Source organism: Anticarsia gemmatalis, chromosome 5 (assembly GCF_050436995.1).
Source record: "Anticarsia gemmatalis isolate Benzon Research Colony breed Stoneville strain chromosome 5, ilAntGemm2 primary, whole genome shotgun sequence".
In the NCBI taxonomy this organism is placed as follows: domain Eukaryota; kingdom Metazoa; phylum Arthropoda; class Insecta; order Lepidoptera; family Erebidae; genus Anticarsia; species Anticarsia gemmatalis.
This window is the reverse complement of record NC_134749.1, coordinates 14,201,549-14,273,637: the sequence shown is the minus strand read 5'-3', so window position 1 is coordinate 14,273,637 and position 72,089 is coordinate 14,201,549. Positions and strand designations below refer to the sequence as shown.

General features: G+C 36.8%; 1 pseudogene; it reads right to left on the bottom strand.

The window, feature by feature from the left end:
* Positions 1-37,245: 37,245 nt before the first annotated feature.
* Positions 37,246-45,817, bottom strand: LOC142973298 (ionotropic receptor 75a-like; annotated as a pseudogene).
* Between the last annotated feature and the right edge of the window lie 26,272 nt (positions 45,818-72,089).

Sequence of the window (72,089 nt, the reverse complement as noted above, 5' to 3'; positions counted from 1 at the left end):
GTGTGGGTTTTAGCTATGCCAATCATGGGAGGCCGTCTTAGAAAAATGTTCACCAACTGCTTCCGTCTTGGCGTGTTTCCCCATGGTTGGAAGGTAGCAAAATTGGTCCTTTTGAAGAAAGAAGGAAGGGCTGTAGATTCTCCGTCATCGTTCCGACCAATTTGTTTATTGGATGAGGTGGGTAAGCTGTTTGAGAGAATTATTGCTTCCCGCCTCAACGAGCATCTTTCACGTGTGGGTCCTGATCTTTCGGACAGCCAATTCGGATTTCGTAAAGGAAGATCGACAGTAGATGCTATCCGACGAGTCCGTTCTTTTTCGGAAGCTAATATTCGATCCGGCGGAGTAGCGTTGGCTGTCAGTCTTGATATTGTTAACGCCTTCAACTCACTTCCTTGGCCGGCGATACATGAGGCACTAATTTACCACGACATTCCCCAATACCTCAGAGTAATTATTGGAGTATACCTGCGGCGCAGGTGCATAAAATACATTGATAGGGATGGAACTGAAGTTCGGAGGGAGATCACATGTGGGGTTCCCCAGGGATCCGTGTTAGGACCCCTCTTGTGGAACCTCGCTTATGACGCAGTACTCCGAATCAGTCTCCCCCCTCAGGTGAGTATCATTTGTTATGCAGATGATACTCTGGTACTGGCTCAGGGAACAGCCTATCAGGATACAATTCAGATTGCAGAAATGGGTGTGGCTAAGGTAGTTGACAAAATTAACTCGCTGGGCCTCCAGGTTGCACCTCATAAGACCGAAGCTATGTGGTTCCATAACCTTCGGGGAGGAGTAGATCCACCCAGTTCACGCTTACGAGTAGGTAATGCACAAGTCCAGGTTGGCCGATGCATGAAGTACCTCGGTCTCATATTGGACAGCCGTTGGAACTTCGTAGAGCACTTTGAACAACTGATTCCTCGGGTACGTAGAGTTACAGGTGCTCTACACAGACTACTGCCAAACATTGGGGGCCCTCGAGAAGAAATACGGCGCCTTTACGCAGGTGTCGTTAGATCTATGGCACTGTACGGAGCGCCCATATGGTCGCAAGAATTAGTTGGTGCCACCCGTTGCAGAGCTTTACTTCACAGCCTGCAACGTGTGATGGCCATTAGAATAGCACGAGGATACCGGACGATATCGTTTGAGGCTGCAACAATCTTGTCATGTTTTCCGCCTTTCGCCATCTTAGCTGATATGGACTCGAGAGTCTATAACCAGGTTCGCTCTACCAACCGAGAAACAGATGGAGAAGATACGCATATCAACTCGCCTGAAACGCTGAGAAGGAATGCTCATCGTGAGGCTATAGAGTCCTGGCGCGTTTCTTTAGGTGAACCTCGTTGTGTCCGCCAACGCATCGTTGGGGCAATTCTTCCCAATTTTGAAAGGTGGGTTAACCGTCGTCGAGGTCGTGTCACCTTTCGATTGACACAGATGCTCACTGGGCATGGTTGTTTTGGTGAATACTTAAACCGAATAGGGCGAGAAGAAACACCACGATGTCACCACTGTTCTTGCGATCAAGATACGCCTCAGCATACGCTAGAAGTCTGTCCAGCTTGGGCGTCTGAGCGTGGTATTCTTTTGGATAAAATAGGACCAGATTTGTCTCCGCCAGCTATTGTGACAGCTATGTTGGTGGACGAGGAACGTTGGGAGGCCATGGTCTCCTTTTGTGAAGTTGTGATGCTCCAAAAAGAAGCCGCTGAGCGGGAACGGGAGAGAACCGATCCGACTCGGCAGCGGAGACGACACCGAAGCAGTGGTAATAACCGCTAACTCTGGTGTCAAACTTAGACCGCAGGTGCTTACAGTGGGGGCTGTACACTAATAGTGCGGTCTGGGATGTGTTAGTGGCACCCTTAGTAACCGAGGGTGTCACACGTCAAACGAAGTAGAGGAGAAAGGCACAAAGCCCTCTCCGGGTTGAGCCTCAATAAGGCAAGATGTATGTGGGGGGCACTGGTGTGTTTTTAAGGTCCCAGAGCTCGTCCATCCAAACATCAAAGAAGGTTACCGGGGTGGTTTTTTAGTGGCAGCACCACATAACCCGGATTTTCTCCCCCAGGAAATTCGGGTATCCGAAAGGATTTTTCCCCTCGAGAAAAAAAAAAAAAAAAAAAAAAAAAAAAAGGACTGCTAAAACAAAACACTCCGAGGCCTAGTATAACCTTCCACCATACATACAGTCATAATAGTTAGTCCTTTATATATTGCGGTTTGACAAAAGCCAAAGAGAAAGTAAAAATAACTGAACAACACGAGTTCCACAATCGCTATCACGTTCATCGTTGATAAGGTTTCATAGAATTATATTAAAAAACTTCAGTACCGTACAAATTTCGTAGGTATTCATCTCAATAAAGTTTATTCGGTAATTAACTTTTATTTCCAAACTGCAGACTTTTTGCAATGAATTTACTTGATATAGTTAAAGTTTAATCTAATTCATGTTTTAAAAAGGTTTTACACCAACTGTAAATTGTTCTTTTCTTTAAAATACTAGGTAATATTATTTTGTCTCAAAGCTACGACTTGATCAAATTATTGTTCTGTCGAATGGAGACAGAAATCGAACCCATGCTCAACTATTATCTCCACGCGCAACAACAGACTTTATCTTACAGGGTGCATTTTAATGCCCAAAGACCACTGTACCATAGATGCTATCTAACAGTATTTAAAAAAATGTGTACTTTAAATATGTATAGTATACGATAACATCATTAAGTAACCGTTGTAACTCGTTTTGTTTTCTGTAACCGCAACTAGTTTTGTAACGTTAATTAAAAACCCATCAGTACAACGCTAATGATTTTACAATTTTAATTAAAAGAAAAAACACTCACTTGGATCTGTTCCAAAAATACCTCTTTCCACTTAAATACACATATTTTCCGTATACACCTTCAGGTGAAGTCAAAAGCAAAAATATGTATATTGGTGGTATTAGTTTAAATTACTACTTTTCATTAACTGTTCATTTAGAAAGTACGATTGAAAATCTTGCAGAGTATACATATTTTGATCGTGATTGTACTACATACATACTTATATTATTATTTGAATCATAAAAAAATACTTGCTATATCTTGACGGCGTTGCATCTATAATTTTCCCCAAATCTTGATTGCTGCAATCTAAATTCTTTTTACAAGTCACAAACTAAATACATTATCATATTCATTAATTTCACACTCACACTATTTTGCAATTGCAAAGAGAACTCACTCAATAAATAACCCTTCATTCAAACGGATAAAACATCTCTTTCCCATCCCTAGTTCAGAGCCTTTACAAAAATGTGGGACAATATTGAAGCGTAACAATAGTAGGCCGCAACACAATGCATAATATCGTAACTAATTAGTTGGCAACTTATAACACTGGCAAGTTAAAGAGCTCAGCGCGCTCGGCGGAAACTTTTCAAGACAGACAATGCCTAATTTAAAGTGGTATGAACTGAGATAATAACGTTAAGTATAGCTGATACTTTGAATAGGGATGGGAGGTGCGGATATTGCGGATAAGTGCGGATTTATGTGCGGATGTTTTGTAAAAGGAGTTTTAGGTGTTCGGTGTTATGGGTTGTGGTTAGTGGTATTGTTGTGGATGGTGTAACGTAAATACTTTTTAAGTTTAGGTTTTTTTATAGAACAAGAATAAAATTCAGTTTGTAACAGCAATATTTTGTTCCAACAAGAAATTTTCGAGATTATATTTAAAATACGAGCTTTTTGACTGCCAATAATATATTTAAGTTTATGGTCTAAGAAAAAATAATAGTGTTTAATGAGCTCTCAGCAATATCGCTAAAATATGAAGCAATATGTTCCCACTTGTTTTTGAAATGTTATTTATTTGTCTTTCTTTCTTTACTGAAACTCGTTTGAAATTAACATAGTGCTTTTCCCCCGTGGGACACAGGCATGATTTTAAATATGTCATTGTATACAAGTTATATCCGCAGGTTTACATCATCACGTCACTATCATCCACGCGGTGCGGTTCGCTCATAGGAAGTTATGTTTGTGTGCTTAACGCGCTTAAACAAGTTGTGATCATTTTAATCCTAGTGGGAGCTGCCGACTACCGAGCGACTGACATCCACTACCTTCTACCATGTTCATACACGAGTCCGTTTACACGGTGAAGTCGCTCTTAGTGTTTCACCATCAAATTATAGGCATCGTAGTCGTTTTTCAGAAATTATTTAGACCTAGTCACCAACATGAGAATCAGATCAATGTAGTTTAGGTTCAAGCCGACACCCAATAATTTTCAAAGAATCAGGGTTAGGAGGCTCTTCACCGTGCGTCAGTGGTCTTTCTCTATACAAAACGTTTGTGACATAAACAATAATGTATCCCTGAAATGAAGTAATTTAACTCTTGGACAGAAATAAAGTGTCGGGAGAAACTTCTACCTCTATAACGTAAAGGTATAGAAACTGTTACTAGATTCGCAATAATTGTTATATGAGATTCATCTTGACGTGATATTGTTTGTCTAGCGAAAACTCAATTTTTTTATACAATTAAGGCTTAAAACTAATGTTGTCGATGTTAATTAATTAATTGTCTTCAAAGAGTTACAATTCTCTCCGCAATAATTATTAGCTATACATAACATTCAATGTACGTATTACAGCGAATGACCAGCGCCAGGCGCAGTTTAAATTAATTTCTTTTTAACATTTAATTTGAAGAATCGCAGTGGCCCAGTAATTGGTGTTAATTAAAGTGCAGAGCATGACGCAACTACATTTAAATACATGAGCGAAAATACCGTGCTACGTGCACCGAGGGTACATCACTAGTGAATCTATATCGTTATACTGATATTTAAAAATTTCTGTCACGATTTCACGGCTAAACTGCTGAACCGATTACGATGAAATAGTTTTGAGTCAGCAAAAATATAGCCTATGTTCGATCAGATGAAATGGTAATTACTTTAGCCCGGTTTTCTACAAGCCTTACATTTTTAATGTAACTGTAGCTACTATAGAGGATCGCGCTATTTCTTATTTTTACAGAGTTTTAAGCATGGCAGTTCGAAGGCTAGTTAGAAGCAAATTCTGAACTTAACCTTAACCTACTAATAAAAGTCTATTCTTCCGTGTCTTTTAAACACAACATCTTTTTATCAAATGTAAGTACAGTCAATAACGTACAAACTATTGGCCAATAATGTTGGCTAGCAATCCACTAAAACAGTCAGGTATAAAAAATGAATATGTTGATTTACGATACTACGGTTACGTTACGCTATAAAAGAAAACGTTGGAACCAATATTTGTTCAAACATTGGGTCAAAGGTTGGTTCAAGTTTTTGACCAAGGATTGGAACAAATGTTTGGCCAATGAACTTTTTCATGTAAAAGTTGGGTCAAATGTTTGAGCCAACGTTGGTCTTGCAATCTGTCAGGGGTAAATATACGATTTGTGCCGATCATTTTATTATAAAAGTCAGCTGTTTTGTATTGAGCTTTGTTTTTGTTCATTGCCCTTTGTTTGACGTTCTGTTATCGAAGTGTGTGATGTATGAGGTATTTTATATACATCTACTTTTTAAAATGGCTGTTAGTGTTATTTGTCAATGATTGGTTAATGTTATAGATTCGGGATCATTACGGTTAGTCGAATGTTAAAGAATTAGATTACTTAAGTGCTTTTAGTTTGGGAGGTTGCCTTACAGTGCAGTACATAATAGTATTGCCTTGATTGCGTTGCCAAGAGTCGTCATGGCAACCACGTCAGATTCATTGCAGTGATTGTAAACGTTACTGTAGTGTTTTCTGGCTGCATCATTGATAAGATTGAATGACAGTAATTGATTAAATTACAAATTGTTGTGGTGATCAATCGGATTCATAAGCATTTGCAATAAATTTAAAAGAGTTTTAAAGTAACTTAAAAAGCTTGTTTGAAAGAAGAAACAGTCAAAAGCAAAATAAAGCTTCAGTTTTACTTAAAATTGCAATATCCCCCAAAAAATATAGGTATAACAATTATGAAACACTACTCATAAAGCATAGAGACGAACTTCATTAAACAAATGAACTATCTGTTATTACTTGGCACAACGAAGGCATTAATTCGCCGGTGTATTCGCGAACACGAGGGTAATTGTACCGCGAGGGGGCGAGGGGGCGAGGAGGGGGGCGGGGGGATAAGAGACGCCAATCGAGAGGGGGCTAATAAACCCGAGCGTTATGTTCGCAGGATATAAAATAACAGCAATTAGGCTTAATACAAGCACACACTTGGCGTGAGCGCTGTGAGTGTGGAGTTAGGCACTTTTTGGAAGTGCAGTTTTGCTGCAGTTTGGGATTTTCAGTGAGAAGTGCAATGACGCTATCTGTTCTAGTGACTTTGTCGTTGACTATTTATTCGATGGCCAGATCTATTTGTTTTAAATGTAAAATATTTTTAATATTGGCTTAATCATAACTTATGTAATAATTTCCTTTAAGCCAGAACGTCCTTTAAGTAGAGACTAAATAGATTAATGGACTTGGTATTACAGATCTCACCACTTTTTACGGCAGAGAGACTGAGCTGGGAGACATAGGGTTTTTTACAGGATGTTTTTGATGGCATTTTATTTACATATAAGAACCATTCAAAGTACAAAATAATCTTTTAAAATTACTTAAAACTTGCCTAAACGAAACCGCAGTAGTCCACTATCTACAAATACTTAAGCGACAACACAACTTGACCAGCAAGTCCACCCTGAACCTAACTCCACAGTCACCGCGATCACCATAAGCTATGTGTTATACGCAAAGTTTGTCGGCACAGGTATTAATTTCCCGACGGACGGGGTCTCCGGGACCCGCGGCCAAGAAGCAAACACCCGCGGTCCGTGAGACCGGTGCCACGGTACGACGGGTAAATTGAAACTGTCATCTGATTATCTGCGTGATGCAGGTTACGGGTTTGTGTGAAAAATCTTTGGGTTAATTGTGTTATGAATATTACTTACGAAAATTGTAAAATGTGTTTTGGTGCCCGTTATTCTTTTACAGTAAGAAATTTCGACTGCTTCTCTGGCGCGGTGGTTTAGGTCGCTACGCCGTTACCATTGCGTTTGGAGGTCGTGGGTTCGATTCCAACAAAACGTGAAGAATGGAATCCAGCAAAACGTGAAGAATAGTATCCAACAAACGTGAAACAATTCCAACAATTCATAGAACAATTATTTGTGCGATCCACGTATTGCGGGTCTGGTTGGACTTTCTGTCCGCTTGTATGTTTGTAAAAGTCCCCGTGACACAAGAGCAATTCCTAGTGCGAGAGATGTCTTTAAAAAAAATATAGACTGAAATAATTGAAAGTTTGATATTCATAATATAAATTATAGCTTCTATGGATTGATGCAGGCAGGCATAAGTTAGATAAAAGATATAGCGAAGTTTAAAAACTGGGCTTTATATTTTTCACAATTTTTGTTTCAACAGAAATGTATTTCCTTTTATTTATGGGTTTTTGTAACTAAAAATATTTAAATAATACATGTTTCTTTTTAATATGAATCGAACCTGCGACCTCTGTTGGTTTATTCAGCAACCTTAATTATACAAACAAACATACAGACAAACAATCTTCATTAGCAGTAAACTAACAATATAATAATACTAGCTTATAATAGGAATACTAAAGTGGAAACTTTATGTGCACCCGCGCTATGAAATAACACGCTAAATACGTTCAGTGGTAAGAACCGCGGGTAATTCACTTACAGTGTTAGGTTCGTATCTCATTTAGAGCTCATTTCGCTCTCAGTATATTGTAGCACTTGGTTTACGTAAATATTGTCATTAGGTTAGAACTGGGTTAATTAAAATTTAACTTTGGATTGTTTTGTTTAACTGTAGTGATCTTGGGTCTGATTCCCTAGTAGTGTTACTAGACCTGCACTAATAGAAAGAAGACGTTTTGTACGCATTTTTCTTTGCCTAGCATGAAGGTTTTGAAAAATCTAGTTAAACTTAAATATTATTGTTGATTTTTTCGAAATATATGTTAATATTTTCAGAAAATACAAATTTATTAGTTTGTTTATAAATTATGATGCTACTGACGAATGAATATTGAAAAGATAGAGCGACATACATACACAAAGTCACGTCTTTTCCCCATAGGAGTAGGCAGAGACCAAAGACAAAGCAAGATATGTCTCTTCTCTCTTTCTATGCAATACCCCAAGGTAGACTGGCAGAAAATGTCTTTGGCATTAAGTCCGCCTTCATGCATATTTGTATAAAAAGATTAAAATAAATAAATAATTGTTATGTGGGTCTCTATATTATTATACAAATTGCAATACATTTTGTACCCTTTCCCTGTCTATATAAAAGCAAGCTGTGATTTTTATCGTGAATTTTTCACAGGTAAGTCAAAGTTTTGTTGGATTATTTAGTTGAAAGTTGGCGGGACTTGGAGCGGTGCCCGGCAGATGTCAATAGCTTTGCTCTCAGTTACATTCAACTATAAGCAAACAAAATATGCATGAAACTGTCGACGGTACAAAAAATACGTGAATTTATTTGAAAACCAGATAGTGTAATGGTTAAGGTAGACGACTAACTTACCATGGTAGATGTAGTAACCGGTCGTGGGCTCGATTCCCTTTACAGGAATTGAATCGGTCTTTTGGTAAATACGAGTATGTCAGTTTAAATAATATAGATATAAGATATAACAACAAGTATTAATAATTTTTATTCATAAATATTGCGAGACCTAAAAAAATGCTTAATTTTATATTTTACGATCTAGACGGTCTTTGTTGGAGAAATAGTTAATATATTAGAATATAACGTTATAAAGTAATATGTGTTGTCGTCAGTAATAAGTTCTCGTTAGTGAACTATTAGTAGTGACTCATGAGGCGGGTACTGACGCTACACTTAATTATCACACGCTCCTTATCATCCTCACATTGGATATTATGTTTATTACTGGAAAATAATATTGTCTCTGTATATCATGTAGAATGTAGAATTAATTATATGGCTAGAAGTAAAATTTCTGAGTCAGAGAAAATTTTCAGTTTATTTTTAAGTGTTTCATAACTTATTTGCCAAATAAAGCGACAAAAAATGTGTGAAAATAACTATCAGTTCCATGAGATAAGCTATCTTATAGATATTTTGAAGCAATTAATCATGGATAAAAAGAATTATAAATAGATAATATAGAGTAGAGAATTATCACTGTATTAAAGTATTTTTCTGTTGTCCTCTTAAAGTCAAGCTTAAAAAAAATATATATTCTCGCATCACAGATTACTATTACACAATTCTGATATAAAATTTATCTTGACTTAAAATCAATGACGATTAGGAACACCATTAACAAGACCCAAAATCACTTAATTTCGTTTAGAAATTGACTTCTTCAAACTATCTTCTGATCTTTGTAACAACTTTAATTCGCCAAAATAATGTGAATATACACACGATTCTTGACTGGGGTCCTAATAAACTATCCACAGAGCTTATCCACAAGTACAGTACAGTAGTACAGTCAGCCGGCTGCGCTCGTCCGTCACTCAGAGTTCAGAGTTAATTTTAACTCGCACACAGTCTGTGGTTGTATCTAACTACTTCTACTGAGTATGAACAAACACTAAGCGGAACCGCTTGCATATATCATTGGCTATTTTATATAGTAAATAGAATGTGCATTTATATACCAAGTAGTCAAAAAAGCTTTGGTAATAAACCGAAGCCTTTTTTGAAAGTTGTGAAGTTTCTATTTTGATATGTATTATGCATTTGTAAACATTACAAATACGTATCCTACAAAACTATAGATTCAATTACATATTTTAGAATATATTGCGTGTTAACAAAAAAATATGTGGTTCTAATATCAACAGATTTTAATAATAAAATATTTAAAAACTACTTTTTAATGTCCTTTCGAAGTGGTTAAACCTTAGGTCATCGCGCTAGTGCAATATGCGAAAAAAAATAGAACAAATTAAAACAAAACCATTTAACGCCAACATTTAATTTAAACACACCAACAAAATTAAAATAATAATAATCTCCAGAGAACGTTAAAACTAAGTGTCAAACTCATAAAAACTCAGTTGGATTGTGTACAGTGACGACCACTAATACAGTTAGATACAGATATAAAGAAACGGTTGAGATATACAATTTTAATATATGTATACGTTTTTTCGTCGGGTAAACAAATCTAAGAAATGAAATCACATCTAAGACCCAATATCATGTGTACAGTAGCTCGATTCTATACCACTATCGAAAAGTGAGAACCAGCTATCGACCGAAAAATAGAATGAAAATCTGATCAGCGTCACTAGCGAGCGTCGCAGGAACTATATTTTAAATGTCAATCTTTCGATACTAGATGACAGAGACCGCACAGAATCGTGAGACAACAACAAGTCGTGAGAGTTTAAAAAAATCGATAAATTAAAAGAATAATAACCTCCAGAGAGCGTTAAATAAATAAATATTTTTGGACAACTCACACACGGTCATCTGATACGAAAAGAAACAACTAAAGAAGCAGAGCTTGTACTGTAACCAGACAACTCATAAACATACTTACTTATATACTTCTAAATAATACTAATATAGATAAATTAACATCCAGGCTCAGAGCAAATACTTGTCCCGGGTGGGATTCGAACCCGCCAAACACGACGCTACAGTTAGTGACGAGGTGATCACTTAAACCATTGCGCCAAACCTGCATTAAAAACTAAGTGTGTTACTCATAAGAATAAAAACCCAGTTGAATTGTGTACAGTAACGAGCACTAATACAGTGTAGATGTAAAGGGACGGTAGAGATATTAAAAGTGAAGCTTCGCGTTTAATAGAGAGATGGGCGTCAATTTGAACCCACTTCACACTGTTGCGAGACATTTGGCGTCAACTGTGACCGTGTGGTGTGGGGGGTGAGATGAGGCGATTTTATGTTTTGTTGATGGAAATTCTGATATCGCGGATTGAGTTATGAAAGTATAAAATAAAAATAAAGACGTAATTCGAAGTGTAAGTTAAGTAAAGATATGATTTGTTTTAGATCATTTCGGGGTCGTGCTTACATAATATATATATACGTACATACATCTGCCTTGCAGTTTGGCGGACGTATTTTGTAAACATGTGTATTTATATGAATAAATCATTAATCATTAATTAATATAATAGTTTCAACAAAATAGCACTGTGTTACTGTTTAAATGAAAATACTGAAACGAAGACTTGAAGCAATGACGTCTGTTATAATCATCTCATAAATCTATTTTTATCAAAATGTTTTCGTAATGATAGAGATGTTAAATTGCTTAGCTTGCGTAGTTAGTTGCCAAAGAACATTCCGCTTTGGTAGGGCATCAAAAATTGTTCCGCGTTTCGGTCATCACTTGAACTTGACAAAAATAAAAACAATATAAAAGCTAATAGGCGCTGATCAGAAGCGACGCGGGCGGAGTGCACACTGTACATACAGCTATTCTCTTTATACTCACTATACTGTCTACACTAAGCCTTAGTGATGTCAACTTAACACATTTTGTTACTGCTAAACGATTCTGACACACACGTTATACCTACTAATGTTTCAATGGTGTAGCAAATGATGACCACTATGATGATGGTCTCGGATTCGATAACTTTTCTAGTACGTTTTTTATACATGCTATAATGCCTACTTACTATTACTACCAAATAAAATAATAAGTAATTTATTGCTCATTTTATATCGAAACTCTAATTTAATTTCAATTCACTTAAAATTTCAATTACTTTATAAAAAAGCATGAAATTCAAACCGAAACAGCCATTAAAGCCATTACAAAACTGGATTCGCATTTTCCAGTGTCTAACAAATATTAGCACCTCCATAATTACATAGCGTAGACGAGCCGTTGTTTCCTTTCATAACCACTAAAATAATATGCACAGCGACATTATAAACCACCGCAAAAAAACTAAACACATCCATTGCTGGGACTGTACCACTAAATATTTCTACTCGAGATCAAACCGCGCAATGTATCGGAGCTAGTCGATGTGGTCGTTATGCTGAAAGAGATGGAAATATATAAGTAGCGGGCGAGCGATTGAGACGACAAATGTTTGTAGTGGGATTACTTTTGAATTGAAACGTGCCTACGAAGACAGCAGCGGCTCGAGTTATTTGAGTTCCAATTATCGAAGGTCTCAATGCAAATACTAACTGGATTGGGTTACGATATGCATATTAGCGGTATGATCCCTCATCGTTTTTGTTCTATAACAAATATTATATTGAATTAATTTCATCGTGTTTGTCGGCTGGATTTTGGTTTATTGGCACGTCAGACGTGGTTAGTGACGAGTTGATTATACTGGGAAGTAAGTTGGTGGCGGAATTTAAAAACAGTTTTGTTAAAGTTTAATCGACAAAACTGTTTCCAAATTCTGCTACCAACCTATATGATCCTAAGATATGAACATAAGTATAATTATTTGGCGAAATGACAATTTTTTCACAGAATTAGATTTTTTAAGACTTATCGGTATCTGATAAAAGGTCATTAGAACCTACCGTTAACTTTTATAAGTATTGAAATTTAGGGCGTAATTTTTACACAATTAATGAACATGTAAATTAAACTGCTGGGCTCCAGCTAGGCACAGATCAGTCAGTTTATACGCTGTTTCATTAGAAAGTGATTCATAAATATTTATGCTATGAGCATACTGTGTATTTAATATATCATTGTCTTTAAAAATAGAATTAACCGCGCTCAAGTAAACAAGGATTTAATCCCGCCCACGCATGCCTTTACCACATCCCCGTGTATCATGACATTCCTTTGACCAAATCAACTTGAAACATAACATATTATTTGTACACAATTTATCAACAAACATACAAACAAGGAACAAACAGTTATATTGTCTAAACAATACCTATGTTATTTTATACCCACCTTTTGTTTACCTATCTAAGTCAATCGGAAACACAGCCAGATAAAAATACACCCTATCACTTTTACTATAAAGTCGAATTTTATCTGTATTGATGTTAGCCCTGGGGCTGCTCTTCTTCGCAATAAATAAGTCCATCTGTCTAGGTGCTTACTCGGGAACGATACTGCAAGTCCTTAAGGCGTTCTGTCACATGCAGTACTTGGTAACTATTGTCTAAGTGCACGATATTAGTTATAGACGAACGTGCTCGCGTCTTAACTGTTGTTAGTAGTGTTAGTACTGAGACCATTAGGTAAACGGCACGTACGGTGAAAACTTAATGTTTTTGATATATTAGTTGCATTTAATTTATTTATTATGTTATTACATTATGCAGGTGATAATATTTTAGATGTGAAATATACGATTCATTACATTAACGTGCCCAAATTCATACTAAATTATACGAAAGTAACTAGTGTGGTTTTAAAAATTGACAGTGTCAGTATTGTTGATAGAATGGTAATTGTCTTTTACGACTGCGGCTAGTATTTGCACTGCAGAAACTTCAAACAAGCCAGGTTGAAATGCTTTTTCGTTTTAAAAAACCTAAACGGAATTATACATTTTTATCAGTTTTTTTAATAACTATTGTCGTCTACGTCTACTACATGATTTTAAAAGTGTTGATTAGTATAGAAACCACCGGTTATTTACCATTACTAAACGGTACAAAAAATTTTAGACTTTACTCTCAAAATCACTGAAATATTCCAATTTTGATAACACTTCAATGTTTTGTTATTCAGTTGTTTTACAACGTGTTTGTAAGCGACACTATCGGTCCTGGGAATCGCGCAGTGTTATATTATTTTTACAATAAAAATACTACAACTACACTGTATGTTTTTGTGGATTTACATATGTTGTAGATAAGTATAGAAAAAAAGTCCTAGTCGGAAAAGTGTGTATATTTTAAGTAAATCTATGTACAACCTCACTTTTTGTTCAGTAGTTTTTTAGTTGATTGCAAACAGACAGACATACAAGTATTGGGAATTTGTTTAAAATGTGCTGTGAAGAAGGAAAATACTCCGTCGCAGTTTATTTTGAGAATATAATCTTTAAGTAGGTTTGTTTGTTGGTTTTACTTAATAAACAGATGTCGCTTGATTTTCCAGGAAGTTTCGCTTTTCATAAGAGCTCGCAAAGCCTGCTTTACTTATTTTTGCAGTGAATGCTTTATTGAAAAATACTCTCACGCTTTCGTGGAAATAACTGTACTTACTTCAAATAACTTTAACCCATTGCTTTTTTTTATCTTTAGTAAGAATTGTAATATGTGTGAAAGTTGATTATGAGGACTCAAGATTGATTACCAAACCAGATGTATGTATTTTTTTAGTTTCCGTTCACTTAGAGTCAAACCAAGTAGCCAGTGGGTCCTTGCCAGCTCTTCATAATGCGCTAACTATCAAACTAACGGTAAATTCAGTCTCTGTGTTATTGACAATTATGAGTTTCAGTACTTTTCCAGTATGTTTAAGTTTTAAGTTCGGTTAAAACTGAAGTGAATCATAAAAAAAGAAATTCAAAACTTTTTGAAATATCGAGCGCTTCAATAATACTTACCTAAAACTATCACTTTGGCAAGTACAGTATTTTTATCGGTCGTTCGTTAAAAGCCTACGGCTGCGAGCTGTCAGTCCGGCGCCGGACATTTTTTGTTCCGTCGAAGCCTCCTCCAGCTCAGACCGTTTTGGACTAAAACTTTCTAAATTGATTGAGTGAATTATGTCTAGTTTTTCTACTAAGTGCTGATACGGAAATAGGGCGATAGATTGAAGATAGAATGGGTGTATTCGAACTGTATTGGTATGAATTAATGCATCGACAAGATTTTTCTCTGCTCTACTGACCTCTAGAGTAAAATGTTTAAAATTATGTGACAATATTTAATTCAAAGTAGGTGAAGTTTTTGGTAAGCTTAAATAAATTAAAAATTATTTATAATCATTACTGTCTGCTGCAAACTCCTGTTTTGATTGCTAGGTGTTATGATTGTTTAGCATTCAAGATTACAGAAGAATTACTATAGACCGCCAGCTATAAGTGAGCCTATAAATCTACAGAAGAGACCTTTGCGATACGAATAAATAAATAAAAATAATTATACAGCTATTATTACGGCTACAAATTAAAAATAGTTCGACAACAACAGCAAATGTTTGATTAAAACCAAACTTAATACGAGAGGGAATTAATTAAAGCACTCGTACGTATTCTCCGTGAAATTTTATTTTAACCGTCAAGTAGCGGCGGTACCAAGCCGTAGAAATGCGTCGCGATGTTCTCACGTAAATTGTCTAAATAATATATAAGTAGGACGCAATACTACGAGTGGGCTCCAACGTGAACTGCTTTATGGAAGGTCTGCTTTAAAATAAGAGTTTACTATTGGTAAATATTTTGGCTAATATAACATAATAATATACTATTTTGTACTTCAGAGGGCCGATTTGTACTATTATTGAGTATCGAAAACTTAAACTAATTGATCAGCACCACTAGCGGGCGCTGTTTTAACTAAGTGTGAAGTACAATTTAAATGACAAATTTGAAATTCTCTTTGGCGTAGACCTCTGTAGTGTGGCTGCTGTGTGGCTGTAAACTGTAACGGTAAATTGCTCGTATGTAAGTTGGTATACCTATTAAGATAGACGTTTGTTACTCTATTACGTCAAAACTACTTAACGAATATTAGGGAAATTTAGTTCACAGATAGTTTTTAACTTAAATTGACACAGTGAAAAAAATAAATATTTTCCAGCAGACAAAGTCGTGGGCAAAAGATAATTTATTTATAAATGAATCATGGAAATGAGGTAGTAATTGTAGTGTACTTAACTACGGCATATTAAATATGTGCAATAAATTGTTCGTAATCTACATATTAACGAATTATTTAATGATAAATCAATCACAATAACTCATTGTGAGGCGTTAATGTGCACACAAATATAATACCTATAGTTTTACTTCACACAAATGAAAATATTTTTGGTAAAAGATTGATAAATTATCGTATCCAATAATTTCTTCCGTTTCTATTGTCCACGGTGTAAAACCTAACCATAATAAGTTTAGCTTTATATTTACGTAAAAGTTCAAGTATTATAAATAGATAAATATCATTGGGCATTCCACGGTCTTTTGATTACAAACTAAGCAGAGCTTGTACCAAATATCTGATAAACATACTTATATAGATAAACTAGCTGACCCGCGCAACTTCGCTTGCGTCACATAAGAGAGAATGGGTTATAATTTTCCAAAGTTTTTGTAACTTTTTTCGTTGCTACTCCGCTATTAATGGCTGTAGCGTGATGTTATATATCCTTAAGCTTCCCTCAAAAAATGGTCTATTCAACACAAAAAGATTTTTTCAATCCGAAACAGTAGTTCCTGACAAACAAACAAACTCTTCAGCTTTATAATATTAGTATAGATTAACAACCCAGCTCAACGCAGGTACTCCGGCTCATCACACAAATACTAAGATTGTAATGAATCCTCTATAACTGACACATAAACACTCACGCGACATAAAAGCTTGCAATAGAAACATTATCATAATTCATAGTGTTTCAGCTATAAAAATAAAGATAAGTACAAACCTATGTTCTTTAGTTTATGTCTGACCGAACAACCTCTGAAGGTGCTCTGTTCACCCCGAGTATGTAGGTACCGACTTGAATGGAACGTGTGTGATGTATGTCAGAAAAATGTGTAATTTATCTATGTGCAGTAAATGTTATTATGGTCACGCAAGGTTTTTTGATGAGATGAACTAATTAAACACTATTACATTTTATGAGTAAGGGTATGTTGTTATAAACGAGGGCTGTGGAATTTTTGGAAACTCGATTGTACAGTCAGCTCCAAAAGTCACTATACAACTTCAAATTTTCAAAACTTCTTTATTAAAAAAAAATTAATGAAAACCTGAACAAAATCGGGCAGTAATAGTTAGAATCAAACATTTTAATTAATTTCGAATGTTTTTTCGATGGAATAATACGCATGCTCCAGAATATTGGTCTTCGAAAATTTCTATATGTTCAGCTACTGTTGGAGCTGACTGTACCAACCCGTCTGTAGGAAATCGCGCTACTGGTACTATTCTACAAAATAAAAATATAAATTCATGACCCAACAAAGAGCAAGTCTTTTCTATTAAATCTTTACAAATAAAATACTTTATTTTTAACATTATATTCAATAATGTTTCTGCCGTTAAAAGGATAATAAACTTATAAAAACTCCTTACAAGCACATTGTCTAATACTGTAAAGATATAAAATAAATCGTAAAATATTATTTTTGTTTTACATTTTTTATATTTATCTTGAGTATAGTTTTAAGAGATTCAGATGATATATGTATTGTAAATCTTCTTGGACTTGAGTGCTGTTACTCAATAAAGCTTCGGTTAGAGTTATTTTATGCTGATCTTGAAATAAAATAGAAATTTTATGACGCAAATGTGTCAAATACATTTTATAGAAAGAATAATGGACTAACTTGGCATATTTAACATGAGTTGAGCAAAAATATATTTGGCCGTTTTTTATTTGTTGAAACCTAAAATACTTGTTTTTGTTTAACAGATTACAGAGTATGTTGGATTACGTGTTCCTTTTAAATAAAAGTTCATTCACTTCTGGAAAAATTCAAAAATAACCGGCCAGGAGCGGGTTGGACTCGCGCACAGCGGGTTTCGTACGATTATTAATAAAAATACGACCACATAAAAACACATTTGTTGTATGAGAACCCTCTTAAATATTTATTTTATTTTTTTGTATTTGTTGTTATATAAAACAACATAATTATGTCATCTGTAAAAATGTTAACTGTAAAACTAACATGGCTCAGTTTCAGTTCAATAATTTATTGAAAGAAATAATAACGTATCTCTAATTTTGAAGAAAACTAAATAAAATTTAAGTTTGTATAACATTGTTCTTATTGATAGATGACACATAAAGGCAAGTCTTCAATACACCTAACAAAAACAAAATAAATAAGGCCACATATGCAGATAGAAAGGCCGACACTCGCGCCAATGTTCTGTGGAACATATTTTCCACATGTTAGGAAGTTCGGCTAAGAATTTGTACGGCCCGCGGCTACGACTAGACACGGCTATATGTACCGTGTACCCTGTCTATATGTATGTACGAATATGTATTAGAATGTACTTGTACAATGGCTCTCAAACTTTTGATTGTCTTAACTTTTTGAATAGTTATTGGACTTCATTTTATGCACGACTACGCAGTCAGTTTAATATTACTTAAATAACTTCCCACGTCTATTCTATTCGTATCAAAAATCGTAATAAAATGTTGATTACAATGACATCTAAAATGCAAAATTTACGACGAGAATATTAAATTTTTAAAATTGTTTTTATATAAATTAACAACAGGTTCAGAACAGACACAGTTTGGCGATTTTTTGTGAAAATGTAAACTTTATTGTTGAACTTGAATTAGTGATAAATAAATAAGTTTAGTTAAAGTTTGAGAGCCGCTGTACCTTTGGATGTACCGTGTCGAAATATCGTGGGTAATGGTGAACCACGGATGGAAGTTTTCTTGTAAGTGCTCAACATGTTGATGTGCGGATTTGTTTAACTTTGTACACGTAAATACGAATTGTTCTTTGTTAAAAAATGGACTCGTGTTGAAAGTTCAAAAGTTTTTTTACTAATTTTGAAAGTTTTTTAAACGATGACAAACATCAAAGCGATCAACAATATTTAGCTCTGCTATACGGTCCCGTCACGATAGATCGTTGTTGCCCACTGCTATGCAAGGGTTTCCTCCTGAATGTGAGAGTGGAAAGTTTTAAGTCTATTAAAATAATACACATAGTATCGTACTATTTTGACTGCCTAAGTGGCACTGTAGTTAAGGTCACCACGCCGCTACCATTGCGTCGGGAGGTCGTGGGTTCGAATCCCACACGGGACAATTATTTGTGCGATCCACAAATAATTGTTTTGGGTCTGGTTGTACTTTGAGTCCGTTATTTGTAATTTCTTGCGTAACATCGAAAATTATACCAAAAAACAAACGTAAGTGATGATCGAACCCATTACAAAACTTTAAATAGCAACAGTAATTTCACCCCAACATCATTCGTCAGAATTCACATTCTGAAACAAACGTTTGTATGACAAAACGTAGTATATCATTCGTGAATTGCAGTCAGTTTGTTCAGTACATTGGTCTGTTATTCTAATGCACCACACGACATATAGAGCGCCTCAAAACTCAGCTAATTAACGAGTTCCCAACTCAGAGAGCATTTTTATGTTTCTGTTACTGTACATTTTTGTTCGTGTTCTGTTTGTGCCTTTTATAATTAATGTAATTGCAATTACATTTGAGGTTATTGTAAAATTATACGAAAATTTATGCAGTAAAAAATGGTATGTAGAGTTAAATATTTGTATAAGTATCAACAAAGTAACAGTTTATTATCATCTTCTAAATATAGAACCCCTTCATACCCGAAGGGTAAAGAAAGGATGGATGAACTACACCCAAAAAAATGGTACATGCAAAAGGAGACGATCCTATTGTAATTTACGGAGCACGTTACGTTACTCTGAGAAATATTTAATTACAAATTAGAAAAGTCCAATAGTATAGGGTGTCCGGTGGCAGAATTTGGATTTCAAAATCAGATAATAAGAAAACTACAAAATATTTATTTTTATTTCAATGACAATAATAAAGCAGGGAAGTGCGGGTTTTATTTCTTAAAAAATATGTCGTCCAAATGTTGACCGTTACGACGGACACACTCTTGGAATCGTGCTTCAGTATTCCGCGCCACTCGCTGGAGAAGAGACGTCGGGATGCCATTCACCTCGCGAACGATATTTTCTTTTAATGCTGAGATGGTCGGCGGGGCTGTTTCATAAACTTTACTTTTGAGGTAACCCCACCCCACCCCCCACCAGGTCGCCAGATCTTACTCCGATGGACTTTTTTCTGTGGGGGTACCTCAAAAGTAAAGGTCAGCCCCGCCGACCATCTCAGCATTAAAAGAAAATATCGTTCGCGAGGTGAATGGCATCCCGACGTCTCTTCTCCAGCGAGTGGCGCGGAATACTGAAGCACGATTCCAAGAGTGTGTCCGTCGTAACGGTCAACATTTGCACGACATAATTTTTAAGAAATAAAACCCGCACTTCCCTGCTTTATTATTATCATTGAAATAAAAATAAATATTTTGTAGTTTTCTTATTATCTGATTTTGAAATCCAAATTCTGCCACCGGACACCCTATACTTTGCCCCACCCAAAAGTCGAACTTCAGATCTCATGCTCAGCAATCTGTCACACTACCGACCGCGCAACAGATATCACAAACATAATTCCCAAATGAACATAGCAACATGAAAACTAGCCAGTTAATACACCCAGTCTATACACAGTACATAGTACAGTACATAATACAGTTGTAACATCAGTGAAGTCCTAGAATACAGAATGAACGGCATCTGCGCTCTATCGGGACTAAGTCCGACAACTAATTGGTGTATTTCCATTAACCATTGTCCGGCTCGTCTGAGAGCTAAATAAGGGCTTACAGCCCTTTGTTCACAATCAACGTGTATGTACCTACTAATTATTTATTTATTATGTTAGTGTTTTACTTTAGACGGAAAGTTCCTAGTACGCATCAATTGCGCAAATCTATCTCTCGGATTAAGTTACACTTGCTGAGGTTGTTCAGTGGATGGGTGACCATATTATACACACTGAGTTACTCCGTGTTTCGGGAGGCAGGTTTAATTGTGGGTACCGGCTGTTATTTTCAACGAGCTTTGACAGTCGTTACCAGTAGTCAGAAGCTTGAAAGTCCACAACCAGTCTTACCGAGGGGTATCGTGTTATACCCATAATATACAAAGGTCACAAATACTTAACTACAGTTTTCAAAATAAAGTTCCATTGCGCTACAGGCCGGTACAATTATGACGCGTATGTTTGTGAGTCGTATCGTGTCGTGAATGTTGTGACAGACGACAGATTGGTCACACAGTTTATTTAACAACCACTGTTTCAATTGATTCAATGCTTGGTGTGTACAAGGTGAATTCATTCGTTAAGATTACATGTTTTTTTCAATAGGAGTGTTTTATAATATAGTTCTTATAAAAATAAAGTTTGTTTCTGTACATAGTATAAAAAAAAAAGAATGCCAAAAGTAACTGTCATTAAGATCCATCGGTAGCATAAATATATTCCATAATATATGCTAGTTTAAAATAATTAATTAGCTCAAAAGCAACTGAATTTTATTTTTTAGCTTAAAATATACAGTTCGCAACAAAATTCGTAGCGCTTTTGATACTTTTAATTTGCTTGTGTTTTATTATTTTTAGCGATTTCTTAAGTCGACTGAACAGTTACACACATTCAGAAACTTAGCTTATTATAAGGACAGAATTATCAGAATTTAATCAAGCAGATCCATTGATCGTGCCATCTACAATGAGCCTTCCTAGAACTGATACAGCCTCCAGCCATCCCTAGTTAGTCCATACAATACTACAATAAATTACTTGAACAAAACCTTGCCATAAGCAAAACACGTTTCGAATCTGAATGTATAATAAAAACGTAACGGATGGCGACCGCAGCCGCGACCGAGGTGTCAGTGCACACTGTCGCGCACGACAACACCCGACGTCACCCAATGTTGCCCGATGTCGCCCGATGTCGTCCGATGTTGCCCGATGTTGTCCGATGATGGTCGAAACTGCGGCTTGTTGCTGTCACGGGTAACTTTAGGCTGAGTTTACATTTGAGTGTTTAGTTTTGATGGCTATTAAATCTTATGACTTGTCTCAGCTCATACATTTTTATAAAAAGTAAGTAACCGTAAAATTATCATCTGGTTGCAACTTTCGTCATGGGTTCGATTCCCGCACGAACAATTATTTGGGCGATCCTCAAATAGTTGATTCGGGTCTGGTTGTAGTTTTCCGTTGTTTGTATGTTTGTAAGAGTTAACTTGTAAAAAATACGACCAACTCCAATAATATTTATCGGTTAAAGAGATTTTGAAGCAGCAGTTATAATTTAATTAAATTACTTCTCAGTTATTGCTTCAATTTTGAACTTAGTCTACAAAATATAAAATATCTTCACCAATTTCATAAATACCGTATCGTTTTTGTTCGGACGTGTCAGAAGGGGGGAGCGAGGGTGACGCGTCACGGATTACCCCTACGTCACGGCTCTGGCGCGACACCGCACATATATGTACATATATGTATGTGCTATACTGTATAGTGCGTACTAATATATGTTTTATGTCTGGATTTGATTCAGACTCCTTTGTGAAATATTTAAGCCAATTGTAGAGCGACTCTTTATCTATTGAAATGTTAAATAAGTTAATATAAAGTAAAATCTATTAAATTACATATCATTATATTATGTTGAACGATAAAACTACATTATAATCTAATAACAAATAGCTATGTTTGAATATCATACTTGAGAACTCTGATTGATTACCAAATAAGTGTAAATTAGTCAACCGTAAACCACCAATTAAGAATTCGTAAAATAATTGCGTTAATAATAAATAGATATTATGAAATTGTGTCACATAATTCATCATATATTTTACACATAAATTATGTTGAAGAAATAGGAATTCTCCGAAGGATACGATTTCTTTTCTTTAATTCCATTATTATTTTGGAGGAAGACCCGAACTTAGTTTATTAACAAGTGTGAGATAATCAATCTGTGAGATAAGGAGACAGTAAATATAAAGAAACAACTCTCAAATTTCCACTCGTAAAATTTTTAGGTAGTTATTTAGAAGTGGTCAAACTGGCTCAAATTTACTTCGACAATTTTTGACTACCAATAAAAATACTAACGAGCAACACAGAACAAGTTGTCAGGAATTATGATTTAGGAAAAAAAAAACACATTGTTCCGCGATTCAAGCGTAAACCGGTACAATGTCGTATTTTCAATTTTGTGGGATTACACAAAACGGAATTCACGCGAGCTTTGGCCCGCGTCATGAGCATGACGGCGGTAATCCACCGCGCGACACTCTACAACAATATTATATTGTACCAAATAAACATCGCACTTTCATCGACAATATGTTACTAGTATTGTTTCATGTATCTTTAACAAATATATTCTGATATGTATTGATGAGTTATTGTTGTTAAATTCGACTCAAAAGTTAAATTAAGCATTAATAGCGTCTGTTTCCGGACTAAGTGTTGACAAAAATGAATACCGTCACAAGGAGAATTAGGTAATAGATGGCTAAAAATGTGTCCAATTTTTTTTGTTTTTCATCCTGTTGCTGTTAACTTTTTTTTGGTAAATACCGAGTTTATTCTATAATCAGTGCATACAACTAGTCTGAATCACAACTTGCATATTAAATGAATTCTAAGAAGTCTACTCCAATGTTTTTTTGCATTATAACAACAGCGGTACAACGCTCACATCTTACACAATCATCGAACCGTCAAAAAATATATCGCGGTATCTCATTAAAATACAAAAGGTGAAATGTCGCTGCCTCAAATGAATGTTCTCGAAGTATGGCCATGTATTATGCATCACGCCGCGGTGTGAGGTGTCTAAATTAAATTTGCCCATGCCAGTGTCAGTCAAAAGTGGTTAAATTACCGAGGGTTATCAGGCAGGGAATTGCTGGCCTTTTATGACGTGCCAACATTATTTATATTTCATATTGCAAGCTTTTTTTATTTTCACAATCGAATTATTCGCCGCGTGCCGCGTTTTCTGTCATCGAATTTTCGCGGATGTTATTATTATACGGGGAGAAGAATGCTTGTATCGTTATACCTATAATTAAGTTTGTAGGATAATCTCGGGATAAGTAGAATGCCGGGATGATTGGCGTTTATATGTGTTGTATGTCTTGTAGTGGATTTATAAAGGCTGTAAATAGCTACAGTGATAGTGAACACAGAAGATAACACACTACAGTGTTTTCTTTCACAAAACAACTTGTTTTGACTTAATATTATCCAGATTAACAATAGAACTCGTAATTTTACTACCACGTGTACGACTTATACAGGACTATCATGCAATTGCAAAAGTTCCTGTATTCATAGTCTTAACCTCCCTTAAATTTCTAAAAAAACACAATCAAGTTTACAACCCAAAAAAAACATCGTCACCAAAAAAGTCTTAGATACAAGATGTTATTTAAAAAAGTTATTAAAAAGACTCGTGTTAGTGAGAGAATAAAACCTTGTCCATGAGGTAGCCCTGTACGTCGTACGATTGCTCAATCTTAGCGCGTTTTTCATTCCCTCCCGTATTATATACAGAGTTATCTTTGAATTATACTCCGTTTATTATCTCACAAGACTTTTTGTTCACGCGCTTGATTGTTTTATATTTTAAATTTATACGTATTGAATTGTGTTTGTATTGATAATTAAACGGGTGTATAATAGAAAATACTTAAAATTCATTTTAATACTTGTGCCTAGTTGCTTCTCGGTGACTAGAATTTAAAAGCTCATGAAACTGCAGTCCAATGTTAAGACGTTCAGATTGCTATAGATATCTTCTTTGAGCAAAAGCTGGTGTCATTTAGAGTTAAAGATCAGCTAGTTTGTTACAATGGTCTGTTGCACGAGAATATGTCGATGTAGTATACAATAGAGATTTCGAAAAGCGCCAACCCCCCATAATAATAATATCACTTAAGATCATCAATTCTGTGCTTGTTTTTATATAGCAATATTTATGGAAAATTGAAACAAAATGGTTGTGCATTTATGAAAATTTTCCAAAAATACTTCAGCTGTAAAAGCATTTTACAATTTCTCACCCGTCATTGCCCTACAAAAACACAAATAACGCGACCACATTTCACAGGGCTATCACAACGGCGACCTACAATCGTCCGCTCAGGCGATAGTGTTAAGCCATCGCGAGATTTACAGGTAGCCCTAGCGGCAGCGCGATTTATTGTCAAATGCAGTAGTGCAACGAATACACCGCAGTTAAAGGTTACTTGCACATTATACCGGCGCGGCGCGGCAAACGACGTGGGTTCGACCCATGGTTTCAGTTACTGAGAACATTTTCTTCAATATATTCGCTGATGTCATATGAGGTTGGGCAGAGGCCAAAGAATCTTTGTATATGTCGTTTTTGTATTACCTTGTCATCATAGTCCAAAAAAACCTATCTAATCGTTTTAAATGAGCGGAATTCAGAACTGATTGTTAAAAAAAAAACAGTTTGAGAAAAAAAATACCTTGAAAAAATTTTTATCCAGAATTTATTCCGCTGCTCATCTGTTTAAAAATACCAACATTTAATTAGCTATCTAACAAAGTATCACACTCCAAAACAAAATCGAATATCTAAGAAAAAATCTTCAATTTAAAATTGTCTGTGCTTGCTCGTATAATGTGCAACACCCGTTATCAGCGGCACCGGCTGTAATCAACCCTAATTGGATGATTAAATACCATGGACGTTTGAGGGCTCACCGGCCACAGCGCGGGTGTCGTGTGAATCGATTTAGTTCCGATTACTTTGTTTATTTCACCACCTATTATAGTCTAGACTGTTTTAATTGACAGCTCAAATTATGTTTTTATTTATATTTTAACAGTTTCTGATATACGAGCGTTTGTTTATTATGTAGTTCATAGTTAAAAATCGTTTTTGAGACACCACATTGATAGTCACTATTTAGTACACTGCTGCTTTAGAGTAAAGCGTTAATCATTATAATCTAAGGGAGAAACCAATGTACAGCAAAGTTGCTTTCAAATTTTCGTCAACTGAGACACGTTACACGCTACAGGTTACAATTTGCCACTTAATATCGCTCCATACTTGCAGATGCTAATATATTATTGCTTAAAAACATTATTATTTCAGCTTTTCATCCAATAGCAGTATATTCATTAATTACCCCTTTCAGTAACAAGAGCTGCCACTGAGACTAAATCTCATTTAAAAAAAAAATAGCTTAAAAAAACTATTTTATCAATGACAGACATTATCATTTCAATGGGACTTCTTAAATAATTAGCTACTTTGCTATTATATTACTTTATATTGAAGAGGTCTGGTCAATAATACTTTAATGTAACTCACAAATATTCGCTCGACTCGCTCTCTATACCATTATGGTACTTAGCATTATTAATTCTTTATCCCATGAAAGAAAGATGAGCACAGATTAGAGCTATTACTTGTAAATGTTCTTGCGAATGTCGAATCATTTGATTAAAAGTATATGTATTTGGAGAAATCAAACTTTATCTGAAGTTATGATAATGAAACTTTGAACCGTATAGTATGTATGTGCTATTGTTCTATAAAATCTTGAAGCTTTTATTATATCCACAGTACTAAGTCTTATCAACAAAACACCCATGAATTTTATGACTTACTAGCTGACCCGCGCAACTTCGCTTGCGTCACCTAAGAGAATGGGTCAAAATTTTCCCCGTTTTTGTAACATTTTTCGTTGCTACTCCGCTCCTAATGACCGTAGCGTGATGTTATATAACCTATAGCCTTCCTCGATAAATGGGCTATCTAACACTGAAAGAATTTTTTAAATCGGACCCGTAGTTCCTGAGATTAGCGCGTTCAAACAAACAAACAAACAAACTCTTCAGCTTTATTATATTAGTATAGATAATAAACAAAATGATTTCTGGTCCAAACAAGCAAATTGTTGGTTCTACTCATATTTTATAGTTTTAAAGCACATGCTTATATTTTCATGGTGAATTAATACTACTCAATACTGCTCAAAAATATGAAGTACTTGGTTCGTAAACTTGAATATTAGAGAAGGCTAATGTTCGGTTGCATGTAAATACTCTAATGTCTACTCATCTTAAGGTTCTCTTTCAAAACGTCCTTTGACATTAATGTTTGGTAAAAGTATTGAGAAGAAATCTTTATAAAAGTATCCAATGATTAGATTGATAACGTGGTGTTTTTTGTGAGGGTTTCGCCAAACAAGTCTTATCTGACAAAGCTTTGGCCTCCTATGGTCGGCTTAGAAGTGAACCCTTTCAGGAAAGAGATCAATGCGAGACTGAGTGTGGCGCAGTTCATAAGCGATGACGAACTGTCAAATGTCAAAGATCAATTGGGCATCTTGTGTAGCCTAGTGGGGATTTCACGTGTTCTTATATCGAAGGAAACATTCTAAGAAAATCATATGTGTAATAGTTTTAGAAACAGTTCTTGAAGCTTAGCCCGAACTAGATGAACGTAAGACCTTAACTTTTTCTCATTTCTGGAGGGGATTGGAATATAGCAGTGAGAAATTTACAAGTAACGTTGATCTAAGTTCATTTTAACTACTTGAAAATACATTGTATGAAAATTCTGACACTTTATATAAGAAGTTAAACGACATTAACATTTTTTTCAAATCCGCTCATCACTCATCACTTAAAACATGCGTATCAAGCATCAGATAGGGCCGAGACTCGCGAATAAAGCCGACAAAGTGAAAATCCGCGGCCAGAGAACGCGGGATACGCCACCGAGTTTAATGTACCCCACACTGCCACTTTAGGCGAAGTTTATATTAAGCTAAAGTTTGTTGCTAATTGTTTGCTATCATTTGTAATGGATATACCCCACGCTGCTACTCTTGACTACGTTAATACTAAGTTAAATTTTGTTGTAAATAATAAAATAATTTGATACGAATATTGTAATGGTACACTTTGCTACTCTTAGTAGAAATTATTTTTATCACACAAAGTTTTACATACGCCCTGATACTAGCAAATGCAATACCTCATTGTAAGTTAGCAATGCAAAACTGACTGGTTTTACTTGACGTTGACTTTTAAGCAATGAACGTCTTAAGATTCATGTGATCTATAGAACTTAGATTGTCTTAATATTATTATATGTTATAATTTCATAATTCATTTAGATATAAAAAAGTTAATAATGAACAAAACCTTTTACCGTTTTTACCTAGCAGACAGTCGGCCACAAACATTACGCCTAGTCTGAAACGTCTAACTTGCAAAGAACAATACTTTCCACGGTTTGATTTATAACCCTATAAGTGGTTGTATTGTTTGTTATATTAGCATAATGTCGTTATATACATACAGTTGTTTGTTCAGTGCGGCGGCTGTGGTCCACACTGCACTGAACATAAGTCGAGCTGTTCACGAGTTGAGCGAATATTTGAGGTGCTTGGATTGAACGGTTTTTGATGGATGTTGCTTTAAAATTGTTATGTTGATAGGGGCTTACCCTCTCGTTCTTGAATTTTATAATAGTGACATGTAAAGGGAGACATTTTCTCTTTGGTCGGATGCTGTAAAATAGAAATAGGTTTATTCTTTACATTGATCGCTTTTTACCGTATGTGCTTAGGCTAAGGATAAGTACAACACACAGTATTTTTGTACTTACCTCCTCTGTTGTTTTAAAATGAAGTATCAGTATAACAGACTGTACTGGTACTGCGATTTGATAAGTATTTCGCCTTTTCAGAAACTGCTTAAGCACTTAGTAAGAATATAAATATTTCAAAATATGAATTTAAGGTAAAACCGGTGTTGAGTGGTTAACCTAATGTCAAAATTGTTCAAACCGCCACAAAGCCAAAAATGTTTTTTGAACAAAGTTATTTGACGTAAAAAATCTGCCCAAAATAGTGTTACCAGGCAACATAAAAAGACGAACATTTTTATTTGAGGCAGGTATTACAAACGTTGACCACAAAACCAGCTGCACAACGAACAAGCAAATAACCACATAACGTTTCAAAGTTGCCCTCAAAGTGAATTATCAAAAATATACGGAACCAAAAACGTTACAGCTCGAATTGTAAGCGCAACTAATTTACACAGAACTTTGTTGCAAAACTGTTGCCGACGTTAGGGGCTCCACAATTTGTGAATATAATAACAGTGGGAGATAAAACTGTTATTTTAGATGCGGTCCGTTGCTAACTTGTTTGTTCGGTTATTGGAACTAATTATGCACATGGATATGTTTGTATTGACATTTGTGATTGTTATATATGTTACAATTATTAAATTTTGTATTAATAGGCTTGCTCCCTATTACAAGGGACTAACAATGGCCAAACATGGGTGTATTTCAAACTCGACCTAAGCTTTTGGAAATAACAGGCGTGATATTACGTATTTAATTAGCTTTAAATTAATTTAACATTGTTTATCGCCTCAAATGAATCTACAGAATCATACCCACCTGAGGTAGTTTACTGTACAAAAAAGCCAAAAAACTAATCTGCTAATAGATTTGACAAATAATCAATTCAAAAAAAAAGTAAAGCAAGTTAAGTAACTTTAGGAAGGAAATTCTTTAGATGAATAGCCGGTTAATGCCATTGAGCTGAGCTAAGTAGTGTTTAGGAAATAAGCTATGCTAAGCGGTCTGAAAACAATTCCAAAAAAAAACGGTAACAAATCTGATGTATCATAATATTGTTAAAAGTTAGTTAGAACTACATTACAGCTTCCAATTCTGGGAAATCCTATAGATATTTCTCACTAAAGTTTGGTTACTCTACAAAAATGAATATTTAGAATAACGTTTTATTCGTTCAAATTTAGTTTTTGTCGGTGTATTTTGATAGTTCAGAGAGACTAAAAATAATAACTTCACTGTTACTTTGTAATAGTATAATGTGTGTAATATTATTGTTGTTGGTAATTTTGTTATTTTACTTATATAAGCTTGCATTGTTATTAATACACACATAAGCGTGGCCACTATAACTTATACAGGAAACAATCTCAAGTCATTCTACTCACACACGCACAAGCGCTTACGCGAAATTTGTAAATGAAGCCATGGCCTTTCGACATACGCATATCAAATATGATCAATATAACACCACACAACATTTTCAAAAATAATGACGTCATCGTATTCTTTAATTTGAATTGATTTTCATGCTAAATATGTTGCAATATTTAAATCGAACTAACAGTAAAAGCCTACTAGTATTCTCTATTATCTTATCATTTTTAGCCGTCCCCCCCTCTCCCCTCCACCGTCACAGATACACAGCAGGACGCACTGAACTGAATGTTGATATAACACTAATTGGAAATTGATCGGCCGCTGCTCATTATTAGAACATGTTTTTAATGGGATTTCCACTGTTATCTTACGGGATTTCGGTTTTAATTGTGTTTTCGTGGGCCCAATCTTTCGTCGAAAGAAAACCTTACCTAATTAATAATAATTGTTTTATTAAATTCAGTGCACTCGAATTGGATAACAGAAAAAATAAAATCTTATCGAAACACTGCCATTTATTTCACAGTTTATCCTTAGATTTAATCAATGAAATATCGACCAGAACTGATTAAAAAAACATTACAAAACACAAAGATCTATAATTATTAGTCTACAATAATGTGTTCTTTTGCTTCTAATTAAGTCTACATACTAACAACGTGGAACCTAAACTCACTGTAAAATATTTTACTCATGTGCTACTAATTTAGTATACGTTCATAATAACAAATTAGGCGCGCTCACATTCATACAGCTACGTAGATAGGTCTACGAGTGCTACGGTGCTACGAGCTACATTATGCTAACTACGGTAGGTAGTTGCTACGCCGCTATGTCGCTACGACGCTACGCCGCTACGTCGTCACAGAGAATAAACTCGATGTGTGCTCAAATAAAACCTTCGTAAGATTATACTTGAGTTTGGAATATATTTTAAAAGGAAGCCTTTTGATAAGGATTTTTAAATGGAAGTACTTCGCAAACATTTTTGTTGCCTTTATATATTTTGTACTATGTATGAAGCTTTGTCTTGGCATTATACGTATTTTCCACGTGTTAGTTTAATAAACTAGTTCCCGCACTTGAAGATAACACTATCTACGTCACAGTTCATTACAAGTTCTGTGCTTTGTTTCCCGTTGCCTTTTCTATATATATGATTTTTGTGTATTTGTAATATCCTTAAAACTTGGAACTTACTGTAATTGGACTACTAATAGCCTATTGGCTTAGACTGACTTACTATTGTTGTCTCTGAGTGTCCCGCCACGGGGCAAAGGCTATATTGTTATAGTAAGACACTAATCTAGTGTGAAATCAAAATCAAATCATTTATTCATTTAGGTCAAATGCGGACACCTATGATAGTCAATGATACACAGAGTGAATTTGAATGTAGAAATTCAAGCCACCCAAAGGTAAAAGCCATACTTACGTACTCTCCAAAGTACTATCTGTACTGAATTGCTATTGAACAGCAACTAAAGTGAAATACAGTGAGTTATAAATAGCTAGTTAAATAGATTTACCGCCGCGAGTTCAAGTATGATGTCCTTCCTATCAGCTGGACTCACGCCAAGTTTCACTTGAAACTTCTTTTAGTTGATTTATAGCTACTGGTTACAGAAAACATCACTTTTAATAAGTGAGACAACAGTCTGTAAAACTATCCATAAGTAGGTATTCACTAACATATCGACAAAAACAATTGAAAATAATATGTGTTCGCTACAAAATAATAATGTATTCTTTAAAAATAATACTTCAAAATATAATCAAACTTAAACGTCATTGTGTAAAAATAACTTCTTTCATTACATTCCGTAGATGTTACTCAAAAGTTAAATAACATGGTATAAAATTAAAAAAATACTACGAACATTTTAAGTATTTTACTACAAATACTCCCCAATTTTGCAAACAAAAAAGTTCCAATCATTTAATATAAAATAATAAAAGTCATAGGCAGGTTTTATAAGCGCGCAAGTAGCGGGGATGGTGGAGAGCTGACGATAAATCGCGACAATCAGTCCCGCGGATAGCTGGACACCCGGATTGCCGGACTGCGCGCCGGACGGTCACAAACGTGGACTATTGTAGGAAGAGAATAGATGTGGTATTGTTGTAAAATTAATGTAATATTATTAAAATACAGAATTCGATATGGACTATATTACAAACATGCACAGAATCACGCTTTTCGTATGGTGTGGTCAAAGAATAACACATGCTAAGATCGCCAATATTTTTTTTTTACTTAATTTACACATAATAGTGTCCTTGTCTATTTAGTAAAAATGGGTAAGATCTTTGTTTAAACAAACTTGAAAAAATATAATACCTATTAAGTAGGTACCCATCGGTATACCTGTCATACTTGGTTAAATCAAATTTATTAACATAACTTTGGCAAAAACAGTCGTTTCGTAATAAATACATTTTCAGTATTATGCAAGATTAAAGAGTTCCAAACTTTACTTTATTGCCGTATCCCTATTATTTCCTAGTTCTCCGACATCGGGCCAATATTGACTATCGGTTTATGACGTCAATAACATTTTTTATGTGCACGTTATAAAATGCATGTCGCGTGAGTAATGGATATTTAAACAGATTTACCGCCGGCTGTCGCGTCAAATCATGCACATTACTTCATACTAACGTGCGCTTTTAATTTGTTGTGTGTAAAGCACTTGCCTGTCTCTCAATTAAGAGCAGTGCTTTAGAGATTGTGTGTGTATTGGCGACTAGACATTGTAACAAGTGTCACAATTTGTAAATTTCTTTATTGGATTAGTGTTCAAGTAAAAGTCAAAGGCATTATTTGAGAAATTAATTTGATATTGACTATTACATATACTTTTAAAAAAGTCAGATGCGTCCTTGTATTTGGCAGTAATGTGTAGCTTGTAGAATGAATAAAAGTGAAGTAAAATTAATTTAGGCTATTTCATCTCTGCCATACTCCTTTAGGAAAATCGCCATCTGCCATAGTCATTTTATGTATATATTTTTGATAACACCTAAATATGAGAGGTGCAATACACAAACACGCTCCATCTTCCTACAGTTCTATCTGTAAGGTCCGAGAAACTAAACAGCTATGAAACAACGTTATTGTACAACAAGCAAGATATTTGGACGTACCACAGATACTGAGCTGGCTGGATAAGTGCCGCCACAACCAAGTGTCTTACTAAATACCATTTTCCTAAGTGTGGAGGCACACCTGCCAATCGATTCTAGAAAGTTTGGCAAAATAATAAACGCGGCGCAATTTTGCATGATGTTTCATAGGTGGCTTAATAATACAGCGAATGAGCATTCGGATCCGAGCGGTATGCTGGTGTGTCGCTAGACTAGGCACGCAATTACGAATTACAAGCATAATAAAATAAAAAGAAGGTTAAAGTTTCCTCATAATTTGGTTTGATTGAGTAAAAAACACATAATTTTAGTACTTATGATTTAATGTTAAGTGGATGCAGACAAACCTACTTGTAATCGTGTACTTGCACTACGCTATGAACGTTGTAGTAAAATATGTAAGCGATGAGTCTGTCTGTTTGTCAAAGTATGACTGGCTTTGTTATAAAGTTAGAAATATCTAGTATTGACTCAATATCTACGTCTGGAGCAGTGTACTGTACAAAATAAAATTTAAACAATCAACGGGCACGCTCGCCAAATTTAGTTTACTTCAAAGCGAAGGCTTCATTACGCCGCTCCTTTACAACTATAGCGCTGACATTTTGAGCTAAAGACCTGGTTGTAGTGGGCGTATTGTTTGTCGATTATTGTTTGCTGGCTAATTAACTGTACCTGTAGATCATTAGCCTCTTTCTATTCACGCTCGTCATCTCCGTTCAAGACAAATTGTTAAAATTCTTGTGGCAAACTATCTTTAACTAACTATGTCATCCAAACCATCGTATTCCAGGCCAGATTTTGCTCCCCGGAACACTTTGATTTCAGTGAATAATGTTATTTAAGTATATTTTTTTCAGGACATACAATTAATGTCTGAGTCGAAATTTTACAAAATCCATATAGCAGTTTTGATATTGGAATTAATATACATATACAAATGATAGAGCAATTAACTTCGTATTAAATTAACGGATAAACCCTTAACCATATTTAATACAATTTATTTGTTTAAACAGAACAGCCCAGAGCAGCTCTTAAGACACTTCGTACTAAATACTTCATTATTTATTTACGAATTTATAAACAGGAATATTATTGATATCAAAACTATATATACACAATATCTTTGAACAAAAATCGGTTTTAAATCGAATTTAAAAACCACTTTTACACCGAGTCTAGTATAAAACACGACATATTTTTGACTTAGTACAAAATTGCACTGTCTGAATACTAACAACGTATGAAGAAACAATAAAAAAAACCTTACATCTGTGTACCGCATGAATGAGTGTTACACCACCCATTCAAAATTGAACCTAATGCCCTTGTAATAAGGGCGTTGTTTTCTTTATTTTTTGTCCGCCAGTTAAGTAATATAATATCCCAGTGACGTTTTCCATTTGTATGCAAATGCAGTGAGGACGCGACGACAGCGACACGACAACGCGACGCGCCGCGGAATGGATACGTCTTAAGTAACGGCTTTATTAAAATTATTCTTATTCGTGTTTGTTTTGAGATGTAATAAGAGCATCTAGTTGTAAGATATTGAGTTGCAATCGTTTCTTGAAATGTAAAAAGCTATATAATGAGTCTAATCTTTCTAAATAGTAATCAAACAAAAATGATGTTTGATTATTGGTATATTTTACGTTCTGAGTATTTTTAAATAATGTTATATGAATCGTTAATAATACTTAAAAACATATATTTCGAGAAAGTTCGAGTTTAATTTAAGGAACTGACCTAACCCGTGCGGTACCTGTAAGCGTTGACTTGTAAAGTAGTCTCACCAAATACAATGAAAACCGGTTCAATAGTTTAGCCCTGAAAGATACATAAAAACAGACTGACTATTTTGTGGATTTTCTGAGACACAGTTTTTAATAGAAATTAAACACGAATGTTCCTTACAACTAAAATTTTAAAGCAACTACGCTATTTATGAACCTTTGGTTAAACATTCAATTCAAAACGTTCTATAACATTAAAAGTAGCTCGATTTTCTACCACTATCGACTACCGACAACCGGCTAGCTATCGAGACATTTTGCACGAAAATCTGATCAGCGACTGTTTTGGCAGTACATTTTAAATGCCAAACTCTCGATACTCGACAGTATCGACTATAGAAAATAGCGCTAAAGTAAATGAGCCACAACCTTCGAAAGTCGAACAACTGACTTGTTTTGTTAACAAGTTGTAAAAGAAAATATTAGTTCGATGTTAAGTTCGTGAATGTATTTATAACGCGTGTTATTACTCGATAACTTGCTTGTTTTGTTGTACGCTGTATATTTACATAAAATAAACCGACTTAGAATACATCTAGAGGCTAAAACAATGGCTACTTTGACTAGAAATAAGTTAGAGTTAACGACAGCTGTTGTAAGACCGTTTTCTTAACCGTTCTTAATGTTTAAACCTTTTTTTACAATTCTATCATTATTAACGGCAAATTTTAAAGCTTGTTATTAATATGGGGGCGAGTCTGTTACCATAAACCGGGCACGTTATCAAACACCGGACTATTATTGAGAACAATCTTACATTAATTATAAAACGACTAATAACATATTGTTTGACCTGAAAATTCCAACAATTTAATTCCCAGGTCAGACAAAACTTTATAAGTAGTCAGCAGTCAGATAGACTACCGACCGTGTTATACACGTGCGCTTTACTTCATTCTCATGAAAACTAGATCACTAACTATGATAGCCGAGTGGTTTAAGTTGGCACCTCCCACGCAAGTGGTCGTAAGTCCGAACCTGAGGCAACACACCAATGAATTTTCGAAGTTATGTATTGTGTGTATTAGAAATAATTATCTCATGTTCTAGCGGTAAAGAAAAACATTGTGAGGAAACCTTGCATGCCTTAAATTTGTTTAATACATTTATTGAGGGCATGCAAAGTCCCCAACCCGCACTTGGCCAGCGTGGTGGACTCAAAGCCTCACCCGTCTCTCATTACGGGAGGAGACCCTTGCAGCAGTGGGACGGTAATGGGTTAAATTTATTATTATAACTAACCATCTTGTACTCACCTTAAAAAATCTCATCTGATCCGAAACAAATGAAAGATAAAGCTGACTTATATTAAGTTTAGATAGTACACACGTTGCAGCGAGAATTGAATCAGACTCTTCGGGGAGTAAACAAGGAGTGATCGGATCATTTATAACGCGCGATTTAGATAGCCCGCGCGACAACTCCCATTACTCAATACGTACTACAGGTGATACAGTAGGGTAAGTGTGTTGTGTCTCGGGAATTGAAGCAAGGATTCTGATGGTAACAGGATGGCATTGCTTTTGTTTAGTGTTGGGGATTTTCGGGTGTGTGTATTGCTTTTTTGGACTGTTTTATTTTAAATTTTTTGGGATGTTCCAAGAATTTCCATTCGATAATGGATTGGATAAGGATTGTAGGTTGGAAAACTGTAATTGAAATGTAGTGTATCAAAAATTATAAGGTTTTTAAACGATTTAATAGTGTTACTTTTTATGCTTTAAATAATAAAACAAAAGACGTTAGTGCTTTAAAATTTATTTCGTGAATACAAATAATAATAGTTTGTCTGTGCAGTTAAACTACTGTGCAACTATTGTGTAGTGTGACGTCAAACATCACCCTCTTTTGTTTTTTTCTATGTGTAGTGTAGAGCGTACGTATCGGTGGTGTGCGTTAGTACCAAGATCATAGCCCGATCACTATTGAGCCGTTTTTTGCCCATTGCCCACTCTGTGACCGCGCTTTTTCAGCAAAGCTCTGAAATAAATGATGTCATTTCAAACGATTTCTGCAGACTTTGCCGATAAATTCAATAAGAACGGTGACGAATATTTTTTTGAAGATCTTTGAAATAAATTGGAGTACATTTTCGTAAAGTGAGTGAGGGCAGGTGCAGTTTATTTCGCTGTTTTAGATTTGGCTAATCGCCAACGCTTTGGCGTCGCTTGGGACCTACTAGTTGTAAGGTGAGGTCACCGATTGAAATATTGCCGTCTATACACTTTGAATGTTAAGTCGTCTTTATAGTGCTGTGGGTCAGGTGGGGGAATTCAGAGGTCGGTTAGATATTAATTGGTTCTAGCTGCATGGCAATACAATGGTTTATATCAAGTAGTATTTTCGCTCTCAGTAGGTTTTAGGAAGTGCCAGAATTCTATTACTCATTGTCATGGCTCATTATGTTTTTTCGAAAAAAATATCCTCTACCTTACTTTGTACTGGAAAAGTATTGTTTTCTTAGAAAACCTAGAACTATAAAAAAACAAATTCATTTTTTACCTCCTATGAACATAAATCTCTACAGCAAACACCACGCACGCCAGTATCATCATCTCCAGCAGCAGCAGGAAGGCTGGAGCAGCTTGCCCGAGAGCCAGCGCGCGTGGTCTGATACCAGAGCAGGCAGGCATGTTGCCCGCGAAACGAGCACGAATGGCTTTTACATGACCACGCTCGGTTAAGCGTAGCATACTGAGGAATAATTAAGCAAATAGTAGCTCTTGAAAGAGTTTTATTTTCGTTCAGTATAGGACTTAGTAACTCAACTTTGGAGAGTAATATTACATTCGTTCATTTCAGAGGGGTATAATAAACTAGTGGTATTTTTTTTATTTAGCCTGATTCTGTGTCCCACTGCTGAGCAATGACCTCTGCTCAGAATTTCCAGTAAAAAATAGTAATAAAATAATACATAAGATTTACAGAAATATGACTGTAGACACTGTAAAGAAAGACATTGATTCGTGCTACCAAATAACCGTAACAACAAAGTCCAGAAAGTACTACTCGCCTCCAATCTAAGAACTCTTTATAAGGACTATTTTTCTGCACCATGATATATACATGAGCTGGTAACATCATCTGAAGAGCTCCGAGATTGCATAGTTCTTCTTCTTCATACGTCTTGGAGACCACCTGACTAGCTGTGTAAGGTTCAGTGTGGAACGCGTATTCTGGAATAAATACATTTACATGCTGGGTAGCAAAGACGTTCAATTTAAGACCATCACCAGTAGCCAGTCACTGATAAAAAAATACTATTAAATCTATTTTAATAGGAAGGAACTTTCTGGATTGGGACCCAACGCATTAAACGATTTAAATGAAATCAATTAAACATTGAATAAAAAGGTTGTATACATACTCCCTGTGCGCACGAGCTGGATGCCATCATTAACAGGCTGCAACACATCAACTGTACGTTTCGCGTTCGTCACTTTCTTGTCTCTCAACTCATCTTCTTTTGGATTTTTAAACCCACTGTAGTAGAAAAAGCCTGGATTCTGCACACAAATGTACAAAAAATTTCAAAACCAGCACCAACAAGTTTCCATTGTAAAATTTGAGGAAGTAATATACGTACATCCAGCCATCCTCTGGTGTACCCAATATCTTCGAAAATCAGTTCAAAGTCACTGTTAATGAGTCCATCCAGATTGGCGATGGAAGGTGCTGCAGCATTAAGAAGCCAAGATACCACACTGCTCGTATAGTAGTTGTATAGCAGCATGCTCATAATGCCTATAACTAGTAGTGTTACTCGTCGACCTGGTGATAGAAAAATAAACCTTAAATCATTAGGGCAGGGTGCTTATTTGCGTGGAGGATGATATATTACCTTGACTTTCTTTTTCTTCTTGGAGCTGAACACCATCTTCAAAAGCTGCAAAATTAAGTGAACTATGTAGTTTTGATGAAAATAAGTGCAATCATAGGTCAATGATTTTGGTTCTCTTACACTAATTTTGTAGGAGTTTCATTGTCAACCGACTTCAATAATTAAAGACACCATGTAATTTTAATGAAAAGTAATACGTCCATAGGTGAAAGAGCACGAGTCCTATATACCGATTTTGTGACTGTGTCTATCAACTTCAACAAAATAACTGGGCAAACTAAGATTGGACACTTCTCATGCATAGCAGGAATCGCACAATAATGGACTTACTACAAAGGTGTTATTCTAATATCATGAGCTGTAAAGTAAGCATACCATCCTGACACACAATAGCAAACACGCTGAAAAAGGCATAAGTCCCAGGTTCTGGCCGGTGCTCCATCAGCGCTGCTCCAGCCAACACCAGGGTGCAAGCGATAGAGGCAAACAGAGAGCACAGCCAGACTCCACCAGACATCGGGGTAAGAAACTGGTTCTCATAGTTGCCTACCCCTTTGTTGGGGATCAGGTAGTATATTTTCGTTCTGAAACAAGAGCAATGTAGAATTGATTAGCAAGTTACTTCTTAGTGAGATTCATAATTTAGAAAACTTATATGACAATACATGATAATGATGTGAAAAAGAATATAGAAATAGCTATGTATAAGATAATTTTGTTAATAAAAAATATAAGATACACCTTAAAAAAAATGTGACTGCAATTTATACTCCAAATTGTGAAATCTTATAAAACGCGCATTCCAGAAAGTATTTTTAACTTTAACCAAATAACGCAAAGAGGTAAGCTATTTTTACAAAATAGAAGTGCGCATAAAGAATATCTATAATCGTATAAATATAAGTGGTACTTATGAAAACACGAACGACAATCAAAACATAAGAAGTCCATTTACTGTAGATTGGTCGTAGGAGGATGAATGATGTCAACCCAGTCGAGCCACTTCGGGAATATCCGCGCACAAGTACTTGATAAGTCTTGCTCCTCCCATAGCAGGGAATTGGTGACAGCCTGCCAATGAAAACATGAGTTATAAATATCAGAAGAAAACTCTTCATAACATCTTTACCTATATTTCCACTTAGCACGATCTTGAAAGTTAGCCTACAGTCAAATCAGCTACTCTTTATGAAATATCAAATTCAAAACACACATTTAGGTATAGTTACGTCACAATTTCGTATTTTCGCTGGTATCAAATGAGTGCCTAATAAAATGTTTCAGTCTGTAATAATTACAATTTCAACAGTATTTAGGAAAAAAAATTACATAGCCTGAGTATTTTAGAGTTTACGACTGGTAACCTAGTCAAATACCGAATTAGTACGATTTATCTACCTACAAAGAAACCGCGGTTAGGTTAGGAACCAGTAGATATGTTTGAAAATTCTATCAGAAACAGTTTCATATCCGACACTATTTTTAATCATGTAGTTAGTTATTACAGCATAGCATGCACAAGCACTACATGCGTTCATAAAAGCTCAAAGCGGACTTTGCAATGTCGAAACAGTGGCTGTGGAATTTTATTGAGTTAAGCTGTGTGAGAGTGTCATGTTATGAAAGTTTTACAGAGTTCCCATACAGCTAGTAAACAAAATAGTATAATGATTGTTGATGACTGAGGCAAAGGAAGTTCGTAAGGATCGTATCAAGTGGCGTTCTTTGGTCTCTGCCTACTTCTATGGGAAGAGGCGTGATATTATGTATATACGTATGTATGTATGTATGTATAATATCTGTACTCTTTGATCTTCTGAGATTTTCGAAAGCCTTAATACACTTGAATAATTTTCGCGCAGATATTTCCCACGAAAAATAAACAAAAATATTTAATTTTATTGTTACAATTGTAATACGTGAAAAATATTTCCTTGAAACCAAAAATAATATGTAAATTACCAGAGTAGAATTCCTTTCGGGAGATCCGATCCAGCGGCCCGCGATGCTGTAGTCAAACCTGCGAGAATTAACAAGTATCAGAGTACAATGAGAAATTAAAATACTTCTTTGTGAAAAAGCCGGTGAGGTGGAAAAAATAAATACGTCTTGTATTTTGTTCAGATTGATTTTTTATTCTGAGAAAAATTAAGGAAAGAGAATATTATAATAAATACCGTAGTATAATAATAGTACGCGGTTTTTCTTTTAGTCTGCGTATGTTTGGTTCTCAGAAGATAGAGTGTGGTGTTTTATTTACTTTGCATTATAATTTTAAGCTCTTTCCCAAAAATATCTTTGAGTGTCTTACTATTTATGCGAGTGAGTGTGTGTGATTTTTTCAATAAAAGTACTCTTAATCACTCTTAAGGACTTTGGTCTTATTTAATGGTCTTATGGTTTTGATAGCCGGGTACTAAATACATATATTATACCAGCATAACCTTTCTTCCAACTATGTTGGAGTCGGCTTCCAGTATCACCAGATGCAGCTGGATACGACGGTCGATGTATAAGACGGTGACCCATCCACAGAACAACCTCGGCAAGCGTAGCTTAACCACAGAGATCGATCCCAGCGGCTGTTGTTAACTAAGCCACGAGCTGCTACTAAATAGATATAACCAACCTGAAATTATGTCGTTCTTTCAACGTGTTGAGTAGCTGCGAAGTGATCTTTGTCATGGCCGCTACTCCAGCTGTGTACTTCATTTCTGACAGCATCTCCGGGTCAAAGACCTTTGGCCGCTCCACAATCTGTAGACGTTCAGATAAAATATATCTTACTAATTATTTCTTCCTAAATTAAAACGAACTACACACGAAACAGTAATTTGATGAGTCTGCGTCTTTGATGGAAGCGAACTAATATATATTTTTTTAGATCTTTTATAAATTATACATCAGAGTAGTTTAATTTTAGTGGGAGTAAAAATTACCACCGTCATTCTTAGTTATAGTTTCACGGTTTAGAAATGAGTCTCAGATAACTTACTCGCTATATAAAGTTTTTGATAGTTGACAGTATGCATATCTCGTATCTCAGATCTCAGTTGACAAGTAGTGTACGTCAAATTGATGGTCAATATTCAATACAACAGTAGTATTATTGCAGTAACGATAATATGTGTTATTTATCATTATAGTGTACTAGCTGACCCGCGCAACTTCGCTTGCGTCACATAATTCCCCCGTTTTTGTAACATTTTTCGTTGCTACTCCGCTCCTAATGACTGTAGCGTGATGTTATATAGCCTATAACCTTCCTCGATAACTGGGCTATCTAACACTGAAATAATTTTCAAATCGGATCAGTAGTTCCTGAGATTATCGCGTTCAAACAAACAAACAAACAAACAAACAAACAATCAAACAAACAAACAAACTCTTCAGCTTTATAATATTAAGTATAGATGGGAGAAAACAATGTAAAGCGTAGTGGCTTTCAAATAGTAGTCAACTGAGATACGTGATAGCCCCCGCAGAAGTGGTGGCAATGGACTTTGAAACTAGGCAAAAAATGAAAATGAATATAAGAGGCAATTCACAAAATGAAAACTAACCACGGAGATAGCACGCAGCGTTAAATTATGGAAATCCCAACGATTATAGTATTTGTATCCATTTAGCATAATATCCAGGCCTGAAATATTCAAATGAAATCAACATAAAGTAACAAGTATGAATAAAACCAACGCAAGTACTTTGAACCACTCTGAACACTGGAGGGTGTAAAATTAAAATAATACTAACAATAATGACACTATGATCTAGGTAGGACTTTTCACGAGGTTTTTGGATCGATTCCTAATTAAAAAAGACTGTTCAATTTCCTTAAATTTTCCTTTTGATAGTAGAATGGGGTTTGGCAAAGTGTCTGGTATATTGCCATAGGGTCGTTTCTAAGGGGATGATTATTTGTAAATAAGGAAAAGGTTGTGTTTTTCATTCATTTCTGCCTATACCGTCGGTAAAACAGTTATAAAGTAATAAGAATCACCTCGGTCCGGTTGCCACGTTCCAATAGGATGTTGTTCCAAACTATTACCGAGAATTCTTCCGAAATTGTAAACATCGACGAGAGTGTAATTGTCTCCTGGAAAGATCGTTGTTTGAATATTACACGCGTATCTCTACAGACATTTTTGTTTTACTAATTCTAGGAATTTATCTATTGAATGCTTGTTATTAGCTATTTTTTTATATGGAAAAAAAATACAGTGGAATTGAGAACCAAATTTTTTTAAGTCCGTCCAACTCCAAAAGTAGACTAATGCTTATAACGGATTAAAAAATAACTATGAGTAATCAATGCAGGTTGTACGTTAAACGTATTATTTCAATTTTTTTCGGATATAAATGTAAAATGAAGTATCCTTGTTTGGTTCTCTTTTATTGTATAATATCAGCTAATGAAGAAACTGAATTTAGTACGGAGGATTGCTTCATTGATTCAGGTAAGATCTATATTTTTTCTATCTATATTATCTGTCTACCTTTATTCCCTTCTTTTTCAATATAATATAAGACTTACATTATTTAAGCACTCAGAATATGTCATGATCCTAAGCAGTAAGAAAAATTATCGAAAGGAGAAATGGCTCTTAGTAGAAGTAAATAATATATAGAAGTAAATATTCATACCATTAGACACAATAACGGCGATATCAGCATCCATACTCAGATTGAGTGAAGAAAAGTTGTCATCGATATATTGTGTGTAGTTCTCGTAATCTATGATGTCGCTGAGAATAAGCCACGGGTGGACACTGTCGAATAGTTTGTATGTTGATGCCTAGAAGAAAGAAAAACTAGTTTTTACCGAGTATGACGTTCAGTACTCCTTTCATTTTTCATTCAATATTGGAGTTTCACCCTTTTTTGGGACCCTTGCCCTGCAGTGGGACAATAATGGGTTAATTTTTTTTTTTATTTTCGAATTGATATTATTTTACATTTGCTGTTATTAACTGTATTAGTGTATCTTAAGATCAAAATAAATCGTACAGAATTTTTGATCACGTTCACCTTGTTAAGACTTCTAAGGAGCATCTGCAAGGAGAACCTTCTGAAGCCCGAAACGACTGATTTATATATTTTGTACAGCATTTTTTCTCATATAATAATTATAATTATTTTAGCGTATGTTAAATAATTGTTTCCACTAATTACAATATAAGTCAACATGACGAGGCCGTAATTAGAATCGTAATCCAAACAAAACAATGCAATGTTCCGTACGTATACACAATATATATTGTGTATACAATTATACATAGTAATTATACAACATACATGCATTTAGTGGTTCGGTATTGTTTTGATAATGAGCAGCGCATAGCATTCAATAGTTTAGTGTGTTGCTTAATGGACCTAGTGTTGCCGAGCATGACGTTTCAAATTAACGTTATTAAGACGTCTACTAATTAAACTGTGGATATAAAATAGTGCTTTATTTTAATCGTCTTTTTGCAGATTTTTTAGCTCTTTTAGCAAAGAAAATAGTCTATGGAATTTCAAAGTAGAATGTTAACTATATTATAGTATATACGCGACTCGTTTAGTCAATTATGTGACAATAACAGCCAATAGATTATAATAACAAATTAATTAAAACATAATAATATGCTGCAATTTCTGACTACTTTCGAGTTTTGGCTTCGAGCATGACGCGAAAAAATACGGTGACACAGTGGGGCTTTCGATCCATTCTTGAAGAAATATTTTCTATCTATTTGTTTTAAACGTTTGTGCCTATTAGAGACGTTTTTAAAATAAGCAACTAGCCACATTATCTTTGACAGCAACTAAACCATAATACTCGTAAGGTGTGCGGCAGTACATCTGAAACAACGTGCATTCTGACAGTTGTCATCAAGCATGACGGCCACATTCATACTACTTTTCTTATAATATTTTGCCTTCCTTTTTATTTTTTTAATAGACATCTACTTTAATTAAGATACCAGCTGTGTACCTCTATATAAACTATTTATACGGATAAATCCCAATCAAACACGAAGCAACTAGACCATAATACTCGCCAGGTGGAGCACACGGCGTGTATTGTGACAGTTGTGATCGAGCATGACGGCCAGCGGCGCGGTGTAGTGATGCAGCAAGCGCCTCAGATCAATATTCACACTATAACTGCTTTTGTAATAATATTTTGCGTTTCCTAATTCTAAAATATGTAGTCCAAATAAGATACCAGACGTAGCATCTATTTATACCGGTAAATCCCAATCAAACACGAAGCAACTAGACCATAATACTCGCCAGGTGGAGCACACGGCGTGTGTTGTGACAGTTGTGATCGAGCATGACGGCCAGCGGCGCGGTGTAGTGATGCAGCAAGCGCCTCAGATCAATATTCATGTCGTCGTCAATAAGCCCCACGGACATGCGGACGTTCTGTCTCGATAATTTGTGAGCCACCGTCTTGACGTCTGCGTATGCAAATTAAAATATATCATCTTGATGAATGGGTGCACTTGTTGAATAAATAGGGAAAGATTTTGTTGCGTTGGTCATTAATAGTCATTGTTTTTATCAGGTGGTTTTTTTTTTGGTACAAACAGTTGGATAAATCTGATTAATACAATTCTAGTAACAAACTTGTTGAAAGACAGGTATTTTTTTATAGGATGTTTTTACGGCCCTTTGAAAGAGGGAAAATTTATGCGTTTTATAATATAATAATATAATATGTATTTTTTTTGTGGCTATTGGAAAATCTATTCTTATCAAATATCGGAGAGAAACTTCCAATAAAAAATGAATGCTAGAGAAAAAAATAATTAATGCTAGAGATACTCTGACTCTGTAGGCAATACATTATCTGAAAACTAAAGTCATGAAATCTGCAGTAAATTAGATAAAACCTCTAAATATACAAAACTACTATCTCATAGTCTCGAATTTATTTATCACTCTGCAAATTCAATTGACTCCCAAACCTTACCTAATAAATATTAGATTCAAATACAAACTAAACAAGTACTTACTGTAATTACTTTCACACGTTAAGTAGCAGGCGTATTTTAAATCTTTATACGCAATATAGTCCGAGGCAATATTAGGAAAATCAATGTTAAAAGCGAAAGTGGCTGAAATGATATTGAAGAGAATTATGTAGATAATCATTTTGCAAAGCGTCTTGGTTCAGTGGTAGCAAATTTGATGTGAGTGTTTGATGGTTTGATGTCGATCGCGCCGTTGTGGCCGGAGCCATTTAACTGTCAATCAAACGTCCACTGTGATTGTAGTCGTCTATAATATTTAACGTGCGAAATGAAAGTGTGGTGGCATCCAGTTTTTGTTTGTTGTGGATTTTTTTGGGGAGTTTTTGATGTAGCTGATTGGAAAGTGATTTATTAGTAGTTATTGTTGTAGTAAAATAAAATTTCTGGGTGTTGTAATTATTTTTATTGCTATTAAAGAATTGTTATTAGCCGACAAAAACATCTCTAATATAAAAACAACTAGCTAGTTAAGGAGTTTAGATATATAAGTGTGACCCATGCGGGAGCAATGCTATACGCAAGAGAGGGGCTATCTCAATCTTGCTGTTGAGCAAAGTTCAAGTTTGTTAAAAAATTGACATTATTTGCGAGTATTTTTTACTATAGGTATTTGTTTAAGTATTGATTGCGCTATAACTGTAGCTTGAACGTAACAGCCATGTATAAATAAAGATAGTGATTTCTTTAATATTTCTTTTGCCAATTTTAACAAAAGCACTTACATTTTAAACGCTTCAAGTCTGGAGCAAATTATAAAGCGTTTTTTTATCTCATTTAGTTGATGTTGTACGTTGTTCACTAGACTACAGTTTTATTACATACGTTTTTAAATTACCGCCTAGAGACACATGTAGTTACACATTCAGCCTCTCGGAGTAAAAAGTTCTCGTACGAAATTACCCTGTCCCATACAAAATTAAGATGTCAAGACAATTTACTTTAGTTTCAACAGAAAGAAATGATACGAGTCTGTTATTGTGAAACTTGTAGTGCTTATTGTAGAAATATTTATGTAGGAATAGACTAGTCATTTGGTTGTCTAAGTTGATAACTATGATGGAGTGGTGGTAGCGGCTAAGGTGGACTTACGATAGAGAGCTTTTTTTTATTATAACAGTTTCTTAACGGTACAAAATTGTATAACTAGTAACTACATAATATTTCAAATACTTTGTACAATAATAAAATGGAAGGATGTCGGTTTAATTCCTTTTCGATTGTCATCCTTCAACAATTTATGTCACTTATACCACACAAAAGTTTTTAATCAATGCTGGTCAAACCTTGCACCAGTTTAGTTTTATATTAAATTTAATAATTCATGCTGATTTATATAAGTCTATCCATTCGCACACATGTATTATTATACACATATGATTATTTAAAATACTATTTTTGCTACTTATTACCTCATTATCATACTCTGTCTACGCATTCATCAGGAAATGCAACATTCCAAACATACACTCAAAAGTTTTCATACAAAACTCATATATCCGTGTAACCCATACTCCGTGGGTACAATGTATCGGTGTACATTGTGCAAACATAACCTCGATGTTATTATAGAATTAGTTTGCGGAAACGGTCGCGATTATACAAATAGCCTCAATTACGGCGTCGTATGAATATTTAAGCCTCTGACCTTCCGCGGTGCTTCAGGTGACGTTTCTGGGGTTAAGTGTTATATGCTTTATGTGTTTATTGCTGCAAGAGTTATAGTAGTGTCATTTTCTTTTTATTTTCTTGAGTTTGAGTTGTTTTTTTTGTTGTACCTATTTTGACCTGAGAGATTTGTATGTTAATCAGTATAATATTATTATAATTTGTGCGAAAGTGTGTTTGTACAATCTTACTATCAGTAGCGCAATTCTCTACAGTCAGTACTGTCGAGTATCGAGAGTTTGACATTTAAAATGTACTGCCAAAATAGTTCTTACAGAGCCCGGTAGAGACACTAAACAGATTTTCATGTAACATAGCATACATACATTTCTCGATAGCTAACCGGTTATAGATAGTAGAAGTGAATCGAGCTACTGCTTAAAAAATACCTAACGCATTTTCATTATTTTTTTCTGAATCTTAAAGTGAATTTGGCTATTATGTACATGTATGTATAAACAATTACGCTGCAACTAGGCTTTGAGTTGAACCAGAATAATGTTTGCCGTTCGTAACACGAGTGGTGTTTGTTGGAGAATTAAACTTTAATTATTATTAGCAGTAGTTATTTAATAATTCATATTTTTACAAGTAGGTCAATGTAAAGTTTAAACGAGAAGCGTGAAACGGCGATCATTACATAAAACCAAGCAGTTTAATTAATATAAGTAATTTACAAATTGTTCGTAGTATCTGCTTACGATGATCACAAAACAGAACGGGGATAAAATGTTAATCAGCCGTAACTATAATACCACAGAAAAGGCAAAATACAGAGAATAAGCTTCAAACGATGCATGTTTGAGTAGGTAACACACATACACAGCACCCGTCAACTGAGGTAAATTGGGGTTTCGGAGTATTTGTCATTCACATAAGTTTATTTTTTGTAGCTTCGCCTTACGATTGGTTGGAATGACACTGATACTGCACAATTCAACTCAATAACACCGAAGTAGTTACATTTTCAACGTAGTGTAAAATACTGTAGTAAAACATTGAACATAGCGCTATCTGGTGGCTTTCAAAGTTTGGTGAACCAAGTGCGACAAAACAAAAATGTGTAGAATCGGCTGCCCTCGCGCGAGCATGAATTTTGCTTCTGTTCTATCCAAATTTTGTGACAAAACGCACCACCGCGGCACCGCCACAGTGCGGCCGGGCCCTACGAACGCCCGCCTGACGGAGAGCGCTCGCAAACCGTGAATAATTCAATAAAACTTAAAATTGTATCCATTTTTGTCGGAGTGAGTCTAAGAGTGTCTTGTTAACTGGCTTACTTAGGCCATTACCGGGGAATTATTGAAAGAAATTGTTCCCCCCAGGACAGCGGTCACAACCACGCAAAAATAACCTTTAATCACTAATGATAAAATGTATTTTTGCGTGCGCGTCTTCGAGAAAAATGATCCTACTTTTTTATGGTTTCGGTTCTAATAATGTAGCCCGTGTTGCTCCATTAGCTTCTAATTAGGAGTGAACGTATCTTTTGAGTTCAAAATTCATATTTGGTTTAAATTTATTCTTAATTGAGAGTTACAAGACGGGAGGTTGTAAAGCGAGAGCTAATTAAAAAGTGTACGGTAAGATGCTGTTGATGCGAGCTTAGCCGAAGGTGAATCGTGAATGTTCGGAGTGTTCTGTACTTGAGCCACTTGTGGCTTCAGGCGACGTTTTTACGTGGTCACTGAAACTTGTAAGATGTTAATGCAATTCTGTTTATTTGGTTTTCGTTTTTTAGTCAGTAGGGTAGAAATTTTAATGCGCTATGAATTTAATGAATAGCACAGGTGTAGTGACGACGAGTAAAGACCTTTATATTTTCGTTGTATATTTTTGCAAAGTAATTTTAGAATGATGAGGTCTAAGAAGAGACGCTTTATTAAACGTTACTCAACTGTCTGAAAACTATGATACGTGGTTCTAGTTCTGGTTCAATATAATCTAAGCCCTTACTCTACACTTATCAGGCCAGATAGCCAGCAAGTAGAACAACAACTACAGATCAAATAAATTAATCCCGACAAAAAAATCAAGTGCCCGGGATACATTTAGCGCGTATAAAATCACTGCGCTACGTAGTTGTAGTGCTTGCAGTAACGCAATTGTCGTTGTGTTGGACAACAGCCCACGAGCCCAGCAGCGCGACAGTGCGACAGTGCGACATGTCGACAGTACAGCAGTACTCTGGAGTACATCACAAAAAGGACAATAAAGACACTCGATGTTTACGCCGGTAGCCGTAACCCTGTTGAGAGGCAGGCTATCACACCGACACGTAATTTTGTACAGGATTGTAGTTTGCAACAGTGAATCTGCATTCTGTCGGACTGCTGAGCAGATAGTCTCAGGCTATGTTACAAGCCGAGAATAAAATCACAATGCTCGCGGTTGAGAATTAGGCAACCAAACCAATCTTGGTAGCAGCGCAAAAGTGAGTCTTGCAAATCGTGTTCGTCTACAATCCTACATATTTATAAGGCGATTGATGTCAACTTCTCGTACAGACAAAGCTTATGCATTTCAAAAATAATCATGGGTTTCTTATTCTAATTGGTTTGCGCGTTTCATACGCAAAAATAATAGAAATTTCAATAAAATTTTAAATCAAAAGAAATTACCATTCTACAGCAACAGTAACAATACATTTAATTTAAATACTAAAATTATTTTTCTCATCACGTTTATCATAGAGCCTACAAGACATATTTATATTTGAAAATTAAATAGACTGTCTCACAAATTGTTTTACTATTATTTAGAATTCTAAGAAAACTCACACGAGTCGGTGAATGACATATTATACACGATATGAACACGCATTATATTAAGGCTTTATTGAGCCCGGCTTACGACCTTTATAACATAAAATGTCTTAGTAAATTGAATTATGTAGACAAGTATATCACATTTAGTTTATAGCCAAATTATATACCCAATAAAACTTAAGTGAAAAACTATTATCCCGAGTAAACACTACGACTTAATTCAAATAAATGTAATTGCAAAGCGCTTACATATTTAAGTATTTATTAGGTTCCATATTTTAAGATTAACTGAGAAGTTTATTAAAGGTTAGTTGATTTAACAAAAGTACTAGAGTTGCCTAATCCTTAGTGCTACACTTGGCTATAAATATACCAGAATAATAATATTCTTATTTTCCTACGGGACAGCGTGGTGGCTACTGTTTCCCCTATTCGGTGTGACAGCAAGCCGCGGTAACAGGCAGCCCACGCGGCTCGGGTGCGCGCGCGTCGCTCGCTGCAAGGAGACAATATAAATGCTAATTCACAAGCACCGTACACGCCCCGGCGAGGGGAGAGGGGGGTGACTAACCCGCCCTAACGAGGTTTTTTAATGACTTTGTTTGTGCGATTAACAAGCGTTATATCTGAAGTTTCTCTAACAAGTGGCTGTGAACTCGATTAGGGATGGCTTAGGGAGGTAATTTCCATGTACGAACACGCTTTTTATTTGATACCGTTTGAAATCGAGCACTCAGGTTTCAACTGCATTTAGAACAGGATTTGCCACACATGCTGAGATAAAGAGCTACAGTCAGATGTAGTGTTTCAAACAACGTAGCTGTAAAATTGTCTAGATAAGAAATTTTAATAATCGTGTTAACTCAACGATACACTACAATTATTTAAGGGTTCGTACCTTAAAAGGAAGAAACAAAACTCTTAAAGGATTCACTGATTTGTTTGTTAATCTACATCATCAAAATACGCAGTTGTCGGCAAAATTCCATAATTAAGAATGAACTAATCAATATTAAATGGTAGAAGAAAGTTTTAGGTAGTTAGTAGAATAGCCAGGTATTAATAAAGTAGGTGATCTTTGACCTATAGTGGGCAACTGAGTGGGAATATCTATAGCCGATAACACCTACACGTTCCACGAGCTGCAGGCTAAATGTGAACGCGTGAGATCAAAGGGTTTATGCCGAGGAATAACCTCATTCAAGCTTCGAGTCTATTTATAACTAAACAATAATAATAATGAGTTGAAATAAAGTAGTAAGAGAGAGAAATGGCTTTACTTTTGAAATGTTTGTTGTCTCTACTTGTATAAGCAACTAGCTGACCCGCGCAACTTCGCTTGCGTCACATAAGAGAGAATGCGTCAAAATTTTCCCCGTTTTTGTAACATTTTTTACTCGTACTCTGCTCCTATTGATCGTAGCGTGGTGATATATGGCCTATAGCCTTCCTCGATAAATGGGCTATCTAACACTGAAAGAATTTTTCAAATCGGTCCAGTAGTTCCTGAGATTAGCGCGTTCAAACAAACAAACAAACAAACAAACAAACTCTTCAGCTTTATAATATTAGTATAGATTAAACACCTAGGCAATGCTATTTAAAAAATACATGCGTTTTTGACTGCCTTCGTGGCGCGGTGGCTTGGTCGTGGGTTCGATTCCCACAAGGAACGATTATTTGTGCGATCTACAAATAATTGTTCCGGGTCTGGTTGTACGTTGTTTGTATGTCTGTAAAAGTTCCCACGACACAAGAGCAATTCTTAGTGCGAGAGTTGTCTGTTTTTCAAGGAAAGAGAGAAAGATTTTTGTCGGAACTGCGCTATAGATACACAAAGAAGCTACCCCTGCATTGCGTTTTTTTTTATTTGGGGTACCATCTAATACAATAAGTTTGATAGCAATAACTTTTATACTATAATGTAGCCTAAAATTACTCTCGTGATATCGTAACCTTTGCACAAAAAATGTAAGAAAATATTTTCAGTGGGGAATAAATTTTGTTATAATTTTGTATACTTTTTCTACTTTCCCCTTGTTTATATCAAGTAGGGAGAGTTTAATAAAGTGTACTGTCTTCGGAGTTTTTATAAGTATTTAATTTATTCTCTTCATGAGTAAGTCTATTTTGGTAACCTTTGCCGCTCTACTCAAATTATTAATATCAATGGTTTTTTGATTCCAATATCACTATCTGAGATCACAAAAGATTAAAACTTCAACCCAGTTAAACTTCTTTTAAGTAGTCATTTTTTATAGGGATCTCGGCCAAACTTAAAGTAAGTAGTAGTTAGTACAAACAAGAGTATCAGGTACTCCACTGTGGGAATGCCTTAAGGTAAACCGCATAATATTATCAAATAATTTAATTTTAGTTTGCCTTAATAGTAAAGCCAAGGGTATAGAACAAAATATTTTTCATTTAATTTTGGCTCCTAAAACCCGTTCTTAAAATAGCCACTCAATTGAACGTATTCTATCATCATTTCACTAACAAAACCCAATCAAACCTCGATTACCATCAAACCTATTTCCACAATTTGCGTTCAAAACGAGCGTACATTCCGCGCTACGTATCAGCTGCCCTCGTACATTACAGTAGGCACCGTACTCGCACAGCACGCAGTCAAAGTGAGGCAAATTGCATTCGCGGACGTCTGCACCGAGCACAGAGTACCACGCATTGTAAACAGCTCAAGTAAATAGAAGTATTAAGGATGCATCGCGAATACTGCCTTTGATAAAAATGGACGTCTTCTCCAGTTACTGTAAGGAGTATGTACAATGATCAGCTTTGTATACCTTTGATTCTGGTATTTTTTTATAAAAAGTTTGCCTTTCGTGACATAGTGGTCACGTGCACAACGACTAATCGAAAAAGTTTCGGTATTAAATTCAGAATACGACCAAACAATAAATCCGGAAGTTTCAAATAATTAGCCAGAATGAAATCTTTAGGATATAAACTTCTTCATATTAGTCCGTTAAAGCAAATAGATTTCTGTATTATTGTATTGCGCCTACTAAAAGTACAATCGTCTATGAAGTTATAGCTTTTAAACTCTCGCGTTGCATGTTTAATGCATAAATAGAATACGGGAATTAACGCGAACATGCATTTTACCTTAAAATGCCTAACGTTTCGGCGCAGGATGCACTCGTCATGGTCACAGGCTGACTGAAGTTTAATTTGCAAGTAATTCAAAATCTTTAATCGGATTATATTACCGGCCCGGACAGTGCGCAGTCCTCGTAACAGAATGCCTTGCAAAAGATATGTATGTCTCATATAAAATTCTCTTACGAACGTGGACATAGAACTGTTTGACAGGTTTCCTTGGAGCCAGGGATAAAGGATACGTGATACTAACACGCATTATACAGTCTTTAAAGTAAGCGTGTGAACGTTTGTGAATGTTAAGTATAGAATGAAATATACTTACATTTCTAAAAATATTGCTTCAGTCTATTTTTGTTTGGTAGTTTGGTAGATACTTGTTTTTCGTAATCAATGAAATACATAAATACAACAATTTTTAATTCAACTATTTGATTGTAGTGTTATACTGGTGAACAACTATTCCTAAAACCAAGTAATTGTTTAGTGTAGGAATCGAACCCGACGCAATGGTAGCTGCGTGGCGATCTTAACCACTGTGCCACGGAAGAAGATCTAAACGGAGATTACACGTTAATTAGTAAGACATAGTTTTGTGAATCGTCTGCTAAAGAATTTCCTACAATGAATGCCATCGTAATAAAGTTTAACTATCTAATGACCACTTTTATAATGTTAGCGTGGAACAAATTCCCTTGTCAAAAAATTTAAAACTTAGTTTCAACAAAATCAGTTATCCGCTTCTAAAGCTAGTAAATAGTGTTGTTAAAAGCCTTTGTATGTATGTATCCACGTATAAAGACAGTTACACAATAAAGCTGCCATTCCTACCGTAGAATACCGTAAAGGAAAATAATATAATTTAAAATTTATTGTGATAGTTTAGTGTTGAACAATAAAAACTGTGTGCGAAAAATTATCAGTGATAAAAACTAATGCAAAAGTTTGATGAATACGACTGGACCCAACTGTATGTATTATCATGCCCTTTGTTATTATTTCAATCATTATGTAATGTTTTCGATGTTTTCTATAGTGAAAGTACGGTAACTGTAACTCAACAAACTAAAAGAAAAAAAGAGCCGTGGATAGATAAAGAATTGTATTTAATGATATTGCGTAGGAATCACTTGTTTAAAATATGGAAAGCGGAACCTAAGAGTATGAATAAACGATTAGAATACACAAAATTTAGGAATAAAGTAAATAAAGTAATAAATGAGGCTAAAAACAAGTATCGACAATCTGAAATATTAAAATGTAAGGGGGATTTTAGAAAAATATGGGAGAATATCAATTCTTGGTTGGGCCGCCAAAGAACTAGCTTAGACAGTGTTATTATGAAGCACTTAGGTAAAATAGAAAATATTAGCACTATATGTACCAATTTCACTCATACTTTTACTCAGGAAATACAAAATATTAAGCATATATGCAACATAAAATTCTTAGACCGGGAGAAATACGTGTGTCCGTGTGATGTGAGCTTTAGATTTAATAAAGTTAGTCCATTAGATGTAGAAAAAGTAATTAATATGTTATCTATTAGAAAATCACCTGGCCTGGATGGAATAAGAGTAGAAGATATAAGGTACCTACGAAAACAAATTAGTCCCATACTGGCCAACTTTGTCAACCTTTGTTTAACCAAAAGTTTATACCCTGACCAACTTAAAAGCGCCATAGTACGTCCGATTTATAAGTCCGGAAGCCACCTGGAATATGTTAACTACAGGCCAATAGCTATATTATCTGTGATAGACAAAATCGTCGAAAAAATTGTTGTTGGACAAATTAGTACATTTTTAGAGTCGAATAACATAATAAGTGACATCCAGCATGGTTTCAGAAAGGGTAAGAGTACTGTGTCTGCTCTGACGAGCTTTGCAGATTACATAAACGAGAGTTTGGATTCGGGGAAACAGCTGATAGCACTTTTTATCGATTATAAAAAAGCGTTCGATACGCTGGATCATGATGTACTGCTGCAGGCCATGGATGAGTGTGGCATACGTGGCCCCACCAACAATTGGTTCAGAAACTACCTAAGTAAAAGAAAAATACGTACTGTTATCAATGGAGTGACTGGGGAAGACGCTGTTGTCAGGTTGGGTGTGCCGACTGGTTCAGTATTTGGGCCCGTAGGGTACATTATGCACGTTAACAGTGTATCGAATGTAGTGGCCAACTGTGAGGTGTTTATGTACGCAGACGATATGTGTGTCCTATATGCCTCTAAAGATATCTCGCAGGTGCAAATAAATGTACAGACAGATTTTGAAAATATAACGAAATGGGCTCACGATAATGGTATCATACTTAATCTCACCAAAACAAAATGCATGCACCTTCACTCTCCATACAACCAAATCGCGAAAAATGTAAATATTGAGAACCTTAACATAATAGGACACACATACGAATGCCTTCATAGAAACAAAGTAGATTGTAAGTGTGAGACGTTGCAATATGTTGACAATTTTAAATATTTAGGATTAAGGATTGATAAGAACTTTAATTGGGCTATGCACATATCTGATGTCTGCGCTAGGTTGAGATCTGTACTAGGCAAGTTCTATCAGCTTAAAACAGTATTAAATACAGAGACAATTAAAATTGTATACTATGCTCTAGCAGACTCACTTATAAACTACGGACTGATTGTATACGGACGAACTTTTATAACGTACTTAAAAGATATTAAAGATCTTCAAATAAGACTGATAAAGTATTTAGTTAGTAAGCAGGATAAAAATATGTGCAATAACGAATACAGCAGATTGTTCCCTATCTGTAAAATCCTACCAATAGAAAAAAAAGTAGAATACTTAATTGGCCTAGAATATTACTTTAGTGATAAGTACAAACATGTTGTTGAAAATAAATACAATACGAGAAGAGTCAGGGAACAGAAACTTGTGAAACCAAAGGTAACTAATTATTACGGCCAAAGAACAAATAAGTATATAATACCTTCAGTTTTTAATAATATAGATTTATTGAGAGAAGTTCCTAAAGTTAGTTATAATAGTCTTAAGAAGAAACTAAAAGATGTCCTTTTAGAGTAAAAATATATACATATAAAATATTATTGTTATGGATGTAAGGTAAATTATCTGTTTGTTGATGCTTTGGATATTATATTTGTATTTAAGTTGAGTATATGTAGTTTTAGACTGTAATTTCAAATTGTTTTGTAATAGATGTAGCATATATGATAAGAGCGTATCTCGCCGTTAAACATATGTTTGGCGAGTTTAATATGTATTTAGTTTTAAGCTACTTTTAAATAAATAAAATTATATAAAAAAAAAAAAAAACAAAACAAAACAAAACAATCAACAATACATGTTACGTTCATATTCCGTAAGTTAATTTTCTCCGTCGTTTCCTTATTGTGCCAGTGTGTACGTTGCTTTAGAATAACACGCGACGACAAAATAAAGGTGTTTTACAAATTAGATTCTAAATTGAGACTTAAAGACTTTTTAGTTTAAATTACCAAAAAAACTACATCAGTATTTTGTTTTTTTATCAGATGGGTTATTGAACTCTTAGCCAAAGATTTTTTTAATAAAAGTAATTAGTTTTGGTCTAGAGCTGACGTTTTTATAACTTCATTTTTGAAACAGAGTTCTTTACAAAGAGAGCATATTTTAATCTGCCAATCCAAAAAACTTCAACGCGCTATACGTCATTACCTACATTTAACACAATACTAAACAAAGAACAAAATAAAATATATCCGAAGCGCTACAAACATACACATAAATAATTTACGAGCTGCGTCTTCAATATTAGCATAAAAGCTTTACACAAAACAAACTTGAGATACAAGGAACATCTCAAAAATACCGACAAACATAATTGCTTAACGCACTGTATAAAAGGAAATTTTCACGGCATCCATCATGATGAGACACGAAATCAAATAATACGTACTCATACGGAATCCCACGATAATACGCTGAACCTTTTGAAGAAAAAATATTATTCGATAATTCTGGGGGAATAGGCCGAATAGGCTGGGAAAGAGAGGCACAATAAACAGGGTGTATTCAAATGAGGCGCGGCACCGACCGTCCTCCGCGCCGCCGCCGCCGCCCCACGCGAGAAACAATGATAATATTACAAACTTATTTAGATTGTGGCTGCGAAGTGAGCGAGCGATGTGTGGTTTAGACACACACTAACAAAAATGTACGGGGAATGTGAAATGTTTTAGTTAAAATATTAAAGGTAGCTTTTGTTAAACTGTTTACATTTAGTTATATTTCCTATGTTTTAAGTATTGTTTAATGATAGATTAGGGTCCGTTTGTTCATAGTCATACTATTTATCGCATACAAACGCTCAAGAAATGGTAATCCACATGGGTTAGACAAGGATTTATGATAGATGATTTTACTTGCATTATAAACTAAAGGTTTTTAACTATCACGTCTTGTAAGCATAATACTAAGATGCACAATTACAATTCTTGTGCATCAGTCAACAAGTGACCATGTTCGATGTAACTCGGTCGAAACGTCGGGTAATAAAAGAGGAATTGTAATTTTCCTTATTTTTAACCACGCAAATGAGCCATAGTACATCTTCGTATTATAGTATAAACGACCATTTACTTTTGGCTGTTTATTATCCACTCACGTTAATTCAACAAAAAAGACTTACTCATTAGGCAGCCAGTTTATAGTCCAGTCAAATACAACAGGCAGAAACTATTGAAATATTAAATAGGTAATTGCACACGCATACGCACGTGTTATAAACAATGCAACGGTGGCAATATGAGCGTATATCCGCACCATTACACATGAACATTGACTACACTATAAATTACTTTATTATCGCTTATTATGCTGTTCACAACCGCTCACCGGCTTATTTTCTAGTAAAATATTGTATAATTTTTTGACTCTAAACTTTGATGGCACTCGTAGAGATTTTGTCGCTGCCTAAGATCTGATAAAGACTATTCCTAACCCATATCTCTCTTCTTATTTAGTTTATTCTGGGAGCCTTACGTTACTTTTCGCGTTGTATTATATGCATCCTGAATTTAGTCTTATTGATTTGTATTGGTATCACACAGTCCAAGAATTTCTAATGTCAGTTTGAATTCGGAAACAATGTCTTGATTTTTCTGCACAAACTGTAACGTTTCTTTGTAAGCACAGCAATAACTTTAAAACTTTTATATGAAAATAATTACACATTTTCTTCACATTAAAGCAAGATTTTGAAATAGCGCTATTGGTTAATCCAGAGTATCGAGAAAAGTCTTTACTATGATTATCTTCTTGTTCAAAAGCGAGATCTTATACCAGCCACATAGTCATACGGCAGGTACAAGACAGCTTCTACCCCAAGTATATAACTATATACTTTGTAACAAGTACACAAAGCCGTGGTTTTATATGTAGTGAGCTCGTGAAAAATAATGTAATGAGCGCACTACCTGTATGGAATAGGTTTACACAGTCGACACGAGAGATTCCGCAGTAAATGCTTATGTTTTATACAAGATGGTGCTATAATACGGCGGATAAACGGTTAGTGAGATTACTTTTTTGTAATTTAAATATTTTTAGAGATATAAGGAATTAGGCTTAGGATTTTTTGTAGAATTGGATGACGTGTATTTGGTTATTATGTTGGCAAGAGAGCAAGATAAAAGTGTAGGGTTTTCGTCAAATGTAAAGCCGCTAAATAGCTTTCGTTGTTTTTCGATTAGTTTGTGTTATTTAAGGCAAAACAACTAGGCGTGAAGACCATTTATTTTAAGTCTACTAATACAATTATAAAGCATTAAACAGTTAATTATATTTTTTTAAGTAATAAAAACTACTAAATGCTTTATCAACACGTTACCTCAACCATATATTTCCCATGCAATATCGCAAAGGAAGAAAAAAAAAACATAATACGAAACACACATACAAACTTTTTCATATACTTAACCTGTACATTCTATATAGTACGTATAGTATGTATTCACCCGCTGTTGATACGGCCCCAGTGTTTTAGTGGAGAGTAAATTCAGAAAAAATTGTGAGCTCCAATGTAACCTTGAATATTTACGAGAAAGCGACTCCCGAAAGGGTTGGAACCCAACGTTTTGGATACGTGACGCCTTATGAAATTTTGTCTTTGTATCAAAATGTATAGGGGAAGGTATATTTCATATTTGAGAATTTGTTGTCGGGATATTTTGTGTTAAATAAAATAAAATGTAATAAAAATATGAATAATTTTGTCTTTTTATGTGACGCGCAGTATGTAGACTTTTTGCATTAGTACTTAAATACTTGGTGTATACGGTCGGTTTTCACTTGAAGAAATAACTCACGAACTAATTTTCTAAAAGACTCTGAATATAACTTAATTTATTATTACTGTAATGAAAACGATATAAGCAATCACATAAACTACGTAAAGAAAATACCTGTTGAATGTCCACTTGTAAATAATCCCTCTTAAGTATAACTAATCATAAACTCAACACACACTTCAAAAGTTACAGTAAGAAATATTACACCACACCAAACTAAATCACTAAAAATGTTTAAAACAAAAACAAAAAGTTTCGCTCCTCCAACTTTCAACAGTTTAAATAAATCATGCACAGTGCGCTATATCTCGCTGACATTTAACTAAAACTTGAATATAATAATTTCACCGGCCGCACAGTGGGCAAGATGCGACGAAAAGCTGGACAAAAAATTTTACTTAAAAAGTTCCTGAAAAATGTGTTATTTAAAATTCGTAACAACGAGCCTTAAGGGAGTAATGAAATTATAAAAATTGTACATTTAAAGTAGATTATTTTTATTTTAAGCTTTGACGGTTCAAGCGTTTGTGTGGATTACTGATCAAGTAAAAATCCCGTGTTCATTGCCTAGATCGCGCAAAAAAAAATACTATGTCACCTCATTGGCCAGGTGGCGGAGACAGGCAGAATTAGTGTATGCGTGGCTCTAAAAGGCCTATGCGGGAGTGACAACCGCGAAAACTAAAAATACTTTAATCTTGTAAAATCACACTCCCAGCAACTCGCTATATAGATAACTTATTAAGCCAGTAATTTGATACTAGAATAAAGAAAAATCCTTGCTTAGTATCAACTTTCACTGAAAACCTAATTAGCTCTATCATACAAAACAAACAAGCATACAAAATTGCTTCATAAAAATTATAAACACAGCACGTATCCCCTTACTCCATTCACTTCCCTATCATTTTAATTTCTAGGTCAACAGGGAAGGTAAAAATAAAAACTTTTCCCGTCACGTAAACTCCCGGATAAATACGAGCGCTTTTTTATTTTACACACACATACTTTATACGTTCCTTTACACCACTGTGCTCAATGAAACCATACAGTAAAAGTGCTCAGTAAAGTTAACACAATGATAATAAGGGAGCTTATAGACTTGTTATAACCGGTTCGTTTTGTTACCCGGTCAAATAATTTTGTTGATTAGTTTTTATTTATTTTATCGTGTGTCAAAATAGTGTTAAATTAAGCTGTTCGAGCCGCCTGAAAGGCCTTTTACCTCGTAAAACAACTATTGCCTCCATTGTCCGAGACCTACTTATTACGTGCCCTCCAAAGCACGGAGACGTTTTGCTCAAATACCACTATATAGTTACCCGTCTATGGAATGACTACGTCAAGCGTCGCTTAATCCGTAGATCGTTTACCACCCCGTGAGCGCAACTGGCTATGAGCATTGAGCGCGTCCTATTGATTAGTTGAAATGCTAATTGTAGAAGTTGAGTTTGCAAACATTCAGGTTTCAATAACTAATTGGGGATAGAACGAGTTAATTGAGTTGTACAGATGCACTTTAAAATGCAGAATAATTGGATAATTAAGTTAGGAATAAAGTTTTTTGCATAGCGTGTTTTTATCTAGACACAGTTGATTGCGGGATAGGTATTTAAGTAATGTGGGGGTGTTCATGGTTAAAAAGGTGTTATTAACTTTTTTATAAGGTGTTAAGATAATGTTTTTTAAGTACATTACACCATATCTAATTTGTTAAATATGAATTGCTAGAAAAAATAAATTTACATGGTTAAACTTATTTAGTTTAACCATGTAAATTTATTTTTTCCCTATACCATGCAACAATATACTTACAAAAGTACTATTGTTTTGTGCTTGACAAGGGCAATTATTAACTGACTTAACAGATTATCTACAGCAAGAGCAAGAGCAGTATAACCGGATAACAGTGTCAGTATAAACACCTCTTAAAGTGACTAAAGGCGTGAAAACTTCGGCCATCGCCCGGCGTGCCGTCTCGATCTCACGACAAAATTTATATCTCCACAGGGAAATTAATATCAGGTGTTAGAGACCAGTGTACTGTTCACTACCCTCACTATCCACGACAACCCAACTAGTCAAATGATATTACGTAATTAGTTTACTTCAAAATGTTACTTAAAAAATAGTGGTTTTAAAAAAATTCTGCGCTAGCTTTCGTGTTGCTGGAAAATGTAGGTTCAAATGATAAACATGTGTCATTGGTACATATAGTACTTGTACACAGGATGGAAAAAAGTGACCATAGAAGGAAACTACTTCAAATAGTGAAGATATATAACTTGATAGGACCGTAATTTTATTTTTTTAAATAAATATAACTGATTTTTTTTTTCTTTCTCCCCTATAATTTTCCACCCTGTATAACACACCAAAAACAATATGGAATAAAGAATCCATAACAGTATCCGAAGTATATCGATGTATAATAGCAGTCATCACTTTGCACTCGGTCAAAACAATCAATCAATAGATAGATCACAGAACCTATTGAATTAATTTATTTGTATTTTTAACCAAATTTAGCCTGCGGTGAGTATATAGCGCGTTGCCAAATTCAAAAGCTTTGTAATATTTTTAGCTTAACCTAAAAAAACTTCCCAAACATTCTCATACATTAAACCCCAGGCTAAAGTTAAGTGAATAGTGTTGAAAACCATTGCGTGTCTCAACAAGGAATGTAGCTTAAACTTGTTTAGTTTTTCCGCAATTAAAGTTTGCACAGAATCAGATAGCAGTAAGAAATGTAATGGAGTTGAAACTTCAGCTTAGTTAGTTCTAGTTCTACTTTGTTATAGGATATGTGGAATGTTTACTTTTAAAATTTCAAGTGGTGAATACACTCGGTTTTAGTAAGACAATAGATAGATGAATATACCATGATAAGCCAGTTTTCTCACGGCTTAAACCTTTCCTTATTCCGGGAGGAGACCGTTGCCCAACAGTGGGACATTGATAGGATAAATTTATTATTTTATTATTATTGTCCGCCAGTTTTATTTTTAGTTCGCGCACCTGGGGACACAAAAGGGATTAAATAAACTCCTCGGAGGCAAGATATCTTTTTAGTATCTATCCGTCTTCAAAAAAGAGTAATTAAGACCAAATTTCTTTACCCCAGAGTAATATCTAAATATGTTTGTAATTGCCTTATTTCGTGGTAGTTCTAATTTCCCTCGAGAATTTTTGCTTTCTAAAAATATTGCTAAACTAACTGAGTGTTTCACAAACTGATTCAAGAACTTTTGAATTTAGCTAGACGTTCGAAATAATTAAGACAAAGTGTGGCCCGTGAGTCAGGGGCGCGCAATCGGTGGAAAATTTACAAAAGGTGTAAGTAACACTCGGTAACGCGATATGAATATTTAATTGTAATTCTGAGGTACGCCTTGTCTGTGAAATAACAAAGTAGATTAAACCTCCGCAATCCTGTTAACAATATAAGAGGATTTTGTGCAATTTACAAGAGAAATTAATATGCCTATCGCTTTAAAATTTATACAGAAACGTGTGAAAACAAAACGGAAAAACACATTTCCATATATTATCATACAAAGTTGTTGCATTCATAGGATATTATTTAACTTATATTTACTACAATTTATACAACCTGTAATATTCATGTATAAAAATAAATACCAATTTAATAAAATAAATGTTTTACTTCAAACGTTCACATTCAAACCAGTGCCCATTTATCGAAACGACCAGAATAAGTACGGTCTTAGCATCTTTTTCATTTGTAAAACCTTGTAGCAAACAATAACAATTCTCGGGGCATTCAATTTCAAAGCCGCTGAAAATAAAACTCAACAATAAAAAACACAATTGGCTTTATCACTGAACGGTACAACACAATATTGCATTACAATTATGCCAACATGACAATGTGCGCGACAAATTATATTTCTCTAGGTCGCCGTGAGCCACCCGCCGGGATTACCGCTCCCAACCCCCGAACAAAGTGACAGGTGCGCGCCTTTATACCCCCAAATGATCTGTAATTCAGTTTTGAATTTCGCAAGAAAACAAATCTCCATGCCCTCGAGACAATATGATATAAAAAATAAAAATTGCAACGATAAAAATGCTATCACAAAAATGTTTTATTTTTTCTGTTCGGTTTGTATAAATGGTCCAGTGTGCGGTGATAATGTATATTGAATTGTAAATATTGATAGGTCAATCAGTAAATTCGTATTATATTCGTATGTAAATGGAAACTGTGTGAAATTAGTTTTACTCTTTCGTAATATTCTGGTATGATTGTAGCGGTGTGTGTTACGTTTAAAATGCATGAATAAAAAAATAGAGTAGAGTGTATCGATTTCTATTATTGCAATAAATGATTTTAAATGCTGAACATCAGTAGCATTTAACAAAATAACGTTTGTATTCAGAACACTATTTTATTGTTTAGTCAGTGAAATAGAGAATTCTAAACAAGCTTGGTTTTCTTTGACGGTAAATACCTATTTGAGAACAGTGATGTGGGTGTTATATTTTTTAAAACTACAACAATCCATCTTTTCGCCACTTTCACATTTAAACTTACAAAACAATTATTTTAGATCAATCGGTCCTAAAACACTCTAAAGAATATTATTACAAACTTTTTCAACCCGAGTTTGCTAAAAAGTATTTGGAGAAAGGCTATGGACTTTGTAACATCAGGCTATGATTAATAAAAAAATATATGAAAACGGGAAAACTAAAGTCTACGCTGAAGAAATTCTGAAATATGCTTAGGGATGACTGTTTTTAAACTTTTTGTGATACGCCAATATTGTTAAGCTCCATAATCAGGAGCGAATTCACGAACTAGTAAGTGTGTTTTCAGGGTGTTTGTTTTCAAAGTGCGCGAGTAGTTAGTAGGCTATCAGGAGCTGGCACGATGCAAGTTTGAGCGCGTCTTCGCTAAGCGTATCATGCACGAGGTACACTTACCTCAAGTTAAAGAAGCCAACCTGATTGAACTTGAGACTTAACTTCACTGCTCTATGGATAGGGTATTAGTGAATATTGATTGCCTGGTATTGAATGCTACACCTTATCAAATGTCTAGGGTTTGAGTTCGGGAAAAGTCATTTTTGTTGGAGTATATTTAAAAGTAATAACATGTATTGTATGGTTAAATTAAAAAATGAAACGAATATTTTAATTCTACAACAGTGCAATTTAGGCTTTAGTAGTAGGTTCTCAATCTGTATCATAGTTGAAACTGAAATCTTTTGGGTAATTGAAGATTTGTGCAGAAATTATTTAATTGCTTCTAAGTAACTTTAACTGATGCACAAGTTTGTTTGATCAAACGTTTGTAATAAAACTGTTGCAGAAAAAAAGTATTGAAAGTATAAATCAATAACATATGTTTTTTTCTTAAAAAGGCAACTCCTGCGCTAAGAATTACTCTTGTGTCGCGGAGACTTTTACAAACATATAAACAACGGACACAAAGTACATACAACCAGACCCGAAACAATTATTTGTGGATCGCACAAATAATTGTTCCGTGTGGGATTCGAACTCACGACCTCCCGACCTCACTACGCCACTGCCCTACGTAGGCATTCAAAAAAGTATATTCTCAATACACTTAAAAAGCTTAACAAAGTAGTATCACTTGATTCTAACCTCCGCATGTTACAGCGTGTCCCCTATAACGGCAGGATTAATGCCGTATCATCGTTTCACCGTGACTGTGCGATATCAATCGTCTCTCCCTCTCGTGTCGATGTACCACTTTGTCTCACAACACAGCTAAGTTAATATATGGAGCTAGTCTATTGGACAGTCTGAGGTGAAATTAAATTATTTAATGTTTAATATTTGACTACATCTGAGGCGGTAGTGTAGCCCGGTAGTGATAATGAGATCCCAACTTCAATTCTTGGGCAGGGTAGGTTTGTATTACACCTTATCGTACTGATGATTTGTAATCGTAAATCAGTATTAGTTAGGAAGTTATAAAAACAAGTTAAACACACTCTTTTGATTTTTCATCGATCAAGAATTGAAATTTCAAACAAGATAATATAATCTTGAAACTGAATCGCTTGCAGGAATCTTAAATTGTGTTGAATATAAAATAACAATCTAAATAAAAACTTACTTAGTTTCCGTAGTTTGTATGTCATCAAAATATTCTACAACACAGATATAATTTTAGCGCCAAAACCTACCACTTTAGACAAATTACTCCGCCATTTTAGTCTCACAAAACTTGTGATCCAGATTGTTGTCCCAAAAAGCTGGCAATCTGCTAATAGCAGTAGATAATAAGTGGTGGAACGAAGTTAAATAATTAGCGCAGGCAGCTCGTAGGAGCCGCGGTGCATGATTGACAAACCGAGCAGCCGACGTAATTAGTTCACTGAATACACTTGATGCGCGCCCCGCTCTCACACCGATGCGTAGCACGGTTTCAAAATAATGTATGCGTAAATTTTCTTGATTGGATATTGATAAAATTGGTAATACGAATCTTTTTTATTTTGATTATTTACCTAATATGTAAAAGAGTGTTTAATGGTCTTCTCTTACGGTCTATGGTCTTGGAAAACCTATCCTTGTACGTGTGAAAACTTCTGTCAAAATATATTCCACCAGATTTGTTAACCATTATTATTTAGAAATGGTTAAAACTAGTTAGCTTAGTTCAAATATCTGACACGTCGAGATTTAAGATGTAGGTATAGAATCCATTCGCTTAGTTTTTTAAAGCACAATCTTATATTTTATTATATTTTTGAACTTTTACTTACGTCCATTTGAAAATAAAGCAGATATCACGCCATGGTATCATTCTTTTATAAATACTTCTTTTTTTTTTTAATTTGTGATTTTACTCGGTCTTACAAACTGCCCTAGACCTCTGACATAGCTTACAGACTTGTACAAAGTCATTAAACAGTGGATCGGTGTGATCGCACCCCGTCTCCCAGTGTGTTCGTATTCAAGCAGCATTACACATACATGGGCGGCGGCATAAATCGTTCGCTTTGCATACATTGCGCGCTGAGTGCAACGTTCTGTTTCTCTAAGCGAAGCCACGTTTTAATGCACATAATCATATCGTTTCGTACATGTGTTTTCTTCATTAGTTATATTCAGCTGTAAACAAGTTAGCGATACTTAATTATATTTGCTTTCGCGATGGTTACATTGAGTATTAAGTGTTAGGCTAATGAGCGTGTGTTGTGAATTTGTTATAATTTCTTGTATTTTTAATAACATTTTATGATGATGTCACTATAAGAAATAGGGCAAGAGTAAGTGTTATAGTTGTTTATTCTTGCCAGTAGTTTGTTGATGACGAATGTATTAATTAACGAGCAGTCAGTTAGTTATTGGAAATGGTTTGATGGTATTTAGTGACAGCTATTGACGCCGCCAAAAAAATTCAAACAGTGGGACTAAGGAAATCGTCATAAGTACACCTTTCCTAATATTTTAAGCAGATTCTACATCGTTCGAATAGACGGCATTGAATACACATTAAATCACTATTATTCCAACAAAAACTTTACAAGTTTTACTATAATTTCTCAGCGAATAGCACAGTTTCTATAACTGTTTAATTAAAATCCTTATCTACCTTTTTTTTTTTTTTTTTTTTTTTTTTTTTTTTTTTCGTCAGGAAAATGCATTACTGCATGTCCCGCTCCAGGGAGGAAACGGGGGTCTGTCGGGCTCTCCCGCCGGCTAGGCGTTCCGGCTTTAAATTTGGGCATACCGACTAAAAACCTGACGGTGTTCCTTCAATAGTCACCATAAAGTGGCCAGGACACGGTACCTCCAATTGGATACTCCGCGTCCCAGCCGGTGACAGCCCGCCTTGGATGCGGGCCCACCTTCGAGCGGGGGCGGGCATGGAGATTGCCCCCCCCTAGCTCTCCACTTCAAGGGGGCATGCCAGGAACACACAGCACACCCCCACCTCTCGGACCTGTTCCCTGTCCAGGCGACGGAGCGTTCCGCCTCCGCCGCCCACAGGTCCGCGTCACGGGGGCCGGAGATCGTCCCGGCGCCTACGACGCCCAGTGCGTCTTGCGCGGGATGGGAGGGGGGCGTTAATTTCCCGCTCCCGTTCCGCCGCCTCTTTTGCGGAAATGACATCTTCGCAGAATGAGGCGACGGCCGACCACGCTGCCTCGCTCCCGACCATGGACAGAACCACGGCCGAGAGCGAGAGGTCGCTCCCGACTACCCCGGTCAATTGACGGCGCTGCGACGACCACGCCTGGTAGTGTGCCAGTGTATGCAGCGCCGTATCGGGGCAGTCTCCACAATGATGGCACATGGGCGTCTGCTCACGGCCTATGCGACACAGGTACTTGCCGAAACATCCGTGTCCGGTCAAGACCTGCGTCAGCCGAAATGTGAGCGCGCCGTGCCCTCTCTCCAGCCACTCCGTGACCGCCGGCCGCACGGCCTCAATGGTAATGAGGCCGGCGCTGGGGTTCTCCAGTCGTCGCTTCCACGCCGCCAGGACGTCTTGGCGGAGCTCCGCCCTGCGCGCCTCGACTTCTTGAGGCGCTGGCAGGAAGCCTCCGCCTCGAGCCTCCTCGCGCCATTTATATAGTGACGCGAGGGCCTTTGCATCCAGGTCCCAGGGCGGCGTTCGAGCTAGTAGGCACGCCGCTTCGTATGAGACCGTGCGGTAGCCTCTCACGGCCCTGACGGCCATGACGCGCTGTGGACGCCGCAGCGCGGCGATGTTCCTGGCCGACAGGGCATTGGCCCAAATGGGAGAGCCATATAGGGCCATTGACCGCACGATCCCGGCGTACAGCCGTCGACAGTTGTTATTTGGCCCCCCAAGGTTCGGCAGCAGACGCGAGAGTGCGCCTGCCGCGCCTACGAGTTTGGGGGCCAGCTGTCTGAAATGGGCTGTGAAGTCCCATCGACCGTCGAGAAGAAGACCGAGATACTTCATCGACGGCGCAATGTCGATGTGGACTCCGCCTACTATTATGCTGGATCCTGGAGGCGGGCGGCGTCGGGGCCCGTGGAAAAATAGGGCCTCCGACTTTTCGAGAGCCACCTCCAGACCCAGCCGCCGGATGCGAGCGACGACTTGTGCGACCCCAGCTGTGGCCAGCACCTCCGCGTCGCGGTGCGACTTCCCCCGGGCTGTAACCAGCGTGTCGTCGGCATAGCAGAATATGCCGACGCCCGGCGGGAGCGCACCGCGTAGGACATAATCATATCCTACGTTCCACAGGAGTGGACCTAAAACCGACCCCTGTGGAACCCCACAAGATACCTCTCTTCGCGACCAACCACTTTGACCCGGGTAGACGATCGACCGCTCCTCCAAATAGGCCCCGATGATGCGGCGGAGGTAGAGTGGCACTCGATGATATTCGAGTGCCACTCGTATGCTGCTCCAGGGGAGGGTATTGAAGGCGTTGGCGATGTCGAGTGACACCGCCAAGACGACCTCTCCCTGGGCTACTGCGTCCTCCGCCAGGGCCCTAACGCGTGCGATTGCGTCAATCGTGGAGCGCCCTTTGCGGAACCCAAATTGATGGTCCGCTAAGTCCGGCCCGACTTGAGCTAAGTGCGTGACGAGGCGGTCTGCGACGATGCGCTCGAAAAGCTTGCCCACCTCGTCCAACAACACGATGGGCCGGTACGCGGATGGCGAGTCCGCAGGGCGCCCCTCCTTCTTCAACAGGACGAGCTTCCCGGTCTTCCAAAGTGCCGGGAACTCGCCCCTCTCTATGCACGCGTTAAAGAGCCCTAGTAGTCGGGGCTCGAGGGCCTCTCGAGCCAGGACCCACGCTCGGCCTGGAATGCCGTCGGGCCCTGGGGCGGTGTTCTTTGCCGCGAGGCGTTGCACCGCCACCCTCAGGTCTACCCGGGTCACCGGGGGAATTTCTTCTTCTTCCGTCGTCGTCGTCGTCGGCGTCTCACCTGGCGGAGCCATGGGCGGCGGAATGTGTGCCGCCCTGAGAGGAAACAGAGTGGAGACCACGTGCTCGACCACCTGGGGCTGGAGACTCTGGGTTAATGGAGGGGCCCAGGGGCGAAGTTTGCCCCTGACCCAACGGTACGGGCGGCCCCACGGATCCGAGTCGAGAGTCTCTAAAAGTGAGCCCCAGGCAGCGGATTTAGCCCTGCTGATCTCTGTTGACAGAGCCTTTTTCGCCGCTCTGTACCTCTCATACAGCTCCGCCTCTTGCGACTCCGCGTCTGGGGGTCGGCGACGCCTCCTGCGGAGGCGTTGGTAACGGCGGCGTGCCGCAGTACAATTCTTGCGCAATTGCGCGATTTCCGCCGACCACCAGTATACCCTCCGCCGTCCGGGACAGAACCGGACGCGGGGCATGGCTGCATCACAGACGCGGGTCATATCTGCCCGAAGCCTGTCCGTTTCCGCCTCCACGTCGACGGGCTGTTCCTCTGACACCTGCGAGATCCAGGCGTCAACGATGGAGGCTTCAAGTAGCGCCTCCTTGTCGAGGCATTTCAGGGACCAGCGCGGTCCGACTTCTACCGGGGTTTCCTGGATACGTAAGGCCCCCGAGGTAACCGGGGAGACGCTGAACCTGATATAACGGTGGTCTGAGAGCGTCTCAACCCCCTCGAGGACTCTCCAGGACTGGACACGGGGCGCAAGTGCGGGGGTGGCAAATGTGAGGTCTACTATGGACCCACCCCGCTGGCGCACGCACGTGTTCACAGAACCCCGGTTCAAAACAACAAGGCCCGTGGCCGCCATCCAGTCTTCGACTTCCCTGCCCCGCGCGTCCGTGGACGGGGAACCCCAAGCCGTTGATTTGGCATTGAAGTCCCCGAGGACCAAGGCGGGGCGAGACCTATCACGGCCGACCACGGTCCCAAGTCCCGCAAGAAATGCCTCGAATTCGGCCAAGCTCCGGTTTGGTGAGAAATAGACGCCGACGACGACGATGTCTCCCCATGTGACCGCCACATAACCATGGCCCCTCGCTGTGGTAACGAGGGGCTGAACTCCGACGGCGGCCGGGGAGACTATAGCTACCAAGCCGTCCAAGTCACCCGCCCAGTCATCCCTGGGCGGAACAAAATAAGGCTCAGCAGCCACCGCAAGGTTTATGGACCACTGTGCCAGACTTTGGGAAAGAAGATCCTGGGCCCTGGCACAGTGGTTTAAGTTAGTCTGGAGGAGACGGAGAGCCATTATTGTTGGGTCTCCATCTCCACCACTTCTACCGGCGCGTCAGCGGCATTGGAGGCCGCGGGCCGGTCGGAGGTCTGCGAGGCGACTTTGGCCTTCCTCGCAGTCCTCTTCTTCTTTTTACTTTTGGCGGTCTTTTTGGCGCCGCTCTGCGCTTTCTGCGCTTTTGAGGGGGAGCAAGCCTTGCTCCCCACCATGTGCGCCGCCGGCTTACCTACCGCGGCGCAAACGACGCAGTGCGGTGCCTCTGAGCACAGCCGGGCAATGTGGCCCAGTTTGCCGCACCGAAAGCAGGTACCGCTGCGATCCTCCGTGGAGGTGCACCGCGCACAAACATGTCCGCCCTGAAGGCAGCGGTAGCACCTCCGTTCACGTGGTGGGAGTAATTCGACCCGTGCTGACACCCAACCAATCAAAATGCGGCGGCCATCAACAATCCTTTTGGCCGCCGCTATGGGGCAGCAGACCCAAACCGATCCGCCGCCGTGAGGACCAAGACGAATCTGGCCCAGACGGACAGAATCAGCGGGGCAATCGCCGGCCGCTGTAAGAGCGGCCTTCACTTCCTCCGCGGAGGCAGAATCGTCCAGGCCCGTGATCCGCAGTTCTGCGGTCTTTGTGGGCCTGGAGACTCGAACTTTGTCCTCCCCGAAGACTTCTAGCAATTTGGAGGCCAGAGCGTCCGCCTTGCCAGGTCCTTCAGGTCCTGGGAGCTCGAACATTCGAGCCCCCGTAGCCGCGACTCTAAAGCGGACGTCATTGGGTCCTATTCCGATATCGGCCAAGTTGATCTTGGCCTTTGCGTCCCCAATGACGTCACGATATGTCGCTCCGTTTTTTGCCGCCTCCGGCTGCAATGTGATGGTTACTGCAGCCGATTTCGGAGCGCGAAGTTTAGGCGTCTTCTTTTTGTTCTTCTTCGCGGTTTCGGTAACCTTGAGCCCCTTGGCTGCCTTGCCATTTTTCCCGACGACCTGCCACTCATTGGCAGGCGCCGGGTTTGAGGACGGCGGTTGGGCTGCCACCGCACTATACGAGGGCTGCGGCTTTTTGCCCTGCTTGCCCTTGGTCTGGGGAGCTGCGGGCTGCGGCGCGGTGGCGGTGGCGAATGCGGTAGCCGGCGTAGCTAACGACGCTGTGGCCTTGGCTTTTCTGGCGGCGGGGGTTGGTGCCGTCGCCTTTGCCCCTCTAACGGCGGGCACGGGTGGTACCCCTGCCGCTTTCTTGTCCGCCGCTAGGGGCGGACGAATGCGAGGCTCCGGCGGAAGCCGGGCCTCTATGGCCCCGAAGCGAGCGTCCACCATCAGGCGGAGGTCAGCGATGGCACGCTCGACTGGAGGCGCCTGC